This window comes from Zeus faber (assembly GCF_960531495.2).
Source record: "Zeus faber genome assembly, chromosome: 7".
Lineage (NCBI taxonomy): Eukaryota > Metazoa > Chordata > Actinopteri > Zeiformes > Zeidae > Zeus > Zeus faber.
Genome location: NC_137203.1, coordinates 17,373,052 through 17,430,320, shown reverse-complemented (window position 1 = coordinate 17,430,320; position 57,269 = coordinate 17,373,052). Strand labels below are relative to the sequence as shown.

The 57,269-nt window shown below is 43.6% G+C and overlaps 6 protein-coding genes across 7 annotated transcripts; 4 read left to right on the top strand and 2 right to left on the bottom strand.

Annotated features, from left to right (window-relative positions):
* Positions 1-9,741: 9,741 nt before the first annotated feature.
* On the top strand, positions 9,742-16,940 carry myo1ha (myosin IHa). Its single transcript, XM_080003850.1, has 31 exons — positions 9,742-9,873; positions 9,985-10,100; positions 10,304-10,502; positions 10,605-10,685; positions 10,838-11,017; positions 11,108-11,206; positions 11,284-11,397; positions 11,482-11,553; positions 11,669-11,788; positions 11,911-11,978; positions 12,125-12,230; positions 12,350-12,430; positions 12,528-12,619; positions 13,029-13,123; positions 13,235-13,281; positions 13,552-13,632; positions 13,835-13,940; positions 14,136-14,253; positions 14,346-14,459; positions 14,563-14,639; positions 14,716-14,784; positions 14,893-14,977; positions 15,063-15,225; positions 15,326-15,409; positions 15,487-15,580; positions 15,661-15,716; positions 15,832-15,967; positions 16,064-16,134; positions 16,384-16,481; positions 16,573-16,672; positions 16,810-16,940. Exons 1-31 carry the CDS (start codon positions 9,751-9,753, stop codon positions 16,834-16,836), a joined length of 3,072 nt encoding a protein of 1,023 aa, XP_079859976.1. The 5' UTR covers positions 9,742-9,750; the 3' UTR covers positions 16,837-16,940.
* A 351-nt stretch (positions 16,941-17,291) lies between these two features.
* Positions 17,292-21,047, bottom strand: kctd10 (potassium channel tetramerization domain containing 10). The gene is made up of 7 exons (XM_080003857.1): positions 20,969-21,047; positions 20,081-20,294; positions 19,811-19,980; positions 19,061-19,147; positions 18,914-18,966; positions 18,606-18,801; positions 17,292-18,515 (listed from the first exon to the last, which is right to left on the bottom strand). The coding sequence occupies exons 1-7, from the start codon at positions 20,969-20,971 to the stop codon at positions 18,297-18,299; spliced, it is 942 nt and encodes a 313-aa protein (XP_079859983.1). The 5' UTR covers positions 20,972-21,047; the 3' UTR covers positions 17,292-18,296.
* Positions 21,048-21,948: 901 nt separating this feature from the next.
* ube3b (ubiquitin protein ligase E3B) lies at positions 21,949-31,848 on the top strand. The gene is made up of 27 exons (XM_080003842.1): positions 21,949-22,124; positions 22,549-22,717; positions 22,893-23,010; positions 23,181-23,240; positions 23,330-23,434; positions 23,534-23,630; positions 23,741-23,826; positions 23,954-24,036; positions 24,191-24,296; positions 24,401-24,521; positions 24,636-24,813; positions 24,908-25,074; positions 25,470-25,637; positions 25,910-26,081; positions 26,180-26,298; positions 26,418-26,532; positions 26,655-26,754; positions 26,854-26,973; positions 27,068-27,244; positions 27,332-27,442; positions 27,566-27,703; positions 27,816-27,881; positions 27,987-28,045; positions 28,159-28,341; positions 28,615-28,726; positions 28,861-28,953; positions 29,482-31,848. The coding sequence occupies exons 2-27, from the start codon at positions 22,557-22,559 to the stop codon at positions 29,671-29,673; spliced, it is 3,207 nt and encodes a 1,068-aa protein (XP_079859968.1). The 5' UTR covers positions 21,949-22,124; positions 22,549-22,556; the 3' UTR covers positions 29,674-31,848.
* A 581-nt stretch (positions 31,849-32,429) lies between these two features.
* On the top strand, positions 32,430-36,228 carry aldh3b4 (aldehyde dehydrogenase 3 family, member B4; the record flags this gene model as incomplete). The annotated part of the gene is made up of 10 exons (XM_080003855.1): positions 32,430-32,482; positions 33,310-33,505; positions 33,684-33,794; positions 34,083-34,203; positions 34,291-34,376; positions 34,566-34,647; positions 34,732-35,121; positions 35,219-35,385; positions 35,495-35,594; positions 35,719-36,228. The coding sequence occupies 10 exons, from the start codon at positions 32,430-32,432 to the stop codon at positions 35,916-35,918; spliced, it is 1,506 nt and encodes a 501-aa protein (XP_079859981.1). The 3' UTR covers positions 35,919-36,228.
* A 75-nt stretch (positions 36,229-36,303) lies between these two features.
* Positions 36,304-38,057, bottom strand: mmab (metabolism of cobalamin associated B). Of its 2 annotated transcripts, none has more exons than XM_080003858.1 (9): positions 37,923-38,057; positions 37,605-37,663; positions 37,426-37,519; positions 37,221-37,278; positions 37,079-37,154; positions 36,890-36,987; positions 36,738-36,802; positions 36,590-36,649; positions 36,304-36,515 (listed from the first exon to the last, which is right to left on the bottom strand). In XM_080003858.1, the coding sequence occupies exons 1-9, from the start codon at positions 38,024-38,026 to the stop codon at positions 36,431-36,433; spliced, it is 699 nt and encodes a 232-aa protein (XP_079859984.1). In that variant the 5' UTR covers positions 38,027-38,057; the 3' UTR covers positions 36,304-36,430. The 2 variants fall into 2 exon arrangements, with proteins under 2 accessions (XP_079859984.1, XP_079859985.1); XM_080003859.1 differs by having other exon boundaries at positions 37,079-37,151.
* Positions 38,058-38,249: 192 nt separating this feature from the next.
* On the top strand, positions 38,250-44,531 carry mvk (mevalonate kinase). The gene is made up of 10 exons (XM_080003856.1): positions 38,250-38,543; positions 38,878-39,025; positions 39,256-39,400; positions 40,707-40,862; positions 41,024-41,127; positions 41,270-41,315; positions 41,537-41,627; positions 42,015-42,134; positions 42,233-42,386; positions 43,754-44,531. Exons 1-10 carry the CDS (start codon positions 38,466-38,468, stop codon positions 43,903-43,905), a joined length of 1,194 nt encoding a protein of 397 aa, XP_079859982.1. The 5' UTR covers positions 38,250-38,465; the 3' UTR covers positions 43,906-44,531.
* Positions 44,532-57,269: the final 12,738 nt, after the last annotated feature.

The following is a 57,269-nucleotide window of genomic DNA, read 5'->3' as shown; positions in this document are numbered from 1 at the left end:
CTGCGGACGGACGGGGGGTGAACTCTGGGACAGGTGACTGAAAACGAAGAATCTTAATCATGATGATGATCATCATCATCATCATCATAATCATAATCATACACTTTATTTATGATAATTAACTTTAGGGGGGCAGTGGATGAACTCTTAAGACAGGTGACTGAAAATAAATAATAATAATGACAATAGTCATAATAATGACAATAATAATAATGAGCTAATTGTAATAATACACTTTATTTATGATAATTAACTTTAGGGAGGCAGTGGATGAACTCTCAAGACAGGTGACTGAAATCAAATAATAACAATAATAATAATAATAATGACAGTAATAATAAAAGTTAAAAGATAATCATAATAATACACTTTATGATAATTAACTTTACGGGGGCAGTGGATGAACTCTCAAGACAGGTGACTGAAAATAAATAATAACAATAATAATAATAATGACAATAGTCATAATAATGACAATAATAATAATGAGCTAATTGTAATAATACACTTTATTTATGATAATTAACTTTAGGGAGGCAGTGGATGAACTCTCAAGACAGGTGACTGAAATCAAATAATAACAATAATAATAATAATAATAATAATGACAGTAATAATAAAAGTTAAAGGATAATCATAATAATACACTTTATGTTAATTAACTTTAGGGGGGCAGTGGATGAACTCTCAAGACAGGTGACTGAAATCAAATAATAACAATAATAATAATAATAATAATAATGACAGTAATAATAAAAGTTAAAAGATAATCATAATAATACACTTTATTTATGATAATTAACTTTAGGGGGGCAGTGGATGAACTCTTAAGACAGGTGACTGAAAATAAATAATAACAATAATAATAATAATGACAATAGTCATAATAATGACAATAATAATAATGAGCTAATTGTAATAATACACTTTATTTATGATAATTAACTTTAGGGAGGCAGTGGATGAACTCTCAAGACAGGTGACTGAAATCAAATAATAACAATAATAATAATAATAATGACAGTAATAATAAAAGTTAAAAGATAATCATAATAATACACTTTATGATAATTAACTTTACGGGGGCAGTGGATGAACTCTCAAGACAGGTGACTGAAAATAAATAATAACAATAATAATAATAATGACAATAGTCATAATAATGACAATAATAATAATGAGCTAATTGTAATAATACACTTTATTTATGATAATTAACTTTAGGGAGGCAGTGGATGAACTCTCAAGACAGGTGACTGAAATCAAATAATAACAATAATAATAATAATAATAATAATGACAGTAATAATAAAAGTTAAAGGATAATCATAATAATACACTTTATGTTAATTAACTTTAGGGGGGCAGTGGATGAACTCTCAAGACAGGTGACTGAAATCAAATAATAACAATAATAATAATAATAATAATAATGACAGTAATAATAAAAGTTAAAAGATAATCATAATAATACACTTTATTTATGATAATTAACTTTAGGGAGGCAGTGGATGAACTCTTAAGACAGGTGACTGAAAATAAATAATAATAATATTATTAATGACAATCGTCATAATAATGACAATAATAATAGTGAGCTAATTATAATAATACAATTTATTTATGATAATTAACTTTAGGGAGGCAGTGGATGAACTCTCAAGACAGGTGACTGAAATCAAATAATAACAATAATAATAATAATAATAATGACAGTAATAATTAAAGTAAAAAGATAATCATAATAATACACTTTATTTATGATAATTCACTTTAGGGAGGCAGTGAATGTACTCTTACGGCAGGAGACTGAAAGCAAATAATGACAATAATAATAATGACAATAGTCATAATAATGACAATAATAATAATAATAATGAGCTAATTATAATAATACACTTTATTTATGATAATTAACTTTAGGGGGGCAGTGGATGAACTCTCAAGACAGGTGACTGAAATCAAATAATAATAACAATAATATTAATAATAATGACAGTAATAATAAAAGTAAAAAGATAATCATAATAATACACTTTATATATGATCATTCACTTTAGGGGGGCAGTGGATTAACTCTTAAGACAGGTGACTAAAAATAAATAATAATAATAATAACAATAATAATAATGACAATAGTCATAATAATGACAATAATTATAATGAGCTAATTATAATAATACACTTTATTTATGATAATTAACTATAGGGGGCAGTGGATGAACTCTCAAGACAGGTGACTGAAATCAAATAATAACAATAATAATAATAATAATAATAATAATAATAATAATAATAATAATGACAGTAATAATAAAAGTTACAAGATAATCATAATAATACACTTTATTTATGATAATTAACTTTAGGGGGGCTGTGGATGAACTCTCAAGACAGGTGACTGAAATCAAATAATAATATTAATAATAATGACAGTAATAATAAAAGTAAAAAGATAATCATAATAATACACTTTATTTATGATAATTCACTTTAGGGAGGCAGTGAATGTACTCTTACGGCAGGTGACTGAAAGCAAATAATAATGACAATAATAGTAATGAGCTAATTGTTATAATACACTTTATTTATGACAATTAACTTAATTTTGAATGACCATTAATTTGACCTTATTGCCTGCCATCACACTACTTCTTTTGCACTACTTTTTTTTTCGCTTGTTTTTAAGTAGTATATTTTCACACGTGATAGAGCAAATATTAAATAAATGAAATTAACGCCCCCAGATAAAAGACATTCCTTTATGTCTGTAGGGAGTGGACCAAAGACGGCAACATCCAGCCCATGGGACACTACAGATGGTAAATCGCACTGTCACAATAGGGACAATCAATGATTACATGCATGAGCGTAACGGACAAAAATAAGAGCAACCACAAACTGCTCATCCCGGGAGGTCCTAGAGCCCGTGGGGTTTGATCTTAAAAAATAAATAAAGGGCTCACGGGTTCTATAAAACAACAGTAATGTCAGAAGGTGTGTTATGGGGTATGTGAATGAAAATGTTTATCCTACACTAAGGAGATATAATTATGATAAATATTATTACTATAATTATATTACTATTAATCCTTGATCCTTGATCCTATCCTATTGATCCACACTGTTTAAATAGGCTTGAAACAGCTAAAAAAAAAAGGATTATAAACTTTAATATGGCTTTTGCAACATCCAGGAAGAAGAAATACATACATACATATTTAATTTTAAACAGTATATTTAACCACTCTATTAAACATATTTCATATTTCAGAACTCGTCAACTGCTCAATTAACGTCATGATGCAAGCATATTCAATTTCCCTAAGTAGGCATACAGTGTGTCTTTGTAAAGCTAAGCCTTAGCTATGACTTCATCCATTTGGTCAAAACTTCTTTATTTATCACTCCACACGATGACCACTCCTGTGTAAGTGTTTGGTTTCTGCAGATGTATTTCTTGCAGTGGTGCTGGGTTTACTGTCCTCTTAAGGTGGGCAGACATGGAATATTATCTGTTTCTTGCTCATCACCAATATTAATTGTATCCTTTTGGTATAACAGGAAGCCCTTTATTTTGATGCCATATTTTGCAGGATTAGTGGGCATGCACTGTCGGAATTGACAGTGAAATGGAACAAGGCTTTCGTCCACCGTAACATAAGGACCAGGATTGTATAGGTGAGGTAGAATTTCTATCCATTCATCCCCATACGTCTCGAATTGCAGCTAGTTTGTCTCTTTCACATAGGTCTGGTATCACGGTTATCAAAGAATTCCAACATCTGACACTTCCCACACCAGTGGCAACTTGCAACTCCAAACATCAACACATGACAAATATTTCTGGTGAGATGTAATGCGCTGAATTATGCCAAAATGCTTCTGAACTGAATCTAATATGGTTGGATGCGCTTCCAATGATATGGGAATGAATGATAATTCTAAATGATTTAGTTTAGATATCCAACGAGGCAATGAATTGCTATGAATGACACATTTTTTAAAATGTGCCTTTTCTCAAATTTCAAGATGATCAATCACCGGTAAAAGTAAAGATTTGCAATTGCACCCAATCGTACCAAAGGGTTACAGCATTTGTGTACGAGGGGCTCGTTTGAAAGCCTTGTCAAAAACACAGTCAGTCAGTGTGCGCGCTCTGCCAGGCCACCCCGCAGTACGATTCTGCTTGTCTTGAAATCTTCCCCAGTGGACACCCAGCCCCCCACCCCACCCCACCCCACCCCGCCCCTTATTTCCTCAAACTGGGCCGGCCCCACCGCAAGGGGCACCAATGTAGAAGAGGAGAGGAGGATTCCACGCAGCTCCCGAACACAAAGTGAAGACATTCCTCTCTCACGTCCGTTCAGGAGCAATGGGGGAAACAATGGGATCACCGCCCGAGGAGTATCTGGCATTTGTCGGCTCTGTTTTCGTCTTGCACCGAGTGTTTACTAAAAACACATCAGCTCCTCTGAGAATGAGGTCACCTCACCCCTCTAATCTCGTTCCGGGGGAGACACGGTGTCCCCCACCCCCCCAGAACGACATGTCACCCAGGGTGACCTGCTGGCCGAAGAGAGGAAGCCGCTGTCAGCCATGCTTAGCCGGGACCGCAATCAGTGCCGAGCCAAAGCCTACACCCTTCTAATGAAAGTTTAACTTGATATCAACGGGGCCAGAGTGCCGGTCCTTAACCGCCCTGTAAAAGGTCCTACAAGCGACTAACAATTGCGTACAAATGACTGAAGAACGACGCCAAGTCAGGACTGTTAATTTATTCACACACTTATGTAATGGAATTGGCATGGAACTTGTTTTAGTCCTTTGCGGTTTTTTTATCTTTCGAAACCACAGACAATCTTCATTTTTTTTTTATATCGTCCGGTCATTGCAGCAGAAAACATTTAACAATAGTTGACTAATTGTGATTGCATCCCAGTCAACCTGCACCTTTGAAACTACACCACCATGAGGTTTTCTCTTGAACATTGCACCGCCCTCTCCTGAAGGTTGATTGGAATGTTACGATAATATTGCACGCCTGGATCATGGAGCACCCCATCTTTTAAGTTTGCCGAGGTTGGCGGTGTTGGCCTTTTTGCGACCCGGGTCAAGACCGTTGCCTCTGTTGTTTTGGAGGGTCAGCCCTTTTCATTGACCTGAAGGGTAAAGATGGAGCTACTCCTGCTCTATTCCACCGCTGATTTAGTAGAAAGGAGCCTCAACTTTAATTGCGCTTGATAGGACTTTTTATTAGCTGGAACAAGGTCTTCCCAAAGACTAGCACTCGAGTCAAATTGTCGAATGGCTGCGCATTTCAATTTTTCATCAACCTTTTTGGTGAACTTTTGGTTCAGATCAATTTCTTTCAGATTTGATTGGAAGCATTTTATTTCCTGTGTATCGCTGAGCATTGCCTCTTACAAAAGAATGAGGATGAAATATTTAGCTTATCACTCAGCTGAAGGATAGGTTGCCTCCATGAAAAGGAAATCCCAAGTGAAAGGAAGGTAACGATCATATACACCTTGTTTTTTTTGGAAAGAATAATATCAATATAAAAATACGCTTCAACTCGAGCTGTGAAGTAACCTCATCGGTCCCCCCGCTATTGTGGCTCTGGGCTGATGATGGGGGCCCGGTCTCCGTTACGCTGCTCCGAAAAATTAGAATAATGGACTATGAAAGAATGAGAAAACCAAAGGAAAGGGATGGAGTGGAAAACGAGAGAATGATTAGGAAACGAGAAGGGGGAGAAGGGGGTGAGAAATATAGAAATAGAGGCAAACCGAGAGAGACAAACAGAGAGAGAGAGAGAGAGAGAGAGAGAGAGCGAGAGAAAGGGAGAGAGAGAGAGAGAGAGAGAGAATGGAAAAGAGCAGTAATTGTGTGATGTGAGTGTTCATCATCATCTCTCATTCTCAGCATGGAATCTATAATGGCAAAATCAACCTCTCTGACTCCTGTGTAATTGGATTTGCCGGGTCTCGTGCTGAATCAGAGCCCAGTGGGTAGCACAAAGCTTGTTAAGATTGGACAAGCATTGCTGAGCTACCGGGTTGGGGAAGAGGTGGGGCCTTGGCAAGAAGTATCCTTGACAACTTCGCCAATAGAGAGTGAATAATTCAAATGGTCCGCGCACCAAACTAATAATGCATTTCCCTAATTTACAGAAAGCGTCCAACACAATAAAACGTGTTCTTTTATCATAATCGGGTCATCGGGGGGGGGGGGGGGGGAAATGAAATGTGAAAATAGAACTTTACTGCCAATTATCAATTTAACAATAGCAGTACTTTCCATTTTATCTGCAGGTATTCTTCACTTATTTTTTGAATATTTTATTTTATCTCCCATACAATTAGCGATTGTAACAGACCTTTTATACACATTGTCTGCCGTTATAATTGCTCGCAATTAGTTTAGTAATGTATCTAATCAATGATCAGTAACTTGACCAGTGCCGTACAAATGGGGTGAGGCAGGCAGACTAAGGAGAGGTAGGAGGTGGATAGAGGAGGACAAGAGGAATAGCTTGATGGCTCTGAACTGGATCTGCTTGCTGCATCTTTATGTTACACTCAGTAGAGCAGTAGATACCCAGGTAAGTGCCGAATAAGATCTCCCAGCCTCTCCAACCCCCACGGCATGAATGATTAAGTAACCATCCCGCAGTGGCCCCGGGCCGGGCCAGAAGGATGTGGAGGATACCACATGTACACAGCAGCACTGACCCTTCTGCAGCCTGAACGGGACAGCCATGGCAACACGAGGAGAAGGACAGTAAATATTTTTGATTGAACTATTGAACATTTCATTCTTAATAATCCACTTTTTACAGCGCCAACGACGGCCTTGATGCAAGCGGACTTGGGAGGGAGCTCCGTACGTGTCTAACATCTCTAGGAAAGGGAATTGTTTGCCAATTTGGATTCTGTGTCAGGGTCCTTATGTGAAAACGGGCCGATACATCCTCAAGCATGCAGGTATGAGAGCAATTGTTTTGTAACATCAAATGGTGTCATCTGATGCGTTCTCTTGTGTGAATGATATTTGTGCTTTTGCTGCATGTTAAATGACTTTGGATTACGGGACTCTGGATGTCACAAAAGTTAAACAGTGTCTCTGAGAATAATTCATTTTCCCACCATAATCTGTTGGGGGACTTCATCTACCTTTATTTGGGTAACACCAAGGCTCAATCTTTAGAAACTGAGTTTTAGGCCCACTGTCAGTTTCAGGGAAGCAAGGGGGTCTTTGGGGTCTAGTGGAGATATGGAGAACATGGTGTACAGCAAACTCTTGGAATTCCTTATAGCAGGAAATGTTCCTTCTCAGTCAAGGTTGCCAACATGTTTCTCTAGCCGCCACCAACCCACTCCCTCTCTCCAAACCTTCCACTGTTCCCTCGCAGAGATGAGGTCACTCTGTCTCAGGCAACATCGACACTCTAGACCGAGATGACTCCCCGTCTCTTAATTAAAATACAATTGCTTGTGCTCTGAGCTCGAAAGGCAATTCACCTGATCTGACAGCGTTTCCCGTGGGGTAATCACACAATCAGTCCGTGCTAATGAGCTGACTTTATTAATTGTTCAATTAACACCATGAATACTGTCCACTTTTCTTACATTTTAATGAAGCTAAGATTGAGACATTGCTATAGATATCTGTGGTTTCCTGCAGTCAGATTATATGTGCTGTTTTTGCTATGACAGCCCTCGTTTAATCATCGCGGCATGCAGTAATGCCTTTAAAACAAAGTAACATTTCCAGTACTATTGCACTGCATTCCACAATTCCAAAATAACTGCAGAGAAAGACGAAATCAAAACCCAGGACCATCAGTGTTGCTAGTGTTGTCACCGGTCATCGCAACCCTCCTAATGGACCTTATCCCTTCATGTTATTACTTGTAATACTGTGTGGCAGATCCTTAAGTCACGCTGTCCCTGCATATTGTCTGAATCGACTGCCTCGAGAGAAGTTTGTTCCCATGAAGAAAGGCGGTGTCACAGATACCCCACACCAGCACCACTACCATCACATCGCCAGATTGATTCTGACGTCTCAAATAGAGTTTCTTCAATGATATTGTTCACCTGTCTCATTGGCTTAAAGGTGGGGGTGGAGCGGGTGGGGGGGGGTGGGGGTGGGGGTGGGGGGTTATGGGAAGGGGGCTGGATGGGGGTTATTTGTGGGGACACGGGGTGAGGGGCATTGTTAAGGGAGTTGGGTGAGAGCACTGGGGGTGTGGGGCAGGGAGGCTGACAGGTGGGAAAAAAAAAAAACCCTTCTCATCCGACCAGCCTCCTCTCTTCTTCCATGGGGCCCTGTGTGAGCAAAGTAATGAAGTCCAAATTACAGCACAGGATTGCTAAGAACAAGACGCTATTGTTCGCCCTCCGGGGCACACTAAATGAGTGTCACGGCAAGCAGCGGGGCACAGACCGTTACTGCACTATTTAGTCTGTCCCGTTGTCTCAAGACGGCCCCGTTTCAGAGGTTCTCAGATCAGACAAATACTGCCCCCCCAACCCCCTATCGCCCCCTCCCTCCTCTTCTCCCCTCACCATTGCTCTGTACAACCCACTGCCCCCCTCCTCACCCCAAAATAGGCCAAATCTCCTCCATTGTGTTTCGACTGCCTAGTGTGAAATTCACTGTGACGTTAAATGTTTTCTAATGAATAATTACTGAATGGATATGCAGAGGGAATATGTGTAATGGATTGTAGACTGCATTTTAAAAACGTCTTTTTTGTCTCTGCTCCGTGGTATATACAGGACAAAAACACTTGGCCTTTCTCAGAAGAAATGAAGGCTATGGAAAAGGGAGGGGGGCAAGGGAGGGTGGACCAAGGGGCTTTGTGTCAATTAGATCCAATGGATTATCTTTTTTTTTTTTTAATGTTTTTTTTTTACGGAGAGACTTGAGAATCAAAGGACTTCTGCTTCCAAAGGAGAGAGAGAGAGAGAGAGAGAGGGAGAGAGGGAGAGAGAGAGAGAGAGAGGGAGAGAGAAAAAAAATGCAAAACCAACAAAAGCTGTGAAAACCTTTGGTCTAAGTGTTGGTGTCGAGAATGCAAAGCAGATCGGTGGAATCTTTCCCACTACGCTTCTTAAATGTGCCGCTGTTTTGGCCTCCCCCTATTCCATTTGCACTTTGTGTTGTGTTTGGTTGGCGTGTCAGGTCTAGTGAAGTATAAGCCGCCAGCCAAGGTCCCCATGTGCTCCGTTGCAATCATTAGCTTCTGTCTGTTCATCTGCACAATCACAGGGCTTTTCTTCAAAGCCGCACAAGACCTCGGGACCCCTTATTTCAATAGAACTAACGGGGACCATGTTTGTGCTTTTTTGCGTTGTTCTTTTTAAGCCTGTGCGATGGGCGCTATACATTCATTTATCCGCCACAGTCCGCATTTGTCGAAATGCGCGGCAGAGAATTCCAACGGCAGTTTTCCGAATTGAAAATGGGAAAAACATGTTGAGATGTGTCACGCTTTGTTTTCACCGAGGTTAAGCGTTATTCAGGAAAGTACAGAGGACATCCATAAAAATAAACCACAAAGCGGTCATTTTTGTATTATATTATTTTTCAGACTCTTTATGCATGTTGGGTCTATGTACAGAACAGTGTATAACTGCGGAAATGCAGCGGTGGTGCTTGCAGGTGGTTATGGCAGAAACGTAGGCCCGGCGACAATCTCCTTTGCGTCCTTTCCTCTCTGGCCAGGGTGTGCTGGACATGGAGGGTGCTCTGACCGCCAGGGACCGGGTGGGCATCCAGGACTTTGTTCTTCTGGACGAGACGACAGACACGGCCTTCCTCAACAACCTGAACAAACGCTTCAAAGAGGACCTTATCTATGTGAGCCTGGGAAGAAAGAAAAAAAGACCCCCTTAACAGAGTTGTCCGGTGTACATCCAAGCGATTATGTTTCATCTTCTTTCACTTCATTTTCCTTTTCACCATTTGTAGACCTATATAGGCACACTCATCGTGTCAGTCAACCCCTACAAAGACCTGGATATTTACAATAAGAAACAAATGGATCTATATATGGGGGTCAACTTTTTTGAACTTCCACCACACATGTGAGTGTCCATACGATAAATATATTGACGTGTATTCAAGTCTGGTTTGTGGCGGTGTGTGAGTGAGCAGCATGTTGTTGTATTTCTTAAGCTTTGGCTTAAGATCTGACTTGAGGGTGTAATTATTTTGACATCAGCTCCTTTTTTTTTTCCAAATCCAACAAGGTTCACCTGTGAAACGTTATTACCTTGTATCCATACAGTTATGCTCTGGCAGACAATGCTTACCACACCATGCTTTCAGAGCTCAACAATCACTTCATCCTCATCTCTGGTGAGAGCGGGGCAGGGAAGACGGAGGCTTCTAAGAAGATCCTGCAGTACTATGCGGTCAGCTGTCCCAGCACCGCTCTACTGGATACTGTCAGGGACAAAATGCTAATGTCCAACCCTGTCTTAGAGGTCTATTGGTTTTTGCAAAATCACATCATAAAAATATCTGGAAATCTTTGCATACGAATTCTGTTTACTGGTACAATATATTCATGAATGTATTTGACACAGGCTTTCGGCAATGCCAAAACACTAAAGAACGACAACTCAAGTCGCTTCGGGAAATACATGGATATTCAGTTTGACAGCCAGGTAAAGACCACATCGTTTGACCAGGATATCTGGAGTAAAACAAAATGAGTGAAACCATTCAGACCGGCCAAGGAGGCTAACCATCAAAACCAGAGGATGTACTCTTACTGGTGTTACATGAGTTGCAGTCCTACGGTTGATGCATCCCACAGGGCGATGCGGTTGGAGGTCATATCTTGAGCTACCTGCTGGAGAAGTCCAGAGTTGTCCACCAGAATCACGGGGAGAGGAACTTCCACATCTTCTACCAGCTGGTGGAAGGAGGAGACGAAGACCTGCTGCACCAGCTTGGTCTGGAGAAAGACTGTCAGCACTACAACTACCTAACGCAGGTATGCAGAAGGGAATGTGTCCGGGAGTTGATTTCTCGGGTCACAGTACTGCTACTGAACACTGTGCACCATATTTACCCTCTCTGGCAGGGGCAGTGCGCCAGTGTGGCTTCCATCAATGATAAAAATGACTGGAAGTCAGTAAAAAATGCACTGCAGATCATTGACTTCAATGAGAGTAACACGAATGTGAGTGAAATTCCATTTAAAATGATAATTTTCGCCCTGTTTCCTCAAGCTCCTAATGACACTGACATCCCGTACAGGACTTGTTTGGAATTGTCGCGAGTGTTCTCCACCTCGGCAATGTCCAGTTTGAGCCCGACAGTAGAGGTCATGCCTGTTTGAACAGCCATGCAGAGTTAGGCTGGGTCTCAACGGTAAGTAACTCAATGACTTCTTAGATAGTTGTCAGTGTCATCATTGCAAGGCATGGTTAACTTTGTGTTATTTCTCTCCTGTAGCTACTCGGGGTCGATGTTCAATTGCTGCAAGAGGGACTCACATATAGAAAGATTGAGGCCAAAAGGGATGAGGTACAGTCTTGGCTGAAGCATCAATTGCGAAGCCTTAAAATGTTTGATCACGTTATTATTGCTCGTTATTATTATAAGTGTTGAAATGTGTTATTCGTTTTGTCTTATTGTCAAGGTGCTCAGTCCTTTTACAATAGATCATGCTATCTATGTCAGGGACGCCTTGGCCAAAGCCATTTATGGACAGACCTTCACCTGGGTGGTCAACAGGATCAATGAGTCCATGGAGAATAAGGTTAGGAGATGATGCAAGGTTGTTCATTGCCAAAATCCATAAACATAGACAGTATTTGTCCTGGATCTGGATATGCAACCCGTAACGATCGCTCGTGGCTTTTGAAAATGTTTTTGTGCCAGGACTCCTCAAGAAAGACTGTCATTGGCTTGCTTGACATATACGGGTTTGAGGTTTTCTATCTGAACAGGTAGGTAGCTCTCTTTGACACACGCTCACAATGGAAAAGCAGTGATTGTTTGGGATTTGGAGTCCTTTTTTTTTCTCCTGTTGAATACTTTGGTGGGACTGACTCACGGCTGTATAACTAGCCTCAGCTTTGTGATTGTATCTCAGTTTCGAGCAATTCTGCATAAACTACTGCAATGAGAAGCTGCAGCAGCTCTTCATCCAGCTGACACTCAAGTCTGAGCAAGAGGAGTACGAGTCAGAGGATATTGAGGTAATTGTCATACATGTGATTTACATTCAGTGCTTGTGCACATCATATATCTTGTCTGATTTGAATGTCGATGCGTTCCTGAACATGTTTCTCCCGCTGTTCCCTTTCCTGTAATCCAGTGGGAGCCGGTGCAGTTCTTCAACAACAAGATCATCTGTGACCTGGTGGAAGAGAGACACCGGGGCATTATTTCGACACTGGTGCGTGGACCGAAGAAACGGAAATGTCTCCCAAGCCCTGATGAGGTGTCGGTCTGTAAATCAAAGGTTCTGAAAAATAAAAGCTGATATCCTTTAGGATGAGGAGTGTCTTAGACCGGGAGATGCAACAGACCTCACCTTTCTGGAGCGGCTGGAGGAGAAGATGGGGAATCACCCGCATTTTGTCACGTGAGTGGACTTACCCACTAGAAACTGATACGATTCTGGCGGGTAAAAAAAAATATGAACACAAAAAATTATATTAAAATAATAATTGTTATAAAGATTAAACGTATTGTCTCTCAATTTTAAGGCGGTGTTTTGATAGACGACCATTAGACCATGGTTGTCTATCAGGTTTTACCAGGTTACAACATGCGGTACCGTTTTGGTTTTGTACATTTTGTCGTCGACTCGTCAATTTAAATGAATTAAATGCAATTCAAAACTTCGACTCCCCTTGGCGCCCGGGTCGAAATCTGTGTTTGTGGTGACTGACGGGCTTGTTTCAGCCACAATGAGCTGACGGAGAAGAAAGCTGAAGCCTGGCCCTCAGTGCCGCTCACTCTTCATCAGCCTTCCCCCCCATCCACTGCAGGCACAAGCTGGCTGACAAGATCACTCGCAAGACTCTGGAGAGGGGAGACTTCCGTCTGCTGCATTATGCCGGGGAGGTCACATACTGTGTTGTGGGTAAAAGAAACAAAACAGACAGATTAAGGCTGCGTTACGAGCCCATGTTTTCACTGCAACCAGACGATTAGCGCCAGAAATCCCTCAATGTGTGTTCTCTCGTGATCTCAGGTTTCCTGGACAAAAACAACGATCTCCTGTACAGAAACATTAAAGACGTAAGTTGACCATTTCCTACGGTATTAGACGTGAGACGAGGAATGGGGCTTGGAAGGGGGATTGTTTTCAATTTGTTCCTTAATTATTAATCGTCTGTAGACTTAGTGTAAATAATACAGGAGGGAAATGCGGTAAATTTGACAAATGAGCCATTGGATCAACTTTAAGATTGCGGGCGCATGTGCGCACTCTTGCAAGATCGATTGAAAGTGCGCATTCTGTACGCGTTCACAAATATCTACGTGTTTTTTTCCCCGTTTGTCTTCCAGCTGATGCGTCGGTCTAAAAACGGCATCGTCGGGGAGTGCTTCTCCGCCGAGGAATCAGACAGCAAGCGACGGCCGGAGACGGTGAGCGCTGCGCACACCTCCGTCTTGACCCTCGATCTGGAAGAAATAAAAGCCGCGAACGCCGCGGCGAGTCCTTGTTTCGGGGTGGCAGTTCGGGTTTTTTCTCTCTGGCAGAGGCGGTCTTGTGTCGTGCGTGAGTCACATGTGTTTGACAGATGAGCCGTCGGGAGATTAAGGAGACCCCCGCTCCCTGCGTCTGTAGGTGGCGACCCAGTTTAAGAGCAGCCTGCTGAAGCTGACAGAGATCCTCACGGCCAAGGAGGCCTGGTACGTCCGCTGCCTCAAACCCAACGAGTCCAAGAAGCCAGGTGATGGAGGGAACACGAGGTCCTCAAGATGGTCACAAAAATGTAGAGGAAGAGCAGTTACTCCACCAGACTAATTCATTCGACTCATTTTGTTTCCTTTTTTTCACACACACACACACACGCGCGAATGCGCACACACGCACACACACACACGCACACACACACACACACACACACACACACACACACCCTTAGGCCAGTTTGATGAATCACTGATCCGGCACCAAGTGAAGTACCTGGGCCTGATGGAGCACCTTCGAGTCAGGCGGGCGGGCTTCGCCTATCGACGCAAATTTGAGGTGTTCCTACAGAGGTACCCGAAAACACTGGAAGTCATCACTCACTCACGCCTTTCATGACCCGCATCAGTCCACAGGATCCTGACAGTACCGTTATGTCTAACAGATATAAAGCCCTGTGTCCCGCCACGTGGCCCCACTGGAGAGGAGTGCCTTCTGACGGAGTGGAGGTGCTGGTCCAACATCTGGGCTTCTTACCAAATGAGTACAAAATAGGACGGTGAGCAGACACGGCAAACCGGCTTGAAAGGTCCCGAAAAAAATCAATTTCCGATAAAAATCATTGTTTGTTTGTTTTTTCACTCCTTAAACGACCGTCATAGAACCAAAATATTCATCCGTCACCCAAGGACACTTTATGCCACCGAAGATGCTTTCGAAAAGTGCAAACATGATCTCGGTAAGTGCACTCCTCTGTTGGAAGATGTTGCCTTGTTATAACCGGCTCGGTGATTTACATTCGGCACTCTTCGCAGCGACACGGCTCCAGGCCAAGTACAAAGGATACAGGGCGAAGGGAGAATTCAGAAAACAAAAGGAAGCTGGTAAATGCTAACACCCGTAGCGTGTATTACGACATTGACATGCTGTGGAGTTCTTGTGAGAGAAGTAATACGACTTGGGTTTGTTTTTTTTAATTTCCCCTTCCCAAGCCACTAAGATTGAGAATTGTTGGAGAGGAGTGCAAGCGAGGAAGGAGAGAGAGCGGAGGGCCTGGGCTGTAAAAGTTATCAAACAGTAAGGAAGCGGAGGGTACACGCGCCCGTTCGGTCGGGCCGACGCCAAGTTGTCACAAATGCGACATTTGACCATTTATTTCCAGATTCATCAAAGGATACATGACCAGAGGGGAAGCGAAAACCACCGACAACTCTGAATATCTAGCTTTCGTCAGACAGAGTTACCTGAACAGGCTGAAGAACAATCTGCCAAAAACGGTTCTGGATAAAACCACTTGGCTTACTCCCGCCTATGTGTTAGAAGAGGTATTCAATACGTAACATCGCTCCATTTTAAGAGATAAAAAAAAATAAGAATAAAAAAACACGATGACATTCATTACAACTGTGCTTCGTTGATATTCAGACCTCAGCAATACTGCGTAGACTTCACACACGCAACATGGTGAGAAAGTACGTGAGAGGAATCACTCCCCAGCAAAAAGCCCAGGTAGTGATTATATTCACGTCAAATAATCAAATACTTTATTAAAGGATTATTACATCTCATGACGGACCATCCTCCAGTTTCAGATGAAGAGTATGACCGAGGCCATCTTCAAGGGCAGGAAGGACAGTTATGCCCAGAGCGTTGCGCAGCCCTTTGCGGACACCAGAATCGGTGAGTTTCGCCTCCGGATATTTTCGACGCGCAGCAGCTTCCCTTTAAAACCGGTCCCTCACGGCCGTTTCGTATTCCAGGCGAACAGGAGATCAACACCAGGGTCCTTCAGGCGATTCGAAACGAGCGCATCAAGGTACTCCCTCCCCCCCGGGGGTTCGCGGCGCTAACCTTGAAGGGAAGGGGAAACGGTCGCATATACAAAATTGCGTCTTGGATTCAAATTCCTTTGTTCGTTTGTTTGTTCGCAGTACAGCGTGCCAGTGATGAAGTACGACAGGAACGGTTTCAAGCCCAGGCCGCGTCAGCTCATTCTCACCCAGACAGCTGCCTATGTCATAGATGAAGCCAGGATCAAACAAAGAGTGCTGTACACCTCTCTCAAAGGTCAGTAAAACATATATACAGTATACTTTTTAACACATTTGCCTCAATATAATGTTTTCATTTCACTCAAAACTGCCCCTGCCTCCTTCATTTCAGGCATTTCAGTCAGTAACTTGATGGATGACATCATTGTATTCCACATAACGTGTGAAGACCCAAAACAGAAGGTATATCAGTAAAACATGAGCTGCTATGGGTGACTTGTGATTTAGATGTGAAACAACACAGACAATGAATGCTGTGCGCAATCACCGGGCGTCACGACATTTCACCTCATATATTTATGACCGTATGCACTGTATATGTATGTGACAAATAACCTCTGGAATCTTGAAAAATATTACTTTAAAAGATCTATTATAACTAGTTCAATTGTCACCTTCTCCTAATTGAATGCCGTGCCGCTGCTGCATCAGGGGGATCTGGTCATGCAGTGCGACCACCTGTTTGAGTTTTTGACCAAGCTTAGTGTGGTTGCCAACAAACAGAGTGTCATCAAGGTGGTGCAGGGAAGGTGAGTACATTATGTCTACCAGTAAGAGTTTGGGGGGTGGGTAATTTGTCCTCTCCAAGTACTAGCATTCAATTTTCGCATTGATTCCCAGCATCAAAATTGAGATACAGGCGGGCAAAGAGAGTGTTGTGGACTTCAGCACCGGCCAGGAGCCAATGGCGTACAAAGCCAAGAGTGGGCACCTCATGGTGGTGAGTGGCTTCCAGTTATGAGGCTGTTAAGGTGTCCTGGGGACCGTCCTGCTATTTATGACTGTCATCTACCGTTAAAATGCATTTGCTGGTCAAAACAAATGAACAACGAACAAAATTCAACTTTATCACTGCAGGTGTCTACAAGAGCCAGGACACGGTGACGCGTGTGGGGGCGGGGCAAGACACTCAAGAAGCCCTTGCATATTTTATCAAGACGAGACCCCTTAGGAGAGGACAGGCCTCTGCAGACGACCTACCTGACCGGATACAGTATCACCTTATTTAAAAACCTGGAGAGGCACTTAAGAGAAATAATTCAATACAATAAATATGGCAGGGCAGTGATATGTATTGGTTACAATCATTTAATACACTGAAGTATATGAAGTACACTGTGAGATGTTCAATTGCAAAAAAAAAAAGTCTTCCTTTCTTTCTTTGCGCATAAAGGGTATGTGTTTAGCGAATCTGATAAAAAGGATGAACTGGAATTGGACGGTCAGCAGATGCAACAAGTCTCAAATCCAACTAGTTCCATAATGTCGATTTCATACCAATAAAGCCATATTTATCAGACTTCAGTGTGTATGGGTAGCAAAAATTAAAACACAGAACGTAAATGTAGAAATTTATTTGTGATAAAGTATAAATATATGTAAAACATACATATGTTCACATCTGTACAACAGAACGATAAGTACTGTGATTGTAAATAGACATAAACCTATTGTGTGCAAACAGTACATTCGTTGATGAATGCCATGAAGGACAGGTCTAATTTCACTCCCTGTTTAAAAGCTTGTACAAGACAGGGTTCTCTTCCTCCCAGCACAGGCTCTGGTTACACACATTCATTTCAACCTCAGCATCCATCACTCAATCAACCCAGTACATTTAACACCTCAGGTCAGAGGTCAAGTTCCTTCCTTTGTAAATGTGCCCCTTTGTACACCAAATTAACAGCAATTTGGAATCAAAAAATTATTTTACGGAGGCATTTGTTTGAAACATGAAATCCGAGTGTTTAAAAACAAACAAAAAAACAAAACAATAAAAGTAATTTTATTTGATCAATTTTCCATTGCTAGAGGCCTCGGTAGAGCTGTATCTCGCAATGTTAGAATAAGACAGTGCCACCAAGAGGCCACATCTCGTACAGCAGTTGAGATCAAACAGACCCCCCCTCAGAAACACTTATGGGATGCAGATATTAAGACATCAATTTGTAGCTGCTGACATTTTATAATTTATTTTAGAGTTGTAATGTTTTAAGGACCACGAAGAGAATCATGACGCTCACGGCTCCTTTGTACATATAGTGGAAACTATGGTCACTTGCTTTGCCAAATCCAAGAATGTTCAATAGCCTATGTTCATGGGCGATTGGGCTGGGGAGCAAGAATCCGACATCGCTAGTGTACGTAAAACAACACAGAATAAAAGTTGACAAGCGACAGCACACTTAAAAAAAAAAGAAAAGAAAAACATTACACACTTCACCACTACAAACCGTTTAAAATAACCCTTTCCCCTTCTGGAGAGAGCTGTTAGAATGAGTGGAAGTGGAGGAGAGGGGCTGGGTGTTGTAAGGCACAAAGCGTGGTCCAGACGCTGGGTCGGGTCACTGATGGTGGTGCGTGCGGTCGTCCGGCCGCTTGATGTGAATCCGTCGAACGCGCTCGATTCGGTCCCGCTCATCGTCCTCGTCCAGGTGATGGGAGCGTCCGGCGGCGCCCCCTGTGGCCTCCAGCAGCGCGTTGTCCGGCCCCCGCCCGTCCTGCGACTCGTACAGCAGGATGTTCAGGGTCTCCTCATAGATCCGAGCCTCTGGGAACTCCACCTGGAGGAGCCGGGAGAAGGAGGTTCAGAGTTGAAATGAGTCTTCAACTGGAACATTTTATGGTCTCTTACGACTGGAACAATATTTTACCTTTGTCTGTTTTTTCTCCGTGGCATAAACAATGGAGGTGCAGCACACCTCAGCGATCTTGCGGCCTTGGCCGTAGAATGACCAACAGCAGATCTCATCCCCGATCACATCTTTGATGAAGAGGACGCGGCCGTTGAAGCGCAGGGAGAGCTTGTCAAACAGCTCAATGTTCTTCAACATGTTGTCATCGGAATTGCTGCAACCAGACGTGACGGTAGTTACAGAACGCTCGCTCGCTACCACATGAACGTTGGATTTTAAGTCCAAGTTGGATCTGTACAGTGTAGATGAGCTACAGTGCGCCTCACCTGGTGTAGGAATACTTGTTGTTGCTCCTGTTGTACAGGAGTTTGACGGTGGGCTGTGGAAGCAGGAGATTGAGAAACCTTTTTTGAAACCTGCGAGGTGTGACGTTCAATGATGATTATAAGCAGACAGTACGAATAAATCGGTACCTTATTAGAGGTTGCAATGAGCCGCTGCTCCTCCTTAGGCGACATCACCAAAGGCACTTTACAAGACGGTTCGTAAGTGTCTTTGTTCTAAACGGTGGAAGGATCATTTTGTTTCATAAATCAACAAAGGGGGTGAATATGAGCAGGATCAAACAAGTCAAAGAAAAGGTTCTCGCACCCTGCAAATGGGGGCTGGAGATCATAAATTAAATTCTTTCATGATACCGACTGAACCGCACACATTAGCACATTTCAATACCAAAGCAGTTAATCTCCTCAGTTTGGTGGCTAAAAATAATCTGCAGCACTCACATTCTGACAGTGAGAAAACATGTTTTTTCCGTTGTTTAATTGATATAACAATGACCATCGTTTTAGCCAGGTACTACACATTAATACTCTGTAAATCAGACCTCAATATGTGTGTCACATGTAATGTTTTTTTATTTGAGATATTTTTCCAAGGCGAGGCACGGATGTTATGTTTTAAAGCAGTGTGTGCTTTTTAACTTAGAATTTAGTGTATAAAAAAATGAAATTGGTATGGGCGAGTAGAAGTGGAAATATTTTTTGAGGCCACACCAATACGTACTGCAGAGCTACTACATGTCTAGGTATTGAATATGTATGCATCTCGCCTAGGACCACATACAAATGTTGCCCAAACTGTGAAAGTATAAATGCCAGATTCCATATGTAAAATGAGATGGACATAATATTAAGAAGGCCAAGACAGCCCTTTAACTTTACCTGCAAAGCAGCTGTACACTCATCAGCCAAGCCTTGTACCAGGTAATACTTTGCCTCAGCTAACAATTCCTCAGTCTCACGGCGGCTGTCTGGGAGGGGAACAGCTCCATCTCGAAGGTAGTTCAGGATGGTTCCAAAGTGTTTCCCGCAACGATCAATCAAAATCCAGCCTACGGACAGGATGAATAGAGTGCATATTATTGAAAGCTCTGTGGCTGATCAATACAAATATGCACATCTTGGGTAAAAAATGTTCCATTACAAACCCACCTTCACTGTCTGTCAGCACCTCCATCCTGCCGCTGAACATGGCCTTGAGCATAGTGTCCTGTTTGGTCAATGTCTGCATGGTGGTGTAGTACAGGGCCCCACCCACGTTTAACTTGACATACTTTGAACTGGGGCTGGAGCCTTTAAAGGAAGTGGTCCTGGTTGTAGCTGCCGGCCCTGCCGAGCTCACAACGCTGTCACCTGACATCTCTTCCTGCGAGCGGACAAAGAACAGCTCCATCAGTGCCACTACAATGAATGTCTCTTATAGACCGAAACCCATTAACACCCTCACCAGAGAATGATGTGATTTTGATATCTTACTGATATATGTATATTTGGCTTTTGAGGAAGATAATGTGTTTAAATCAGATTGCACAGAAGATATATACAGTATATGTACAGATTTTTTTCAAATATATATATATATATATATATATGAATGCAAATTTCCACAATGCCCAATTTTTGACAGTGTGAATTATTGATACGAAGGGTTATGGTTAATTTTAAGGTTTATTGTATTATGCAATATTTTTCTGGCTTATAGTTCATTTCAGTTTTATTTTGTGCCATTTTTCCTATGTTAGCATTGTTTTTTGTTTGTTTTTAGGTTTGTCGCATATTGCCGTCTTTTTTTATTGCAATTACTGCTGCAACACCGCAATTTCCCTCCGGGGATGAATGAACTATATATCTATCTAACGTGTGATCACACAGCGAAACTTAAGCTAGTCTGTTAGCCTTAGCCATTTGTCTCAGATAATAAGCGGAGGAAGCAAAAGTAATAGAAATAAGTCGAAATATAGACCACCGCAACTACTTATCTATACACAATGCTACTAACGTGTAACTATTTGGTTAATGACATTATTCTGGGATATTTACCATAGAACCCGCAACAGACTTCGGAAGTTTAGCTTGCTAACCTTAGCCAGCTAACACCCACTTCCTGCCTGGTCGAACTGCGCACTTAGATGCCAAACCAATGACACGAGACTCTTGAACGATTTGTTCGTAGCGAACGACTCTTTTAAATGACTCGGGGGGGGGGGGGGGGGGGGGTGGGCTTAGTGTCACTCCGGCACAACAAGCGAGGGAGTCGAGAAGAAAACAACCACTGAGGACTAAATTAAGTCCAGGTCAAAATAAAGAAAATAAAATAAATAATAATAATAAAAAAAAAAAGTCATAATTCTGACAGGAGAATTTATGTTTTTTTGTGTGTGTTTTTTTTTTTTTTTTTTTTTTTTTACATGGAAGGTTTTCTGAGGTCCCCCGTTTGCATTCTTCCGCCTCAGTACATAATTGGGACGGAGTTGAAGCTTTTCTTTCCTCTCGTTCGTTGCCCCCCCCCCCTTCACCCCCCTCTCCAAATGAACCAAGAGTCGGAAAATCGAACGAATCTTTTTTTTTTCCACTGACTCACTCGTCACGAACCGAATCTGAAAAAGAATCGAACCTTTCATCAGTAAGGAGTAACACCCATTGAAAGCCCCTTCATTGGAAATGTTCCGCATGACACCGTAGAGAATGAAATATAGATTATTTGAATGGTAATATTATTGTTTACGCTAAAGGTTACTACGCATTTTTTTTAAAGCCGGGGTTAAGTGGTGGAGCACGCTCGGTTTACATTTATAAAAAAAAAAAAAAAAAAAAAATGCTACCCGGAATCTTTTGATGCGACACCGGGGATTAATGGCTGCAGTCAATGGATGGAGCTCTGTTATTGTTTACAATTTAACACGGTGCGCCGGCGGCTTTAATGGGGCTGTCATCGACAAAGGAGTCGCCCTCGTCCGTTTTAAAATGACGCGTCGCTGAACTAGTTCGACGACACCGTAATTCTCGAGGCGTTTCGGGTATTTACTTGCGGCGAACTAGCTCTCCGTGCTAACTCACGTAGCGCCCATTTCCCCAGCGATGATCAGCTGATCGGTGTTTTTCGGGATCTGAAGGGCATCCAGATGATCGCAGCGCTATAGCGAACAACATCCGATGAGCCCCAAGGCCCAGACGTCATAATTGGGAAATATTAAAGGTAAATCAACCTCTACGATCGCCTGTATAGGATCCATTGTGACCCATAGTTCACGATTTGCCTTTCAAGCAGATGTGTTATGATCTCAAAATTACACAGAGATATTTATTAAAGTGTTGAAACTTTTGCTGCGAGCATGAGGGCGATCATTTCATTATTAAGGTGACTACTTAACTGGGAAAAATGTCAAATTTCTCATGGTGCGAATTGTTGATACGGATGTTTATTTCAAGTTCTTCAGTTATTGTATATTGCCGATTTCTCAAATTTTAGTAAGTTTTTAGATGTATTGCTTATTGCCAATTTTCTATTGTTGTTACTTCATTATTATTGCCTATAGTTTTGATGTAAGCTGCCGTAACACAGCAATCCCTTTATCTATGTACCTAAAGTGATTCCGTTTGGATTGTCATAAATTCCGCAGGTTGCACCATGTTCAGTGCAACTCAGAGTTCCAGGTCCGAGTTCCTGGACAAAGCCAGACAGGCCAGGGAGGAACGCAAGGGACATAAGGAGAAGGATAGAGCAGCCACCCAGATCCAAGCCCTAATCCGGAGATTCCTCTGTCGCTGCAGACTCCAGAAGCAATTAAGGTTTGCTCTACCGGTCAAAGTTTCTGAAGGCTGTGTTTGAAAGAGGCATTCTCAAGAGGAAATGCTCCTTACCATACCTCACACTTGAGTTAGAAGTTCAAATAATTAGTGAGAATTGTTATTTTATTAATTTTATTTATAATTTTTTTTACGTTGGCTCATTGTTTCTCACCAGGAAAGAGGTTGATGGCTATTTCCAAGCCTCGGAAGCTGGGACATCAAAAATAAATGCACTCTCTCTTTTTAAAATCGCCCGCAAACTATTATTCATTTATCGCCCAGAGGATAAGTTGGTGAGTAATTAATGATACAGTATAAACTATTTATTCATAACAAAGACTTTGCAAGGTGTCAAGGACGTCTCCTATCCAAAGCTATTAACATTTACAGAAGTTTTAGACATGGTGTCTTAACTTGGTTACATTGCCTGAGTCGTTTTAATCCAAATGTCCACACTACACAGCGCTTCGAGAAGCTTTGTCATGCTATACTTGTCAGCATGGATGTTGAAAATGAACCAAAAGTAAGTATTCCTAAATTAATCTGTTTACACACAAAAAAAACATTTTGATTAGTGACTTACAGCATCAGTGACTTTTTGTCTTTTATCAGGTTTGGTATGTGTCCGTGGCTATTTACAAAAACTTCACCATTCCCTGGATCAAACAGATTAAAGATATTTTGTGGGTCTCCTGTCAGATTCTGAAAACCCTAAAGGTAAAAACGGAGGGGAAATATTTGTAATACTTACTTACTAATACTTAATACTTAATCCACATTGGTGTCAACTTTTTTTTTCTTACCTGTATTTGGCAGCCGGACATACTTCAGGATAACAAATTGGTAACGCTGTACCTCACCATGCTCGTGACCTTCACAGACACTTCAACATGGAGGATAGTCAGAGGGAAAGGTCAGTCCGTAGCCATGTTGTGATTGTCAATTTGTATGTTTTGCAATCACATGCAATGCATTTTGATAAAAAAACAAAAAAAAACAAAAAAACCCTTGTTTTTTTTATAGGGGAGGGCCTCAGACCTGCTTTGACTAGGATTTGTGAAAATATCATGGGCTATCTCAATCTGAAGGGATTCTATTCTGTGCTACAGGTACTGTTGTATGGATCGTGCTATCTTTAATTTCAACATATTAACACATTTTTCAAATGTCTTTTTTCAGTACATGCTTGTAAAATTTATTTTGCAAAATTGGGACATTCTTCTTTCTCCTGTATAGATCCTGCTTACAAATGGCCTGGCTCGCTCCACACCCTCCCTCTCCAAGGGCACTCTTACAGCAATATTCACATTGTCATTGAGGTAAGACATGAGCTGGACTAGTTATGTCTAATTTAGCTGTAATTACTCAGCTCTTTTAAATTCCTGTAGTTGAGGAGAGGTGTTTGCCTTTTTATTGATGTGTTCTTGTTTGAGTGACTGTTGCTACTCTAACTATGCCCATATCTTTTTCCAGACCGGTCATCGCTGCTTACTTCTCTGATAACCTGCTCAGATCATTTCTCATTCATATTATGTCAGTTCCAGCGGTCATAACTCACCTCAGTGTGCTCACTCCAGAGGTAAATACTTGTGATTAGATCAGATGTTGGTATATAAAATCATTTCAAATGTTGGATATACAGTGTACATGGTTACCTTTGAAATACTTGCTTTGTTTTGCTAGTGCATGGTCTCCATCCAGACTCATGACATGCTTCGGAAGTTCATCTTGTTTCTCAGCCGGGAAGAACAGTGTCTGGACATCTGTGTGTGTCTGGAGGGAAGCCACACACTCTGCTTGCTGGGTAGGATTTTTCGTGAGCTTCGTCAAATAATTAAACTGGGCCTGTATCAACGTGTATGGTGAATTGGACTGCTTTGTCTGTTTCTAGTTGTTCAACATTTTTGTTCTGTTGCAGGTAACCTGATTCAGCTAGGATACCTAAATGAGAAAGTTTTAGAAGAAGAGGCCAACCATTTTGTGAAGGACCTGACGGACATGCTGTCTTACTGCCAGAGATATGTGTCACAAAAGAAATCCAACCTCACCCACTGGCACCCCGTGTTGGGCTGGTTCTCCCAAACTGTGGACTACGGGTCAGTAAGAGGGCTTATCTTATTTGGACGGATTCTAAAACGGGCTGACCTTGACGTCGTCTCTGATCGGGTTCTTTCTCCTTCCGCTCCAAAGTCTCAACGAGTCGATGCCCCTAGTCACCAAGCAGCTGCAGTATCTGTGGGGTGTTTCTGTCATCCGGACGCTCTTCAGCGACGTCCTCTCCAAAAAGCTGGAGAGTCAGGAACCGACCCCTCCTCCGCAGCTGCCGAGTACATCACAAAACAATCTGCCGGTTAAGAGTACGTTCCGTTCGGATTTGTGACGTTTTCTCATCCCAGTAAATCATGTCACTCGCACTGAAGGAAACTGCACCAATTTAGCCGTCTGTTTATTTAAAAAACATAGACGGGTATCACATCCATCCCCGATGCAAAGCAGCTGGCGTGTTTGTTTTTTCACAGTCTGCCAGCACAGTATAGTTAAGACTGTGGATGGATCGTGATGTTTTTACAATTGGCATGAGTCAAAGTCCTGTACAATATTCCATTGAAAGATAGGGTCAATATTTGTATTAATTATTTAAAAAAATGGTTTCCATCCTTGCATCCGGCCTCTCACTGTGCTTCAATGCGGACACATCTTTCCGTCTGTCCAACCTGTATCTCATCTGCGGTCGTGGCTGCGTTTCCCACAGGCCTCTTCAAAAGGGCGTTTCAGAAGTCGGCCTCCGTACGGAACATCCTGAAGCCGGTCGGGGGGAAGCGTGTGGACTCTGCCGAGGTGCAGAAGGTGTGCAGCATCTGTGTGCTCTACCAGGCGGCCCTCTCCACGCTCACGCAGATACGGCTGCAGATACTCACCGGTGAGTGCCGCGGTGTTTATATTTATATTTTGATATACAGTATATGATGTGCTGTTGGTGCTGCTCCTGAGTGGCCGCCCGTTGCAGCAGCTCCCCACTCCCAACCCCCGCGCTATATCATTTTAATTCCCTCAGCTCCTGAATCTCCCTCTGGGGATGAATAAAGTGTTATCTTATCTAAAAAGTTATCTTATAAGTTATCTCACAAGTGGTATCTTGTCTTATCTTATCTTGCCACGTCATTTCTCTGCACTACCCTTCCCTTTCTCTAGGTCTGACCCATCTTGACGACTTGCTGCCCAAGCTTTGGGCCTTCATCTGCGAGCTGGGCCCTCAAGGAGGCCTGAAGCTGTTCATGGAGTGTCTGAACAACGACACAGACGAGTCCAAGCAGCTCCTGGCGATGCTCATACTCTTCTGCGACTGCTCGCGGCTTCTCATCACGTAACCCCTGGGATTTCTGAGTGGAAACAAGATTTGCATCGCATGTGGCCCGGGCGGCGGCAGCTCATGTAAAGGCTTTTTTCTCCCATCTGTTACAGAATTCTGGATGACATTGAGGTCTATGAAGAACAGACGTCTTTCAAGATAGAAGAACTCCTCACCATCTCCTCGTTTTTGAACATATTTGTGTATAAGATGATATGGGATGGCATCCTTGGTAAGGGGATTTAAAAAAAAAAAAAAAAAAAAAGTTTTTTTTACTGCGTCTCTTACACCTGATAAGATAACCTAGACGTGTGTCTTTTATTAATCTCGTTGTTTGGTCTCACAAACCAGAAAATGCCAACGGGGAGAAACTCGAGCTGTTCCACAGTGTTCATGGCTGGCTGATGGTGCTGTACGAACGGGACTGCAGGCGGAAATTCACACCCGATGAACACTGGCTGCGCAAGTGAGCCCCTTCATTACCCAAAAATATCGTCTCGTCCTTGAAGCAAACATAACTAACGACCAAGGGGAAAAAAAACAAAAACAAAAAAAATGTAAATGTCATTTTGATGTGATTGCATCCAGGGACCTAAAACCAAGCGTACTGTTCCAAGAGCTGGAGAAAGGGAAGAAAAGAGCTCAGCTTCTGCTGCAGTACATCCCTCACGTCATCCCGCACAAAAACGTACGTGAATGCGCGGCAGCATTTCGATATTTGTCGTTTCATTTGGCTGTGATGCCACTTTTATAAGTCGTCTCACGTCTGATTCCTGCCCCACTCTAGAGGGTGCTGTTGTTCCGAAACATTGTCACCAAGGAGAAAGAAAATCTAGGGTTGGTGGAGACGAGCTCTGCCTCTCCCCACGTCACCCACATCACCATCCGCCGCTCGCGGATGCTCGAGGTATGGAGCCGAGTGATCACGTGGATTAAAAAAAAAACAAAAAAAACAAACTCATAGTCACCGCAAACTAGTAACTATAACTCCCCTCTTCCAGGACGGGTACGACCAGCTTCGCCGCCTGCCGGTGAACTCCATCAAAGGTGTAATTCGGGTGAAGTTCGTGAACGACCTGGGGGTGGACGAGGCCGGCATTGACCAGGACGGAGTCTTCAAGGAGTTTCTGGAGGAAATCATCAAGAAGGTCTTCAACCCCGCACTCAACCTCTTTAAGGTACCGTGTCACACTGATGGGTTTTTTTTGCCGCCGACTTTGACCGCACCGGCTTCAAGGACCGCCTTGACCCTCTTTGCCCCATAGACTACGAGCGGAAACGAACGGCTCTATCCTTCGCCGACATCCTACATCCACGAGAACCATCTGCAGCTCTTTGAGTTTGTGGGCAAGATGCTTGGCAAAGCGATGTATGAGGTATTTTGGAGGTCTTTAAGAACACGTAACATACATAATATTATACGTAATAATTCAGTGGACACGTTTCAATTTCTTCTTTTTTTTTTTTTCTTTTTTCCTGTTCTCTTGCTATGAACTCAGGGTATCGTTGTGGATGTCCCCTTTGCCTCCTTTTTCCTGAGCCAAGTCTTGGATCACCACCACAGCACTTTCTACAGCTCCATCGATGAGCTTCCCTCATTGGACTCTGAGTTTTACAAGAACCTCACCTCCATCAAGGTCGGCAATAATGATCACTCTCAAATAAATCTTAGGGGCTGCAAACCTTTTCTCCTTTAAGTCGACATGACTCGTTTTTAATTGAAATGACCTGTGTTCTTGTTTTTTTCAGCGTTACGATGGAGATGTCGGTGATCTTGGACTGACGTTATCCTACGACGAGGACGTCATGGGGCAGGTAGTGGAGAAGATCATCCGCGGATATGATATGACATGACATACCTGTATATCATGCGAGAGATGTCTCTGTGGTTCTAAATTTAAATTTCCTTTTCCTCCCCAGCTTGTTTGTCATGAGTTGATACCTGGGGGGAAAACCATGCCGGTCATCAATGAGAACAAGTGCGTGAACCACTTGGTGATCACATGCTTCAGCAAACACTGACGACCGCTTTGTATTGTGGCACAGTGGTAATCTTCCCCCCTACCCTCCCCTAATCTTTTTTGTCCTGCAGGATCAGCTACATCCATCTCATGGCTCATTTTCGGATGCACACTCAGATTAAGGAGCAGACGGGGGCGTTCATCCGGGGCTTTCGCAGCATCATCAATCCAGAATGGCTGCACATGTTCTCCACTCCGGAGGTTCAGCGTCTGGTCTCAGGGGACAATGCTGAGATCGATCTAGACGACCTCAAGTACGAGAGCGCGCTAAAAGCCCATCAAGCCGCTGTCATGTCTCTAATTCACCTCTGACAGTTTACTTCCTGTTTACTACATTCCTTTACTATTTTACTTGTACACGAACAGTAGTTAGTTAATGAAAGAAGATCTTGATTTAGGTTGCTTGAACTTTACTTAAATAAATATCACTTAGAACCTTCTTAAAAACTGAGAATTTTTACTTTTTTTATTATATATGGAGATGGGGTGTTTAAGGTCACAAGAGTACTGCCTCCTCTTTCTCCTAGGAAGCACACTGTGTATTATGGGGGTTTCCACAGTAGTCACCGGGTCATCATCTGGCTGTGGGACATCCTGTCCAGCGACTTCAATGCTGACGAGAGGGCGATGTTCCTCAAGGTAGGCTTGTGTCACGGGCTTGTAACTGCCATATCTTCCGGTTCACCTTGTGAACCTGCTGTGAATGCAGTTGAATCCGGGACATTTATATAATGCAGTTGCTTTTTCTGTGTTTGCTTTTTTTTTTTGCTCAGTTTGTCACCAGCTGCTCGAGGCCGCCTCTTCTAGGTTTTGCCTACCTCAAACCACCTTTCTCCATCCGCTGTGTGGAGGTCTCAGACGATCAGGTACAAAACCAAGAAATCACAAAATTATTCAAAATACATTTACAGTAGGTGTTTATTATGACAAGTTCAAGGCATCATTGCCTTAACAAAACATACATTTCTGTATTTCCTTATGGATTCCTATCTATATCTTGATATTAGAGATTGCATAAGCTGGCAATTACTGGTATTAGGCTGGTAGAAATGAATGGAATCTGACCTTTAATTTTTTAACTCTGTTGGACATTTGCGCTGGGAAAATATAGTGTAGTCTAATTATGGTTGGACCAGCCTGTGAAGTCTTGATCCAAGAATTTTCTGACATTTATCCTGTCTGGGCCAAGCGCCCAAGTGGGCCAGCAGGGCAAAGGTTCAATGCAAAATCAGCTCAAAACTGAAAAGACTGAAAGATGACGATTATGTTCTTTTTTGTTTCGTTTTTTGCCCAAAAGATTTCACAAAATTCGCCCACATTAGTCGCCAAAAAGAGAATATTTGTGTGAATTTTGCCATATATTTATATCCTGTGTGCTGCTGTGCTGTGTTTAGGACACAGGAGACACGCTCGGCAGTGTCCTAAGGGGCTTCTTCACGATCCGAAAGAAGGAGCCCGGTGGTCGACTCCCCACTTCCTCCACCTGCTTCAACCTGCTCAAACTCCCCAACTACAGTAAGAAGAGCATCCTGCGCGACAAGCTGCGCTACGCCATCAGTATGAACACCGGCTTTGAGCTCTCCTAACCAGCCCGTGTCTGGACGGAAGGTGCCCATCAAGGGGCTGACGTGCTCACATGGACTAAGCACCACTGAAATAAAGGGCAATTGTTAAGGACACACACAGTCCCTTCTCCCTGCTTGTTCAAACCAGACTTTCCCCCCCACTCTTCTTCAGCCTGGTGGCATGGTCTAGCCAAAGTAACGGCTGCCATTAAGTGAAAACAATTTAAGAGCGTCAACCATCCTTTTATTTTAAGGAAATGCTGTTTTTGTGGCCCAGTTATATTCTTCAGCATCTTCCTTCCCAATTTTTAATGCATATATTCAATTTGATGAAATGCTGAACTATGGCCAGATCTTTTTTTTTTTTTTTTTTTTCTCTCAGGCTTAAAAGAATAGAAATTTTCAGATCCAACACTCCCTTGTCAAAGTGAATTGGAAAAACTATACCAATGCAATGCAAGCCGTACGACACATGATTGATTCACGTGGGAATTACCAGGGGACACGTTAATGACACACATCCCAGCTTGGACACCTTAGTCTAAGGGGGTTCCAGCTGGTCTTAGGCGAGTCGTACAAAGTATTGCCGAACATGATGCACCTTTTTATAAAAAGAAGACAAATCAATGCCACATGTTCAACTTCTGTGAAGGATTCAAAAAAAAAAAAAAAAAAAGTGTTCCCGATTTGATTGCAGCTCGTCCCTTATACATTAAGGCAGTAAATGCTGTTGACCTCATTCCATTTCTCAACTTAAGACACGACAGTCACCTTTTCAAAGTGGCGTTGACCCTGTGGACTACTCTTCTCTCTCTCTGAGACACATCTGAACACTTACAGCCTCAGATCTGGCGACGCAGCGATTTTATTTGTTGATGCGACAATTCTTTGATATGCTGTTGTTTTAGACAAAGAAGACCCGACTCTTAACGCCCTTTCTTTTGGAGAATGGAACCGGCTTGACATGTCTACGAAAAAAAAAAAAAAAAAAAAGGAAGAGCAGGGGCAATCACGTCTTTGTACTAATTCTCACAATCCTTTTTAATAATGCTGAGTGCCTCATGTATGTTCCCCCCTTGCTAAAAGTCAGATTGTCTGTCTTTCGAGTGAAACCAATAACCAAGTCTCTTGGAATGAAGCCATACGCACAGGGCAGGACACTTCTGCTGCTCTCTGCTCCTACTAAGAAGAGAAAAGCCGGAGGAAACCCAACCACTGTCCTACCACTACGGCGACCGAGGAGGGATATTTTCCAACGCTCTCCTATCCAAGTGGACTTTCTAAGCCATGTTGAAAAGACTTTGAGGAGAAAACCTCAACATGATGTCATGGCCTGGTCCATTAACTGTACCTGACAGCTTGTTTTGATGTCCCCCCCCCCCCCCCTTCTATAGAAATCTTGCACATTAATCCCGCTGTTTGTTGCATTTTGATAAAGGGAGATTATAGTGAATGTTGTAGACAGTCAAAAAAATGCATTAAACAGGGTTAGCAATTTAACAATTTGTTTTTCTAGTCAAATTCAACGAGGGGTTGTTCATTTGAAAAGATAAAAATGCTTTGGAGATAAATATATACACACACACACACACAGTATATATAAGCCACACTTAAATTCTATATTATGAAAACCTTTGACTAATGGCTATTATTTTTTATTTTCAGGGTCTAGAAATCTACTAATGCCTGCAGTCGACTTAACCGGGCTTTGAAGCCGTCCACTATGTAAAAAAAATAGCACCAGGAAGGAAAAAATCTTGATTTATTAACTTAAGGTTTTTACAGATGAGTGATCATTTTGAGAAGACCACTGCTGTATTTGCTCCTATTGTCTAAACGAGGAGTTCTAACACCACAGATATGGATGGGAAACCTCCAAAGCATTGCTTGTCTTGAACGATGAGGTCAGTCATTTCGCTTCAAATGATGTCAACAAACTGAACGGTGGATATTACAGCAGACTGTCAAAGCTCATTTCCATTCAAAGCCCATTTACAAGTCATCGATAAAAAAAAGAGCTAGAACATTTGCGGGACATCCCAATAAAGTCTGTGTCCTCCTTTTTAAGTGTCTTTGAAAGTGGCTGCACTAATAAGGAATAAAGTTTTGAAAGGGCGACTCCAATGTAAACGTTCTCCCATGTGTAAAGTAGTCTTGAATACATTAAAACATGTATTCCATTATAATATAAATCATTTACCTAACAACACGCTGAGTCTTTGTCGCCTTATTCCTTCATCCATTTTGAAATGCTGACTGATTCTCTGAACTTGTTGATCAGGTTAACACCCTTCACCTGCTGAGCCTCGTGGTTCTGGATCTGAGCTGGAACACCACATTGCTCCCTTCATCATCATCATTATTATTATTATTATTATTATTATTATTATATGGATCAGTGACTGATGACTATCCACGGTGTGTTGTCTTAGACATTCTATGCTTTTGACTTCTTCGTGATGTCATGTGTCTTTTCTCCATCCAGGTTTGTGTGTGTGTGTGTGTGTGTGTGTGTGTGTGTGTGTGTATGTGTGTGTGTGTGTGTGTGTGTGTGTGTTTTCCCCCCCCGCCGGATAATTGAGGATTAATGAAGCAACGCGCGCCTGGATCGCGTTTTTATTCCGCTCGGCCCTTCCCTCCCGCGCGACTCGTTGCAGGTGAACTGTGTGAACTGGTTTGATCTCAACAACAACTTGAATATCCAGAGTCCTGCAGCTGTATGCTAAACGCTGCCGTTTTTATTATTAGTATTTTTTTAAATATATATATATATTACCATGAGTACTGCTGCCAGCCCTTCCCCAGCGCAGTGGTTCAAAACACTGCGGAGGTGAGTGGAACGGGACGCGTCAACTGGTCCTGCCGCGTCTCACCGACGCGTGTGCGCCGCGCGTCACCGTTGGGACGCGCCGGTTCTATTTCTAATTCGGAGGTTAGGTTAGTACAGTAACTTATTTTATTTGGTAAAAGCGCCGGCTTTGTTGTTTTTATGACTGTACACCCGAAAATATATTATTTATCGTCATGTAATTATCTTAATTTTGTTCACATTCAATTATTTATAACGCCACATTATAACCCCTGAACCTAATAATCATAATCATAAAATATTTAATAAACAATAATTTCATATGTTTTACTCCTATACTAATACATTTTACATGCATAGTTTCCTAAATTATGCATATAAAAACTACAATAAATATAAACTATTTTGAAATATAATATAAAATGAACTAAAATGAACTACTAAGGATTCTAATTACATACTGTAATGATCATTATTATTATGTCCCTTCAATTTAAAATATTCCGTTGTCGTGACTGTATTTTCTAGCTTTCTTGATGTCCATACCCTGATTGGCTGGATGAGGAATGTCACTATCCTCTCTACTAGTGGGGCATGTTCTCAACACCTCGTTTCTAACTTTGACTATCGGCTTGACCGTGCACTCGGTCTATTTAGGGAGACCAACTCTGCAGAGAAAACATGAGTGGAAAAGTGAGGGCATGTTATGCTTGTCAAAGGAATGGCCGCTTAACTTGTAGAAGGTGGCGATGGATGCAACACATGGATCATCATATTCTGAAGACGCAGCTTGTCATAGATTTATAAAATGCCTCCTAGTATAAACACAGCGTTGTTCTCTCTTTCAGAACCAGGCTGGGGGAGCCTTGTCTAAGGACTTATCTTTTGGAGTGTGGGGAGCTGCTGAAGAGGGCCAAGGCCGCCTTCCAAGCCGGACGTCCCATCAAGGAAAGCTTCAGACTTGCTCAGCTGGAGGCTGTTGTGCAGATGCTGGTGGAACATGAGTGTGACTTTGTGGAAGCTCTTGGAAGGGACCTCCATAAGGTGTGGGATAAAGCATCGGCGCTCTGATCACTTATCACTAGTGCTGCATGTTTGCTAAAGATTTAAAATGTCATATTATCAGATTAATTGCCAATTTAAATTGTTGAAAGTAATGCTTAAATTTTTTGTTGCCGTACTGCCCCATTGATTTGGAGCTTGTGCTTTTGTTTGTACCCAGCCACGTTTCGAGACAGTTGTGTCGGAGCTCATCCTCGTAAAAAACGAGGCTCTTCACGCTATTAACAATCTCAAGAAGTGGATGCAGCCACAGCATGTGGAAAGAAACCTGGTGAGATGAACGGGTGTGTTTTGCAAATGTATTATAGTCCACATCCTCTTAACATTGTTTGGATTCCTCATGGTTTAAACCTTTCAGGGAGAACATTCCGTCTCCCGGCCACAAAGCAATGCATTGTGTAGACTTTGACAAATCAGATTAGAACTTCAGTGGCTTGTTCCAATTTTAAGATTAAAGTTGCCCTGCATTGTAACTCAGTACTAACTTCACAGTGTCGCATGACCGTGCTGCAACTTGTTTTTATTATTAACTCAGTTTGTCCGTTTGTGATTGGTGTAGTCCACCACATTGGATGAGTGTGTGGTTGTGAACGAGCCGCTTGGGGTGGTGTTCATCGTGGGGGCCTGGTCCAGTCCTGTCCAGCTGTGTTTGGTGCCACTTGTCGGCGCTATTGCAGCAGGTGCAATGAGAAACCTTTAGTCATTCAAATGTTTTTAAGCATCCCCCATTCCCTGAAAGTATTAAAACGCTGTGTTGATGTCCATAGGAAACTGTGCAATAATCAACCCATCTGAGCACACCCCCCACACAGCGGAGCTGTTGCACCGCCTCATCCCCTCATATCTTGACAATGTAAGTAGTAAAAAGTCTTGACGGTGGAAGACTCTTTCTTTGAAATTGGATTGAATTGCATCTTGCTGCTCGGAACTGCAGTCATTAGTAGGTCAGTGTTGCACTCAGCAAGTCAAGAGCTTCTGTAGCTTAATGGTGTGAGCACTGTGTTGAATAAATGTCATCTGTGTTCAATTATTCTTTTATTAGGAGTGCTTCCATGTGATTCTTGCTGGTATGAATAACTTGGCCGATGTAGTGGAACTCAAATTTGATCATGTCTTCTTTATAGGTAAATATAGATCACACTTAAATGATTGGTATTTCCTAACTTTGAAACGCTCCCAATGTGTTGAATAAAACTGTCCCACCGTAGGGAACCGAGAAGAGGGGAGCAGAGTTGCTCAGGCAGCGGCTCGCACACTCACTCCAATAACGCTGGTTCTTAGCGGCAAGAACCCTTGTTACGTAGACCAGCAATGTGACATCTCTACTGCAGCCCAACGCATTGCCTGGGCGCGCTTCCACAACGCCGGGCAGAGCTTGGTTGCTCCTGACTACATCCTGTGCCATGTGGACGTCAAAGCACGGCTGGTCCACGCCCTAAAGTGCTGCCTCTTGCAGTTCTACGGCACTGATCCTCAAGAGTCCAGGAGCTTTGGCCGCATGGTGAATCTCGAAAGCTTCAACCGCACGAGAGACTTGCTGTGGAGATCTGGCAAGTTGGCTGTGGGTGGGCAGGTGATTGAAGCACAGAAATATATAGGTAATTTTTATGGCCGATTTATTTGAATGCGTTTTATGGTACGATATGTGGTGGTGCAATACGTAACTGTCACTTAACATTTTGATTTTGTCTGAAGCCCCGACAATTCTCACAGAGGTGATGGAATCCGACCCCATCATGCAACATGAAGTGTTTGGCCCAGTTCTTCCAATTCTGGACATAAACAACGTTGATGATGCAATTGCCTTTATTAATAAGCAAGAGAAACCTCTGTGTTTGTACGCTTACTCAAGCAACAGCAAGGTGAAAATAATTTTTATCCATTCAGAGTTCATTGCATGACTTGTACAAAATTCATATTACATCTAATCATCGGAATTTCGTAATATTCTATATAATATTGGCAATGCAGGTCATCTCAAGGCTCATGAGTGAGACCTCAAGTGGAAGTTTTTGCTCCAATGACAGCATCTTGCAAAGTCTCATGGTGGTCTTGCCGTTCGGCGGAGTTGGTAAGTTACTGCCATGCACCATAATAAATAAGGGCTGATAAATTAGACTGCCAATTGTGCCGAGCTGAGAGGTGGGGGATACAGCCTGCAATATGTCAACTCTGTTTCACTTCTAACTCGACAGGAGCCAGTGGGATGGGTTCCTACCATGGGCGCAACAGCTTTGACACCTTCTCTCACAGGAAATCATGCCTGCTAAGAGGCACACGGTTCGAGTGTGTCACTTATCTACGTTATCCACCCTATGAAGACCGCAATCTGTCACTAATGACATGGGCCAGCACTCTCTCCCAGAAGAGCCAAGGCTGGTGCCAGCTCCTGTGACGCGAGCCACATGGGAAGAAATCAGTAATGTCTCCAGCTCTGGCTATAATCTGAGCCCTGACATTTGAATACATTAGAGAAAGACAAACAGATGGTAACAAAACCCTTTGGAATACAGGGAAGTCTAGCCGGGAAAGTCCCATTTTTCCAATTAAGTCTTCCATTTTAAATATGGAATACCTCTTAGGAAGCAAGCAAAATTAAAATTTGACATTTGGGCTATTGATATCTTATTAGCCTGTTTTTAAAGTCAGACTCCTCCCCCACCCCCCCAGTCAAACTCTTTGGCAGCATCTTAGATTGCATGAGAAACAGCATTATTCCAATTGTCTCAATGTATATAGCCATGATTCTGATGATGAAGAAAAAAAAGCTGATGTTTAAGTTACTCAAATTTTTTATGAGAATATAGTAGCAAACAATTAAATAATTTCACAGTTTCAATGCAAACAAGCATTCTGTCTGATTATCACATGAACAGATAGTCGAGTGCTCTTCAAGGCTGGATCTTGTTATTCAGGCCGTTTGTAGATTTTCTCTTCATTGCCCTCTTTCATCGCTGCATATCTGGCTACAGTGAACAGGTAGTCACTCAACCTGTTGGGAAAAGACAATCTTGAAATCCTGCAAACCTATAAGTGTACAAACGCTTAATTTTGCAATGCGACTACCTGTTCAAAAATTTTGCGACTTCTGGATCTGCTTCACCTGACCGCACAATAGGAGCAACACTGAAACGAGAACAGAAAACTGAAAATCCATTGGGCCGATAAATAAAACTGACTTATTTGGACTATATTGAAACCTTGTCATACCAACCTGCGCTCTGCTCTACGGCAGACTGTCCGAGCAACATGCAGAGCTGCACTGCTCTTTCCTCCTGACTGTATGATGTGATGAAATAAAGTGTTATTGGTCATCGTGACAGACTGGGCTGAAATAAATAACAATGATATCTGATAGGAACCTACAGGAAGTATGAAGTTGGTCAACGGTGGAAGTTCATCTGTGAATTTATCAATCCAAGTTTCCAGATCTGCAATCGGCTGAGGTGTAAACTTTGTTTTGTCTGATTAAAAAAAAAAAAAAAGTAAGATTAGGTCAACTAAATTAATTTACAATCAATAGAATTATTGTTTGACATCCCACAAAAACAATACTTATGTGTTTTTCTCTTGCAGATGACCGAGGAGTGGCAATATTTGATCCAACATCTTGTAAAACACACTGTATCTGCTGGATAAAAATAAGTGTTATGGGGGGGAAGTTTTTTCAGCAGTAAAATAAAAAGAAAAATCTGACCTTGTCCAGCTGATAGGTGAATGTATGACCTTTATCAATGCAGAACTCTCGTGCCAAGCTGTAATGAGTGATCAAGGTGTTACTGCTAGATTTTTCCGGGGGTAGGTCTTAGTTGAACCACCACAGACTGCAAGCCGGCAAAAGTCAGACAACATACATAAATATAACGAGTATAAAATGCTGATATGAGTAGTACATCAAATACCCTATGGCTGAAGACAATTCATCTGTAGTTCCTAACGCATCAAACACATGGTCTTCTTTGGGTCTCCTTTCTCCTGTGAATGTACTTGAGAAACCTGAAGGGAAGCAAAGTGAGATCCACTAAAGATTACAATTTTAAACACAGTTAAAGGCATTTTAACGCGCCTGATTACAAGTTACCTTTATCTCCAGTTTTGGTGTATATTTTGGGCACCCTGCTGTCTCCTTTAGTGCAGTATCTGTTGGGAGGTGCATGGATTATAATCTCGTTTACAACGCGATTAAACACGATGTAGGGGACTATACCAACATTTAGGAGATGGAATTATATCAATAAACACATTTCGCTGTACAATAGTCTTGTGTTGTGGTGAAGCACAGCAGCCCACGTCCACAACTAGCATGCGCACCCTGCCAGGTGGTTGAAAACACATATTTGGCAAGCTAAAATAACCGTCAAAACGAAGAAATAATAGAAAAATAAAAAAAAAAGACTACCTTCTATCGGAGGCAGAACAGGTTCCTGTCAACGTCGCGTTTAGACACTTTGCTGTACGCAAAACAAAACCTACACGGGAGGCTTTGACCACGAACGACGCCATGGCGAGCGCGAAAAACCCCCTCCGCCCTTTTTGTCCCTCGGCGTAGCCCGTATTGTTCGGGGGATCGCACGACCAATGGCACCAGCGCCGACTTCTGGGTCGCCTCGGAATACCGGGTGGCGATTGGTCGTCTATAAGAAAAAATGCGCTGCGCGTTCGGGGCGCCGATTGGCTACCCTAAGGCCAAACCATGCTGGCCCCGCCCCTTAATCCGGATCTGTGTTTTGATAAGAGTACGCGTGGCGGCCTGCGTGTAGTCTGCCGCGGTACGGTGCACCGGCCCGTCACGCCACCGCCGCGGCTCTTCCCCGGATGCCGGGACCGTAGAAGGGCGTCGAGAGGGCGTTTCAGCGGAGCGCGTCGTGTGTCACCGAGGAGATCGTCCTCAGCCAGCGTTAGCAGCGCGCGGCTCTGACGCCCGCCGCCCGCCGCCCCACAGATGTTCGTGGAGGAGATCGTCGTGTCGGCGCCGGGGAAGGCGATCCTCCACGGGGAGCATGCGGTGGTGCACGGGAAGGTAGGCCGGACGCACGCGTTGGAGTGAAACAAATCATAACGCAGTCGTTGTAGTGCCGCTGGTCGTGATCGTTGACTATTTTACTATGTCTTCCAAAAAAAAAAAGATCAGTATACAACCTGTGTGTTCATGCACGGTTCCATCCTTCCAAAGCTCCACACTGTACACACACACACACACACACACACACATATATTCATACACCCACACACATCTTTTACAACCATGTAGTTTGACCCTTTTGGCATTTCACTGCACTGTACTTGTAGGGTGGATGATTCAAAGAGAACATCTGGTATCTACTGTGTGTCATGCGCTGACCTTGTCCCACCAGGTGGCCCTCGCTGTGAGTTTGAACCTGAGGACGTATTTATGGCTAAAGTCCAATTCCACTGGTAAAGTGTGTATCAACCTTCCAAACATTAACACTTTCCTCTGCTGGGACCTGTCCGAGCTGAAGCAGCTTGCTCCCCACTGCTGTGGTAAGATTTTGACTTAAAGTCAAACATAACAGGTTTTACAATGTTTACCCTCTAGCCAAGAGCATTTACAAAAAATATATATATATCATGTGTTTATTTGTTTTCCCCCTGAAACATTGCAACATTGCCCCCTGAAGCAAATATGATATGCAATAGACCAGAGCGTGTGAAGTAATTCAATGATAAATTCAGATATGTCGTTATTTCACATTGTCCTTTTCTTTTCAAAGCCAAGCGAGAGGAGATTAAACTGTTGGATGCCGAACTCGTCGCAAGATTGCGTGACTTTGTTGGTGTAACCAATGGAAACACGGATACTCGCAGCATGGCCACTTTAGCCTTCCTTTACATCTACCTTTCCTTGTTTGGATCAGGGTGAGAAGGAATCTATTCCCTTTGAAACATTGACTAAGTAGTAAACAGAATTGCTGAAATAATATCACTAACAACAGAAAAAATAAAACTCTTCACTGCTCAGATGGCAAAACACGATCAAATGGAAATCGATCCTGACTAATCTTCCATGCCAACCTAACACCAGACATAAGCAGGGCTGTAAGCAGCTGCCTGGAACACTGTTTTAAAGTACTTCGATAAAGGCGTGAATGTACAGTGTTACAGTACAAAAGATCTTTAAACAATCTTCCCGGGTAAATTCAATAATTAGGATACCAGCAAATACATAAATTAGTCAATTTTATACATACAAATTGGTACCAAAATTTGAAAAATGTGGTCCAAATAATTTCCTTTATTTCATGCGGAGACTCGTATGTATTTTAGATATTGTGACCATACAAGATATTCTTTTGCAGAAACAGGAACATTTGAACTTTCTATTGTCTGACTGGGACTGTACTATTTCCAGTTAATAGATTTACTCTGTCGCAATCATGTGGCACAGGATCTTGTCTTATTAACCTGCATTGACTTTGAATGCTTGGATTCAAACTCAATGTAAAACGCCGTAGAAGAATGGGGGGGGGGGGGGGGGGGATGTGATCAATATAAAATATTCCCTCCAACTAGGACTTCCTATGTGTTTAGGGTACAGCGGTCTAGTGGTATATTGTATCTTCCACGTTTTCCCTGTATCTTATTTAATTAATTCCTTAATTTCTAATGTCCTCCTTAAAATGATGATGAGAAGAGGAAGAGGTAGTAAATTAGTTCGGCATCTCTAAAGCGTCAGGCTGCGGTGGAGAGTTGCAGGCTGTGCTTCAGTGTTATCTGAGCCGATACCGTGCTGATGTGGCTCACAGAGTTGAAGGCAACTGACTGGATGGATACTAATGAGAATCAGGGATTGGGCCACACTGCAGCCTTTAATAGGTCTGGGTATGTTTTTGTTTTTTTTCCCTTGGGAGAGGAGCTGTACAATCAGTTTAGAGAAGCCTCCCGTGTGTCCAAATACTCCTTCCCCGACAGGCATTGACAGCTGAGCACATGCATGTATACAGACGTTGCTCCTCCTGGTCGAAAAAATACTTTTGTGTTTACCATTTTGAGTAAGTTCACATGTCTAGGAGTAAGAATATTTGATTTTACTGTTAACCCAGCCTTGCACCATCATGTCTATTGTGAAATTATTTATGTTTACAAAACCCATTTTCTTCTTCTTGTTCCTATTCTTCTTCTTCTTCTTCTTCTTCTTCTTCTTCTTCTTCTTTTATTTTTTTAGAGATTTGCCCAGCTTGACGGTGTCCGTGTGGTCGGAATTGCCGACGGGAGCCGGCCTGGGTTCAAGTGCTGCCTTCTCTGTCTGCCTGGCTGCTGCGCTGCTCGCCACAAGTGGAGCCATACCTGCTCCTCTGAGGGACTGGGACAAGACCTCCAGGTCACCCCCTCATATCAAGAGCCGAGGCTCTCGTGTTGCAGTGCATGTGGTTTACACGGGCCGTCGTTCACAGTAACATTTAGAAGCAAATGTGCTTTCAAAGGCTTTTCTTTCATCAGTAAGGCAGATCGTGGATTGTTTCGTCCTGTGTCTTATCGTAGGTGGTGTCAAGAGGACATGGAGCTGATCAACAGTTGGGCGTTCCAAGGGGAGATGATCATCCACGGAAATCCTTCAGGAGTCGACAACGCCGTGGGGACATGGGGTAGCAACTTCACTTAATTACCACACGATAAAGTAGATGTATTTCACCTCTTTGTAGTTTGGCAAACACTAATTTCACACCCCGAAACAAACACCGGAGTGTGTTAATACAGCTGTGGTGATGTTTATTTCCCTTTGTTAAGGTGGCATGCTGAGATTTTTATCTGGGAAGATAATACCGTTGAGCAGGTACTGTAAAACGGTTTCGAGTTTTTTCTTTTTCTTTTTTTTTCCTCTCACTCTTTCAAGGGAAGTAATAGCCGCAATTAAAAGAGGCAACAAAAACAAACAACACTATTTATATTTGCCAAAGCAATTAAGGATTGGATGAGACACACAAAGTCCCTCAAACGTGCACTCTATTAACGCTCTAATCCATTTGATTTCTTTCTGTTTATTTTTGCTTCTAGGGTGCCGCTGCTGAGAATCCTCCTCACTAACACTAAAGTACCGCGCAGCACAAAGGTACTTGTTGCCGGAGTGAAGGACAAAATTAACAAGGTACTAAATGGTTACTTCCTCCCCCGCGTGTTATATCCAGACAATGTAATTAATGCAACTGTCAGTGCTTTTGCACAGCTGACACTTCAGGGCTCGACATTTGAGTGCCTTCATAAAACATTTGAAATGGCAATTTTATACAGCATCCCAGTGTGCTGTTGCCGTGGCGACACCAGCAGGTGTGCATATTTCTGTTTCAGGTATAAGATCGGTCTAGTTGGGGTCGGAGCACTGTAAACAAACCTTTTCATGGGTGATGCAGTTTGCATACATTTACAGAGTTGGGCTGTCTTTAATGTGATTTCATTTAGTAATTGCATAATGTTGTCAGTATTCTGTGCAAGACTGGTGATTTATTGGTTCATTATGGGATTTCTTCTTCCATAGTTTCCTTCCATCATGAACCCCGTTCTGGATTCGGTAGATGCGATTTCCTGCACTTGTGAGAAAACTCTGTCTGAAATGACCAGTCAGCCAATCACAGGAGAGCACTACAACGTCCTCGAGGTACGCAACTCCGCTGGACTCCACAGAATTCCACTTTACACGTTGCTAACGTAGTGGTTTCTTGTTTAGTCCAAAAGCATGAGCTATATTCCCCCCAGGAGCTTATTGACATCAACCAACACCAGCTGGACGTGATGGGCGTGGGGCACCCGGCGCTGGATGTCCTCTGCCGCACCACGCTGGCGCGAGGCCTCCACAGCAAGCTGACGGGCGCCGGGGGCGGCGGCTGCGGTATAACGCTGCTGAGACCCGGTAAAATAACACCCTCTCATGCAGAATCAGAATTTGTTTATTTTGGCGAGTACATTTTCACATCCGAGGAATTTGTTGAGGTAAGATAACTTGACAGATAAATAATATCATATAAAAAAAATAAAATCCGATTTCCAAAGAAAAAATGGCAAGTAACAAAGATAAATAAAAATCCAAATATAGACAAATATTTCCTCATGTCTAGTACCATAAAACAGGGATCCACAAAAATTCACAATCTCTCCCAAATATCCAGGAGAAAATAGGAGCAGCAAAAAAAAAAAAAAAAAAGGAGCAAATAGATTTTCATGATGCTGAATCGTATCCAGAAATGCCAAGAAATCCTCAAAACGTTGGGCCCCTGTTGTTTCTATTCTCCTCCAGCGGCGCCTCGTTCTCCCTCCCTGACAAAGGCGTCTGAGTGGCAGCATGTGAGGATGCTCTCTGGGGGGGGTTCTGGTTTAGTTTGGAGGAAAGTGTTTATGATGCTTTCTTTGAGGGGGGGAAAAACCGACGGAGCACCTGTCCGTCTTTGTTCACGCCCGCAGCACCTCAGCCGACGGAATATCAACGAGCCCACCTTCCTCTGCATAGACTTCCAAATATTGTTGATCTGCTTTGTCAGGCGCTGCTTTGTGAATCGTAAACGCATCTGTTGGCGTTGACTCCCCGAGACCCTTAAAAATAGTCTTTGAGCCTCAGCGTTTAGATTTTAGGCGGCGGGTGCCCGGCGAAGCGGTTTTCCATTCGGTTAAAAGCTTCCTCTGCATCCGCCGTCTTAAAGGTTCCGTAGCATTAGCACCGTTATGTAAATGTGCCTCCTCCTTAGTAGGGACGGTACTTACTGCAGACCCCCCTGTTTTTATATATCTGAAGGATTACTGAAACAGTACACTGGCTCAGTTTGTTGGGCTCAGTTTGTGGCACCGCTGGCATACGCCCTTCTTCCACAAACTAAATTGCAGAGCTGGGTATTAACCGATTACATGCACTTAGGTCATCATTCTCAGACATTGATCTCTGAATTTAGCATTCAATTTAACAATTCTATTAACAGTTATCGAACACACAACACAGAGTTGGCTCATTGTAACTAGTGCTTGAGTTAGTTATTACTTGTACTAACTACTTGACCCAATAAATCTTTACTCTCTCCAAGTGTTATTTGGTCAACTTATGTTCCGTCAGTGACTACATCTTCCGGTAACTAAGTACTTAAATGAGTATCGTTTTTATTTTATTTAGGTTCTTGTTCCAAAACTCATAATTGAAATCTTTATCAAAGGAAATCTTTTTTTTCCCCTTTTTTTCCCAATTCCAATTTTGACCAGACTTTTTTTTTTTTTTTTTTTCTCCTTATTTTGTAGAAACCGACTCTGTAATTGTCCAGAATACAATTCAGGACCTGAAAGACTGTGGCTTTGACTGCTGGGAAACGAGCATCGGTGGCCCCGGGGTGCAGCAACATTCCGCTCTCTCCGTGAAGGACGAGGTCCTGGAACTTTTAGGTTGTTACTGAGATCCATTACATCCACATGCAGACGGGGCCTCGATGCAACAAACAAAAAAAAAAAAAAGCCTGAGACACTGTGGACGGCTGGATTGGATCAAGTAAGACGCCTCCCCCGCAGGATGGCAGTGACTCTGCAGGCGGATTGGATCCTGAGCTTAACGGATGTTGGCTTTTTTTTTTTTTTTTAACCAAGAGGTTGAAATAACACATCAACTGGTTTCAAAATCCTTTAAAAAATAATGTATCTTATATGATTAATGTTTTTTGAGCTATTAACAAGATCATTCCAAATTGTTAATAAATTTTTTCTGGCTGATGACCCATTGTCCTTTGAATAAAATGTGTGCAATTTTAAAGAGGAACTGTGGGAGTGAATGCTGGGTTCATAAAAACTGTAAACACTATCTCTAAGTGGCCAGTAGGTGGCGTCCTATATGCACTTTCTGCAACTGTGGAAGCGTTTACTTATGATGGGGTGGAACTTTTTATTTTTTTATTTTTTATTTTTTTATTTTTGATAATTAGTATTGCAGTAAAATTTCTCCATTTAAAAACATAGCTCAGTGATCACGGATTCTTAATAAATGCATAGTCATTTTTATTTACAGTGGACCGTTAAAAAAAACAAACAGTTTTATCCATGAAAAGGACACTGTTATTTGTCGCCCAAAACTCATGATTAAACTCCAGTTCTATGTTTATGTCATAAAGAGAAACTATGATATGAAACCTGATCATCTGCATACATTGCTTTTTTTTTGAATAAAGAAAGATGTGTTTTGATGTATTTACAATTTTTTTTTTTTTTTTTTAATTCTAGTTTCTAAATTGGTTTAAATAAAAAGTGTTTTGAATAAGAGTTAAAACAGATAGGTTCTTTGTGGATCAACTGGATTTATTGATTTAATTTCAGCTTTACTCATCGATTCAGTGATTGCTGCTGGTTTGTTTCTGTCTAAAATGCGAAGGGCAGGCCTGTGGCCCCCGGAGCTTTTGGATTACTGCGTCTAATGTGGATCAACAACAGCAAGTGTCCTTGTGTGAGTCACACTCACTTTGTGCTGACACATGTGCACGCACACGCACACACACACAGACACACACACAGACACATGCCTTCCCAAATTCTTTTTTTTTCTTAACAGCTCATCCTTCTCAGCATGACAAAATATTCTGCAGCCGCTGCAGATACACAATGTGGGCCCATTTAGAATATCCCTGATTTAGGAAAAGGTCATTTTGGGATTTATGAGTTTTGCATTTCCATTTCATTTTCTGTTTTTTAAATGTCATGAAGATTGAGTGGTGCGGTCTGGCAGTGTATATGAATAAACGACATTTGTCACCCCCCCAACCCCCTCCCCTCCCCTCCCCTTCCGCCCGGCACCCTCCTCTGTCCCCGTGAATTGTGTCATCTTTATGTCAGGGCGGCCCCCCTGTCAGCGCACGGCACAGTTGCCCCTAACCCCTGCTGGAATTTAATTACCACTGCGCTTTTCAATTGAAATGGCATTGACGAAGGGGGACAAGAGGCAGACAGCAGAGCCAGTTTTATTTGGAGCCCCTCTCTCTTTTTTCTTTCATACTCTCTCACTCCCTTTACCCCTGCAAGGCACAGATGGTATTTTTATTTTTTTTATTATTATTTTTTTTTTATCAATGTCAACGCCAGCTTCTTTCTGCTCTGATGAATAGATTCAAAGGCGGGCCTGACATTATTTCAGATAACAGAAGGAGTGAGGAAAGGGGTTCAAGGATAGAGCGAGAATGTCAGAGCCAGAGAGATGAAATGAAAACGGTATGCAAGCGTTTAAGTGTCGTCCCAGAAGGGAGGGAGGGAGGGAGGGTGGCGTGGGGGTTGGTTTACAAATTTAGCATTTAGTGAGTTTTCTTCCCAAAAGATGAGTGTGGGAGCGGGGAGGGAATTGTTTGGATGAAATGTTGGATGTGTGTGTCTGTGTGTGTGTGTGCGCCGAGTGGTCATGATCACTGTGGCACACTCCCTCTGGCCTCGGCCGTCGACTGGTGATGCGCTTGTCACTCGCCATTAACTTTCAACGCGGAACCAGACCTGACTGACAAGATAACTCATCGCTGCCAGGCAAACCCCCGATAACTCCTCCCACCGATTATTTGTTTCCACATCATGACGTGCGTACCGTCGCAATGTAGAACTTTGCGCGGGTTTGTTTTGTCTTTCCAATTGCCATTCATTATTCATCGCAAGCGAAGAGGGGAAGCGCCGACATGATTGCGGGGAAGTGGGCTCTGCTGGAAGCTCTTTGTCACGGGGAGCCGTGGCCGCTCTCCCACCCGGCCCCCGGATAGAGGCTCTGACAGGACTGGCGTCCACCTCCAGAGCCCCCGGCGGGTCGAGCCTGCGAGCTCTCCCAGCCATGATGGGCTGAGTGACCCTCCTGGGGGGAATGTGCCCTTTCGGTAAGTGGGGGGTGGCTGGCAGTGTGAGTAGCAGGGGTCTGTTGACCCCATTAAGGCAGCGGAGTATAGAGGAATCTGTCACAGAACTCTGCACGTTTTGTTCGAGGGCGGAGACGTCACCGTTGTCTCTGAGACCCCCGCCTCTTCGGCCCCCTCTGTTTTTTTAGTTTTTTTTTTTACAGTTGTAAACGAGAAATGCTGAAATGTCAATAATCTGTTGAAAAGGATTGATCCTGATCACGAGGTATTAGCAGAGACAAAGCTAATTTGAAAGAAATAGATTTCTGCTCCCTCCAGACTGAACCTTAGATTTCCATTTAAAGGAACTGTTTCTTCCAGTGCTGGAATCAGAATCAGAATGACTTTATTTCACCAGGTTCATTTACATGCGGTAGGAATTGTCGTGGTCATTATTGCTGCATGTCTACAGACAATTACCGCTTCAGAAGGCCTAACCTTCTGAGAAAAAATATTAATAAAATAAAATTGAATAATAAATACAATTTGCCATGTGTACACAAATATCCCAAAACAAACAAAAGCATAGAAAGAATAGTAAAATCTATAAAATATACAGAATATGCGATGTGATCCTATGCACAGGATAAGCTGGTATGGTTATAATTGATTATACCCTGCCTGAGATTTAGAGTTTGACCTCGGAACATGTGGAGATGCCTTATTGTATACGCACAGCCATGAAACACTAATAAACATATTGAGACGCCGGTCCCGTTCCATTTTCCATCATGGAAACGTGTCATGTCATTGCATCGATCCCGTGATTGATTTTTTAAAGCAGAGGGCACCTGCAGAGTACTATGTCATCCCTTAGTGCCTGGAGCTCTCTTGTTTAATTGCAGGCTATAGGCCCAGGTTTTCTTGTTGCCTTTGAAAAGCCTCATTGATTTTTACACCACGCTTCGTCCTTACTCCTTCATCCTCACTCTGATCCATTTTAAGAGCAAATCCTTTATGTCGAAGATACTCAGAATGTAAAAGTATGACATCCGTCAGGGCTTTTCACAAGGTTTCCAGGTGCGCTTGTAGACACGAGCTGCAGACACGTTGACATTGAAGAACTACAAAAAAAAAAGGACAGAAAGAAAAAACAGCCTTAGCTTTTTTTTTTTTTTTTTAAGAAGAGGAAGAGGAGAAGCTCTACTTTATTTCCTTATTTCCTGTCTCTCGGTCGGGAAGGCTCAAGGCCGGCTGAGAAAAGATGCTGTTCAGGATGGATGTCTGAAGTTCTTCCCCTCCAGCTATCACTGCTTTATTTGTCCTCGAGATATGGAAACAATAATTAAGCATCCCGAGTGTGTGAGTACAGGGTTACCTCTTAAGACACAGAATAATTAAAGCAAGTGCCTCAAACAAGAAATGCATTATACATTTCTAATGCATTGCATTTATTAATATGAAATCTCTAATCCAAACATTGCTCTTTATTCAGGATTTAAACCACATTTTAAACTGACGGGGAAATAAATGCATTTATATTTGGGTGCATACAAACCAAAATAAACAAGATGAGATTTATTTGCATTAATTTGAAAACGGCTTATCTAACATTAATTTCAGAATTAGAAACAGGCTCTCATCATTTCCCTGGGACGGCAGCCAATTCTTCCAATTCAATGCTTTTCCGAGGTTGGGAGAGGAGGATGATCTCAAAATGTTATCACATGTCGCCCTGAGATTGATGGGCCATTAAAACGTCAGCCAGTTGTACTTCAAACCCGTAGCTTTTAGGTTGCTAAATCATGGCACAAATGGACGCATAAAACTGCACCAAAAAAAAAATTCCTATCAAGGGCTCACATCAGTATTTCAATGAATGACATGTCTGTCGGTCTGTCTCTGTCTATCCCTTTGTCTCTGACTGCCTGTCTGTCTGTCTGCCTGTCTCTGTCTGTCTGTGTTTTCTGTCTGTCTGTCTGCCTGCCTGCCCATCTTGTCTATCTGTTCCTTTCTCTGTCTGTGTGCCTGTCTCTGTCTCTCTCTGTCTCTGCCTCTCTGTCTGTCTGTGTGTCTGTCTGTCTGTCTGTCTGTCTGTCTGTGTCTGTGTGTCTGTGTGTCTGTCTGTGTGTCTGTCTATCTGTCTGTCTCTGTCTTTCTTCCTGTCTCTGTCTGTCTGTGTGTCTCTGTCTGTCTGTCTGCCTGTGTGTCTTTCTTTCTGTCTGTGTATGTCTGTCTGTCTGCCTGTCCGTCTGTCTGTCTGTCCGTCTGTCTGTCTGTCTCTGCCTGCCTGCCCATCTTGTCTGTCTGTCCCTCTGTCTGTCTGTCTGTCTGTCTCTGCATGTCTCCCTGTCTGTCTATGTGCCTGTCTGTCTGTCTGTCTGTCTGTCTGTCTTTCTGCCTGTCTCTCTGTCTGTCTGTGTGCCTCTGTCTGTCCGTGTCTCTGTCTCTCTGTCTGTCTACCTGTCCGCCTGTCTGCCTGTCTGTGTCTGTCTGTCTCTCTGGCTGTCTGTCTGTCTGTGTGTCTCTCTGTCTGTCTGTCTGTGTGGCTCTCTGTCTCTCTCTCTCTGTTTGTCTGTCTGTCTGCCTGTCTGCCTCTCCTCCCTGCATTGTTTAAGCCGCTGCTTCACATAATTACAATAGGACAGGTAGGAATGTTCATATTTCATCTGGCGCGTTCACGTTAACATCTAATAATCTGAAAGCGTTGCAAAATTGGTATCTCGTTGCTCATGCATTATGAATGAGTCACTGATTGCTTTTTGCATAGATTAGCAATCATTTCACCCAAATCTTTCATTTAAATTGTGCCAGGAGGGTTCTATCTCTGTGTTTCTGAAGACTTAAGGTGACACATTCCGCTGCTTTTAAGATGTGACAGATCAGGTGATAGCGATTCTCCCCCGTGCCCCTCTGCTCTCTCTCCCGCTCTATGATTTTTTTTCATTTTTTTTCCTCTATGCATATCATCATCGGGGAAATAAGTGTAATTTTCAGCGCACTTTTCAACTGATTGCTCACTTAGTGAATATATTCAGCATCTGCAATGTTAGTGTGTCTGCTGCTGTGCGGCTAAGTACCACTGAGGTCCTCTGTAATAAAAGTAAACATTCGACTGCTTCGCAATGTCACAGAACCGAAGCAACATTCTTTCCCTTCAAAGCTCACATTTTCTCTCCCCCTTGACGTGTATTCCGCCTGACCTCTAGTTGTCCTGGATTGAAGCCGCAGAGTGGCATACGGCATAAGGAGCTCGTATGGTCTAGTGGTTAGGAAAATCGGCTGGTGACCAGACTGCCTGGCAAAGGTGAGGTTTACATACTGCTTGAGTTCCGTGTCAGGCAAATAACCCGTCTGACAACGCCATTGATCTGCATTAACCGGGGGAAATGTCAGGTTTAATACGTCCCTGGGACGCCACGCTTTAAAAAGTTCACCATCAATGGCACTGGCGTGAACGTTTGTGAGAGATGTTTGGAAATCTGACGTACAGCGGTGTTTTGATTCCAGCCGCCCGATAACCCCGACCGAGTATTGACTTTTAGTATTCGGTCGTGAGAAAATAATAGAAAAAAAAACAAAAAACGTTAACTCCTCGCATGGCTTTGTTTGTATGTGTCCGCGCCGCGCTTATGAGTGGCGCCTGCGTCGGATCTCCCGTCGTAACCCCTGGCCCCTGGCCCTTCCCCAGACGGACGGACTCGGAGCCTCGGAGCCTCGGCCCCGTGGAGCCCGGTGCCCTCTGCCTGACAGCCTGTCACTGCACTGTGCTGGTGTTTTTTCTGCAGGAGATGGTGTCTGATTGGGAGCAGTGTGTGAATAGCCTTGTCACACTCGATAAGCCAGCAAGACGACCTGTGACGGGGACATATGGCATGTTTGACAGGAGGAGAGGGTGCGAATGGCACTGAATGATAAAATGGTGTTTTTCCCCCTTCGGCAATGTCATGCTTTCAGGCAAGCGTGTGGACCATCGCTCAGTCAAGCAGCTGACTCCGGCCTTCTCATGACATCTCCTTCAAGGTCCTGGATTTCACCCGCCTTGTGCCTGGACGACTCTGACACGGCGGGGCCCGCGCCGCTCGCAGCTGGTCCGCTCGCTTGTCGATGCGAGGAGCATAATTGGGTATCGGTGTGGTCCGGCGAGGCGGGCCGGGCTACTCATTGTGTAGCGTGAGATCCGTTCGCAAAGCTGTGGGGAGCGAGCGCATTCGGCTCAACTTCCCATCCTGTCTCAGGACTCAACTCTGCTGATTAGTACTCATGCAGTAACAGGAGAAAAAAAGATCGAAATCGGTGCAAAAAAAAACCTCGGGGTTAGACCCTGCTTCGTTTAAAAAAGGCTATTTATCTCAGTGAGGGGAAAGGCAGAAAGAGGTAAGAAGAAGAAAAAGAAGAAGGGGAGGTTTTTGGGGATTTTATTCAGTTCGGCTGCATGCCCCTCGCCGACGCTGTCACCCAGGTCTTGACTCCTGGTGCTGCAGCCCTACCGCGTGTCCTGTCAGGTGTCACAGTGTGTGTGCGTGTGTGTGTGTGTGTGTGTGTGTGTGTGTGTGTGTGTGTGTGTGTGGGCCTGAAAGACAGCTCAGGTGTCGCACTCAGGCTTCAGTGCACCCGCAGGCACCCTGGCCCCCGCGGGTCCCCAGTGGCTCCTGGTCAGGAAGACAGCACAGTCCAATAACCCTCCCTCCCTCCCTGGCTCCCTCGAGGGTCTCCTGCCGAGTCGGCTGTGTGTCTGCTGGGCCCGAACTTGGAGGATCCGCCTTCAGTGACCTGATCCCCCTGTCACTCCGAATATAAATCATCATGCTCCTCGTAGTACTGGTAGTTGATCGACTGCTGCTTCTTCTACTTTGTACTTGTCCCACTGTTTATTATGTTTTATTTTAACCGGTGACGAGAGTCAATCTGCCATCAGGCTCAGTCCGTATGCTGTGTTGTGGTGGGCGTGTGGGATGGTCATGTGTCCAAGTGTAAATGTTAAAACCAAATCTCAGACTGGAGGAACGTAGCAGGTTCACTCTGACGTCTCAGTGACTTAAGTAGGTCGATCTGAAGAGGCGCTGAGTTCAACTGGGCGCTGACACGACGGAGCTTATATGAAACCAATGATACATGTGTCAATGTTACATTCAACGCTAGTTCAAAGCAATGAAAATCGAAAGTAGACATTTTTCCTCTGCGATAATAATATTTTGTTCGTTCGTTTTTTGACCTTCCCCCGCCACCGCCGTCGCTATCTGACGGCTCGGGTCGCACCGGACAAGGAGACCTTTCCTCATTGAGCCGGCATCGGTTATTTATTTTTTTTCTTCTTCTTTTTCCTTGTCTTTCCCCCCTCCTGGATGATATCAATACGGCTTCGAGCAGCAGGCTCTCCTCCCGTGCGGCCGCTCTGCTGAATGCTAAAGTGCCCTCGGCCTTGCGGCGAGCGATGACCTCGGCGATGCGTGCCGCGGTGGTAATGGGGGACAGGGACGGGGTCTTTATCGTCGACGGCGCGTTAGTGACGCGGCCTCTCTGGCTATTGACTAATCAGCGCTCGGGCATCTCCGATGTCACAGGGTTTTTCTGTCAAGTAGTCATTCAGGTCATTTCAGATTTGCTTTTGATGGAGATCTGTCGCAGTACAAACACATCTCTGAGGTTACCGCCGCGGTATAACCACATTGGTCTGACGACAGAAGCGCAGTGGCCATTTTACACGATTGAAGACTTTTTGAAAACATTTTGAAGCCGACTTCATTATGTATTCAGGATGTGGGAGAAACAGAGGACATGTCATTTCTATTTAATAATATAAAATGTAGATCTAAATATTAAATAAGACAATTAAATAAGACAGATAATATGAAATTATGCATATTCCGAAAAGTACATTATTTTGGGACATTTGGCAGTAATATCTTGGGTACACATATTTTAACACATACAGTATGTTTATAAAAGCAATTGATGTACGGCAAATGTAATCATCTTTTATAAAGTAGTTCCATTGATTCATTTCACTATTTCTCCATGTTCGGATGGAACAAAGCCAAGTGCTGTAATACACAGAGCCATAACTCCATAAACTATACGTTAAATAGATATTGTTAATCTGGTGACTGTGCTTCACTGCCTGGCGTGTGTACTGTAGTAAAACACTGAAATAGTGCATTGTGCACTCTGCTCCATTAGTTGGCAGGATAACATATTCATAATCACAGAGGACACACGCTTAAGCATTTAGTCCTCATGTTTAGCCCTGATGAGCCTGGTCAGGGTCACAGCACTCATTCTAAGAGGACCGGTTTTCGTAATCATGTAATATGTGTGATCTCTTATTCGAGCGAAGCTGACATTCAGCTAATGCAAATGTATTTCAGGCTGCGTGGCAGCTTGGATATTTGTATGCTTGTATGCTTTAATACATGCAATGTAGAGCGGTTCGCATAGATTTTTAGGAGAATGACTCTATATCGACTATGTCCTTTTTAATATGAGACATGACAGGATATATGACTGCATCACTTTTTGCACTGTGTGTTAACTGCCATACTATATATATTTATACTGTGTGTGCGTGTGTGTGTGTGTGTGTGTGTGTGTGTGTGTGTGTGTGTGTGTGTGTGTGTGTGTGTGTGTGTGTGTGTGTGTGTATGTGTGTGTGTGTGTGCGTGCGTGTGTGTGTGTGTTTTCATGGTCCTCCATTAGGGAAACTAACTTGAGGGATCACATAATATCTGCAGCCCTCTCCGCCACGCTGCATTTCCCCTCCTGTAATTAAGGACATTTTGTGTTAGATTATAGGGGTACCCAGCGTGCCTTTGTCCTGGTCTGCCTGATTAATAAAAGGCAGCTAATTTCAGTGGTGGAAGGCAGCGCTCCAAAATGGCTCCTAATTACACATTAGGAGTGTGAAAGGCTCCTGCCGCTCGGGCCCCAGCCCTCCACCTCACCTCCTCCTCCTCCTCCCCCTGCGGGGTGCATGCGCCGGCCCACCAACACATTAGCACCGCTCCCAGGAGTGGCTAATTCCAGCCAAGCCATTGGCACAATCACTGGCAGATGTCAGGAATCGAAGATGCTGAATTATGAATATCCTGAAGATGTGGATAGGATACCAGTGTCATGGGAGATAGATCCCCCCCCCCCTTTTCTCTGCTGTTTTGGTCACCCAAAGCAGACAGTCAGGTGGGGTGTATGTGTGTCTGTGTCTGTGTGTGTGTTTGTGTGTGTGTGTGTGTGTGTGTGTGTGTGTGTCTGTGTGTGTATGTGTGACTGTATGTGTGTGTGTGTGTGTGTGTGTGTGTGTGTGTGTTTGTCTGTGTGTGTATGTGTGACTGTGTGTGTGTGTGTGTGTGTGTGTGTCTGTGTGTGTGTGTGTGTGTGTGTGTGTGTGTGTGTGTCTGTGTGTGTGTGTGTGTGTGTGTGTGTGTGTGTGTGTGTGTGTGTGTGTGTGTGTGTGTGTGTGTGTGTGTATGCGTGCGCCTGTTAGTCCGGGGTGATTGATTTTCTCGTCATCATTTTAAACAGGGTCCCGACCGGAATTGGATGTTTTAGTGAAGTCATCAAGGACTTTATGAGTTAGAGGGGCCTTCTGGAAATGTAGAGGCTGCGCCTGCCTGTGATGGCTGTAATGACTTCCTCTTTCTCCTCCCCTGGGTGGTCAACTCAAGGGCTCAGACAGCTGGGAATGATGTCCCAGAGAGGGCAACATGAACCCTCAGCGCACAGCATTTGCATGGCTACATGATTACGGCTGAAATGAAGGAGGGAAAGTGTGTGTGTGTGTGTGTGTGTGTGTGTGTGTGTGTGTGTGTGTGTGTGTGTGTGTGTGTGTGTGTGTGTGTGTGTGTGTGCGCGCGCGTGCACATGCACGTGGGAGCTTGTGTGTGTGGCACAGCTGCAGTGAAGGGTACAGGAAATTAGAGTGCAGTTGTTTTTTGGTGCTCTGCATCAACAGCCATGCACACAGAGGCACAACAGGAAAGTTTTGATGAGTTGCAATTGATACCTTGGTTAAGTTTATAAAGCAAGTTGACCTTGTCTATTTGCATTTAAATTGCTTATATCATTGATGAGTACCCAACCCTATAATTTGTTTGTTAAGCATTTTATTCACACACGCGCACCAACTATAGAGGGTGCAAGTGAACCAAACATGATGTGAGAATCGTGAATTGCTCAGGTGACAACAGCCCTCCTTTCAAAATGTTGTCTGATGTTGTATGCAATGTTTTGCTTGAACTATGTCCGACCTCTAAAATATAAAACCCTCGTGGTTTAGATGAAGGTGAAGCGGGGCCGAGGAACTCGAGAGCCGGTGATGGAGAGATACGTTATCAAAGCAGATGCTCAAATGATGATGATGATGATGCAACATATTGGCTGATGATCCGAGTGCCAGGATGTGGCAGTCCACCTAGGTGTCCGGGGCGCGGCCAGAGCGTGAAGAGACGGGCGGGCTGGCTTTAATATGGAGGCACGGCTGCCAGGCCAGACCTCGCCACCTCGAATGAGCCCACAGTACATTTCCGCAGCCGTCCTGCCATTCGTCACTGAGCTGTGACAGGCAAATTCATCTGAGCAGGAAAGAGGAGCTAATCCTCCACATCTCAGACAGTGATAGACTGGCTGCTCAACAGGACTGCAGCAGGACCAATGAAATTAGGCTAAAACTGCTGTGGGGGGATCACAGAAAATTGGCCTTGCCAATCATCTATAGTAACCTACTGTTGCGCCAACAGCCCTAAATTTAGTGTCATTCTGGCTGGTGTCTACTTATTTCCTCTGTCCTACTTCCATTCAAGTGTGAATATATGAAACTGTGTTTTTGAGCTGCTCCTCGCATCAAGGTAAGAATTTTTTTTTTATCTTCCCATGGGTTACTATAATACTAATACTTGGTGTTTCAGGGGTAAACTAGTCATTCTACTAGTCGCACAGCATTGACGTGTGTATTGTTTCAGATACCTCCAACTTTCTCTCTGGCTTTGTTGATGTAATTTCAGCCTATTTTCACGACGAGTGCCTCAGTTTAGACGCCCACGCTGCCTCTCATAATCGCAGGGGTCAGCATTTAAGTGGGCTCTCCACCAACAGCTCAGCAACATTGGGAAGTGAAAATCTATCTATCAACATGTTTTTCCGTTAACCACATCTGAATGCAGAGTGGAATCCCCAGTTGGGTTGAGTCATTACCTTTGGTGGAATAACTCCATTAAATAACAGTGAATTCAAACGTGTCCGTTTCAGCTCTCCGGCTCCAGACTAACGCGCGGATACCCTCTGCCCGTCCACGTCTGCATGGATGTGTGAGGAGACCGGGGGTAATCATTTCTTCTTTTTTTCCCTCTCCCCCCGAGGTGACACTCTGAAATATATTTTGTGTGACCTTTCACTTCAGAGGAGCTCTGTGTGGAGGAAGCCCAGAGGAGACTAATGAGAGAGCACAGGGGTAAGGCTCTGTCTGCCTCCCTGCCTCATTTTTCTTGATTTCAGCCACTCCGGTGTCGGCACGGATGCTCGGCATGGGCTCCTGCTGGTCAGGTGATGGCGGTGCCAGCTGGTGCATCCAGCTCGGACGGACAGCGATTCATTTCCCCCAGCCGGTGATTTATGGCATAGCAAAGCAGAAAAAAGCTGGTGTGCATGGCACCGGGCCTCCTGAGTTAGTGCACTGTCCGGCCCCGTCATGCTTTACCACACAGCAGGCTGGACTGCCTAATTTACGCTGGCAGACAGTCACATATATCACACGCCGTCTGGCCGATGAAGATTGGTGGTGTTTGAAAGGCTCTGTATACACAGTCGATTTTTACCACCGTGTTGCTCCGCCCGCACCGCGTTTGCGTTGAGAAATTCCTCGTTCCTTTTTCCTCCCGCCCTTTGTCTGTTCTTTCTGTCTGTGTCTCTCGCCTCGGTTTCTCGGGCACTTTTTAACCTCCTCCTCCTCCTCCTCCTCCTCCTCCTCCTCTTTTTGTCATTCTTTCTCTCGCGCTGTCGCTCAGCGCCCGTATGTGGACGTAATGTGAAGTGACTGTGTTCGAGGGAGGCCTCTCTCTCGCTCTCTCTCTCTCGCCGGCTGGCTCCCGAGCACGATGCCCTTCTGTTGGGGGGAAACTAGGGGAGGTCACAGTAGGTAGCTCCCCGGAGCCATGGCGTATTAATGCCTGCGCTGACCTCGGTGATAAGAAGGGAGCTTCAGGCACATGTTTGATTCATGAGTCCATCCTCAGTGGGCCCTGGGAGGCTTTTTCCAACGCTGTCCTTTTACTGGCTGGGGGGACGGGAGGACGGGGGGGGCGCGACAGAGGGTGGGGGGATCAGTCCTGTCTGTCAGAGCGAGGCTGGGGCCCGATAAGGCGCAGGGCTGGGACCAGGCCAGGGCGCTGGGATCAGGGCCCTGTGTCGGACATGCGATGACTTAATGACATTCGATGAGCGACAGCAGGGTTTGGAGGATTATTGGAATGATATCAGCAGCAGAGCCTGACACCAGCACCCTACCTGCCTGGAGGGAGTGCGTGGGAGTGTGGGTGGAGAGGCTTGAAGGGCACTTGACAGTTACACTTCTCACAGTTTTTCCCCCCTCACTGTTTTACATTTTCCATCATCAAAAAAAAAAAAAGGGATGTGTTTGCGGACTGCCAGAGAGAGAGTTTGGGCGGCTGAGATGCGGCGGGAGATGGGGTTTTGGGGAAGTAAGCCGACATAGTTTCAGTTCCAGCGCATATCTCCAAATTACATCCTCTGGAGTTGGGTTAGGGATTACTCCTGTCTAATCCTGACAAATGCTGCCGAGTGAGACACTTCTCTGACAACAGAGCAACTTCACAGCCTGTGATGACCATGGTGATCGCTTTAAACACGTGCGGGGAACGGGGGGCGATCCCTCACACACTCTAAGCTCCAAAAAGCTTTATTTTCTTTGACAAAAAAAAAAGAAGCTATATCCTAAAGTGATAAATTGTAAACTCACGCAGGAA

Bases quoted from the DNA above. Each gene is read 5' to 3' on its own strand.
- ube3b (XM_080003842.1), top strand. From the start codon at position 22,557: ATGTTCAGTGCAACTCAGAGTTCCAGGTCCGAGTTCCTGGACAAAGCC. The intron at 26,299-26,417 runs GTAAGGGGATTT...CTCACAAACCAG, and splicing joins GATATGGGATGGCATCCTTG to AAAATGCCAACGGGGAGAAA. The intron at 28,954-29,481 runs GTACAAAACCAA...TGCTGTGTTTAG, and splicing joins TGGAGGTCTCAGACGATCAG to GACACAGGAGACACGCTCGG.
- kctd10 (XM_080003857.1), bottom strand. The intron at 18,802-18,913 runs GTGAGGCGCACT...GTCTGGTTGCAG, and splicing joins AACAAGTATTCCTACACCAG to CAATTCCGATGACAACATGT. The intron at 18,516-18,605 runs GTAAAATATTGT...CGGCTCCTCCAG, and splicing joins CGGAGAAAAAACAGACAAAG to GTGGAGTTCCCAGAGGCTCG.
- myo1ha (XM_080003850.1), top strand. From the start codon at position 9,751: ATGGAGGGTGCTCTGACCGCCAGGGACCGGGTGGGCATCCAGGACTTT. The intron at 14,254-14,345 runs GTACCCGAAAAC...TATGTCTAACAG, and splicing joins TTTGAGGTGTTCCTACAGAG to ATATAAAGCCCTGTGTCCCG. The intron at 15,581-15,660 runs GTGAGTTTCGCC...TTCGTATTCCAG, and splicing joins CTTTGCGGACACCAGAATCG to GCGAACAGGAGATCAACACC.
- mmab (XM_080003858.1), bottom strand. From the start codon at position 38,026: ATGGCGTCGTTCGTGGTCAAAGCCTCCCGTGTAGGTTTTGTTTTGCGT. The intron at 37,279-37,425 runs GTATTTGATGTA...CACTCATTACAG, and splicing joins GAATTGTCTTCAGCCATAGG to CTTGGCACGAGAGTTCTGCA. The intron at 36,516-36,589 runs GTAGTCGCATTG...TTTTCCCAACAG, and splicing joins GTCGCAAAATTTTTGAACAG to GTTGAGTGACTACCTGTTCA.
- mvk (XM_080003856.1), top strand. From the start codon at position 38,466: ATGTTCGTGGAGGAGATCGTCGTGTCGGCGCCGGGGAAGGCGATCCTC. The intron at 39,026-39,255 runs GTAAGATTTTGA...TTCTTTTCAAAG, and splicing joins GCTTGCTCCCCACTGCTGTG to CCAAGCGAGAGGAGATTAAA. The intron at 40,863-41,023 runs GTCACCCCCTCA...GTCTTATCGTAG, and splicing joins GACTGGGACAAGACCTCCAG to GTGGTGTCAAGAGGACATGG.